Below are 54,582 nucleotides of genomic sequence, written 5' to 3' on the forward strand. Positions count from 1 at the left end.
CCCACTGTATTGGTGTTTTATCTTACTTTTGGGAATAAGTTGTGTTCCGTAAATTGTTTTGATGGCCCTCAAGAATCTCATTGCAGTAGGGAATGGAGACATCCAGGCTATTGTGATCCTTCCCTTACTCTTGCTTTGAGTTTGCCGATCTGGGTAGGTGGAACACCATGTGGTTCTTTAGCCCTCCTTGACCAGGAGATAAAGAAAAAGTAATTATCCCCAGTTTTAATTACTATCCAGTTGGAAGATAGTTCAGACACTCAACAAACAAAAAGCAAACACATCAAATTCTTTTGATTTTCTTTTAAAAGCAGCAGCATTAGCCAGATTCAATGATAGATACATTTGTAGAGAATTTCAAATGTTTAATAGGCAAAATTTAGAAACACCCAACAGCATCAGCAGTTGACCAGCACCTCACAAGGGGCACCATTCACATGCAGATCTGCCTTCAGCAGGCTGTCTGGTCACAAGCAGCATTCTTGTCCACTCCAGAAGCCCACACAATTGCTCCAGTTGGGGTCAACGGGTCAGATATGGGACATTCTTCTGGTTTAAATTCGCTTCTCAGCCTGTGCTTGCGATGTTGATCCAATGTAGACTTTAACACAAACTGAAATCTATCTCACTAATTTTACAAAGCCGGTAAGTTCATTTGCCAGCATGAACCAGCAAAAGAAAAAGGCATTTACAAAGCCTAAGACAATCTTTCAGTCCTAATCTAAAGCAAAGCAGTTTATCTTCATTGAGCTTGTGACTTATACGGTTGCACAGGAAGACATTAAGAATTTATTTATCAGAACAGAAAATACAGTCAATATTCTGGTCAAGCAGCATCTGCAAGTAAGGAACAGAGTAAACATTCAAAATGACCTTTCATCAGCAGTTTTCTCTCTGCACAGAGACTGCATGTACTACTGAAAATTTGTCACATTTTTTATTTTTATTTCGGATTTTCAACATTGGTTTTGTTTAAAGATTATTCAGCTGTTAGGAGCTGGAGAGTGTTTCTCCTTTGCCACTGAATTTCTAAACCCCACATGACCCACAGTCAGGCAGGCAGTCTGAATCACTCACATGACTTTCAAATCAATCATTGGATGTGCGGTCAAACACAAGGCTGTAACAAAACAGAAACCGCTGGAAAATCTCAGCAGATCTAGCAGCACATGTGGAGTGAAAGCAGGGTTAATGTTTGGGTCCACTGATGCTTCTTCATAAGGCTGTACGTTCCCTTCAGATCTTTGCTGAAAGCTTCCACTCACCACTTGTTTTAAGGTTGCCAAGCTTGAAATTGCAAAAGCACAGAGTCATCTCTTCAGGTTGTGCCATATTTAATTGAATAATTCTACTCCAAAGACATTCCAAACAAGGGAATCAGTGTGAGCAGAGTTGGGATAGTGGGGTTAGAGGAGAGATTAAAAATAACGCACAGGAAGATTTCACTGATCATATTAGAAAAGTGACACCCAGATGTTGAATGGCCACATCTGTCGATAGAGGGGGAAAGCAACAAACCATTTTTCTTGACTACACCTTCTGTTCCTTTGAAGCAGAAAGTACTGTGTGAAATTTTTGCAGCACCTTGAATGATTCCTAGAACATTCCATATTGAACATGTGCTATTTACTTTTGCAAGAATGTGGTTTAGACTGCAAAAAGTAACAAAACATATAAAGTATGAAGTTCATATGCAACTCAATTCAGATTTCCCACACTGAAGTAGTCTATCTAATTCCAGACACAGGGGCCTGTTGCTGTTTCCGAATCTTATTGAACAGCTCCATGTATTGAATAGCTGTGTCTGTTGGTGTATAAATTCCATCATGTTTTGCTGAGAATACAGAAGGCATCCCGGGTGTATGGCTTCCCATGAAACTTTGCATGAATTCCATCATGAGATTCCAACAGTCATTGGAGATAATGCAAGGACAGTACTCCACCTGGAATTTTGAAAAACACAATATTTACTCTTTTATGTAGATCTTACTTAACTGCAAGTTTTCTCTTATGTACGGTCAGGTCACTGCCAGGATAGGCCAAGAGAAGACTAAAACAGATGTCACAGAGAAAGTGGAAGAAGGGATACATGATATCAGGAGTAGGCCATTCAGCCCCTCCAGCCTATTCTGCTATTCATTGAAATCAAGGATGGTCAGTGGCCTAACTCTATATACTTGCATTTGGCCCACCTCCCTTAATACCATTGTTAAACAAAAATGCATTTATCTAGATTTAAAAAATTAACACTGGACTAGCATGAACTGCCCTTCATGGAAAGACTTCCAAACCTCTGCCATTGTTTAGGGACATCAGTCCAGCATCTTTGTTAAACTAAACTAAAGAGTCAGGAGCTATCCAATTTCTATTCAAATTCTGATTTCAAGTTTTAAAAAAATCAAATTGTTGTAATTACTAAAAAAGGGACAATTGATTTTCACCTTCCCCACCAATCTCTACCATCCAACATCCGTTTTCCTTTACCCTCCCCATAATCCCATTTGGCACAAGGAGTGATTCAAGTTTGCACATCAAAGGACGGAATCGACACAGATTGCACCTTTAGCCACTCCTGTCACATACAGTTAACTGAATAAAGTTGCATGGGGGAAGGCACTGGGAACTCACTCAACATGGAACATTTTACCACGCATCTGCTCTATCAAAGCTGTTGCAAACTGCAATTTACTACAAGCATTCTTGTGAGGAACAAACAAGTCTTCACTCAGAAGATATTGTTTAATTACAAACAACGAAAATTCTCAATCTTTCTTGTGACTACCTTAATCTGTACCCACCCACCTCACCCTCAAACCCAGGTCAAAATACCACTTTGCATTTGCAATTATCCAGAATGCTGCTGCCCATTTCTTACTTGCACCAAGTTCTGTGTTTCCTGACTTACATATCTCCGTAGCCTCCTTCAGACTCTCAGCCCTCAAAAGCATCTGTCACCTCTAATTCTGGCTTCTTCTGTATCCTCAATTTTAATTGCTCAATCATTGATAGTCATGCCTTTAGGGCTTGGGCCTCTGAACTCTGGAATACCCTCTATTATACACCTTTCCATCTCACTACCTTTAGCACCCTCATTAGAATCTCTCTCTTGACCAAATACCCCATGGGTAGAGTATACATTGCTTAGCATGTGTTTTGAAATCATAATTTTTATTAGTCAGAGCAATATAGCACAGAAACAACTCATCCGCGCAAACCAGGCATCCCAAACTGACCTATTCCTAATTGCCTCTAAACCCTTCTTATTCATGTATCCATCAAGATGCTTTTTAAATGTTGTAATTATATCCACCTCCACCACTTCCTCACAGTTCCATACATGCACCACTTTCAGCATGAAAAACTTACCCCTGAGGTCCTTTTTAAATCTTTCCCTCTCACCTTAAGTCTATGGCCTCTAGTTTTGGACTCCCCCTGGGAATATTCTTTGGCTATTCACCCTATCAATGCCCCCCATGATTTCATAAACCAGTATATGGTCACCCTCAGCCCCCGACACTCCAGGAAAGAAAGCCCAGCCTCTACAGCTTCTCCCTGTAACTCAAACCCTCTACAACATCCTTATAAGTCTTTTCTGCACCCTCTCAAGGTTACATCCTTCCTGTAGAATGACGATCAGAATTCTACACAGTATTCTAAAAGTGGCCTCTTCAATGAACTGTACGGCCGTACACAAAGTCCCAACTCCTATACTCAATGCTCAGACCAATGAAGGTGGGAATGCCAAATGCCTTTTTCACTACCCTGTGCGAATCCACTTTCAAGGATCTATGTAACAGCACCCCCAGGACCCTACCATTAAATGTGTTCGTGCTGCCTTGCTCAGCCTTACCAAAATGCAACATTACACTCAACTAAACCAATGCATTAAACATGGAAAAATAAAAGTAGGCTTTGAAGAAGAGCAAAGGGAGCACTTTTCTTTTTTAATTATCACATAAACGTAAAGTTAAAACAATATTTTGGCAAAGAATCCTCCAGAAACAATGCCAGGAAAATACAAAGGTGCGAAGAACAAGTACCTGCAGTTGAAATCAATGAACATACCTCAACTGATATGCCACGCACACTTGGTCCCATGGTGACTGTCCCCACCTTTATTAGGAAGTCGCCGTATTGGTAGCGAGGTCCACGGCTCTCTATCTTGCTGCTTTTTGCATTCTGGAAAAACCCCTTCAGTTTGATCATCAACGTGTCAAAGTTTGAGTCTGCCACCAAATAGGGGCCGTTTTCAAAAAGTGCAAAGCAGCTGAGAGGATATTCTGTGTTGTGCATAACATACATGAACTTTGCAGCCTGCCCTGATGAAAAGTAGGATGGATATCATTAGAATTAATGAGCACAAGGCAAAAGAAGAGATTTAAGACCTCGTTACACATCCAGCCTCACAAAGGTCACATTGAGTTCAGGGTGGGTGTTGCAGCTGTCTAACAAAGATGCAATAAATCATGCTCTCTAACACACACACACACACACAGTATTTAGAGTTCTAACTACACTCTGCAGGAGATTTACATCACTTATTAATTGAGCCGCTTCCTCTTCTGAAGGCACTCACTGATTCAGACTGGCTTAAAATTCCATAGGCATTGGATCACCTGCTGATACTACACCTTGAAAGCTATCCCACAGTTAAATAGTAGGACATGGTAGGCTATTCATCCATGCAAGTTATCATATACATTTTCACAACCCTGTCCTCTCTCTATGCATATGTGTTTTCTACTAAGAGTCAATGGATGGCAAACAAAAACCAGAATTCTGGCTGATTGCCTTCTCCCGAACTCATGAACACCAAAATCAAATGCAGATGCTCATCCTCTGGAGATCACTGGTTGAGGTTTGTTTCAGCAAATGAACATTGAATTCAGTAGATTGGAAACGCTTAAGCAAGACAAAATTGTAATGCAGGAAGACATCAAAATACACTCCAAGTTTATAAAAGAAAATGTTTAATACATATTGCATGCATTGACATTACACGAGTGAATTCACTTAAGTATTTCAAAGGTCTTGCATTATAAAATTGAGAATCCATGCCCAACATCAATAGAAATAGCATTTAAAGACCATGTTCTACTGCATTCCTGAATAGGTAAGCCCATGGCAACATAAGTGATTCTATGTATTATGAAGAGCCACTCAAACTTTCAAGCAGTTCAGTCTTTCAAGGTAGTTTTTATAAACATCTTAGGGACACCAATGTGGTGGCTGTGAATGTGAATTGCTTTAATATTATTGAGGTAATTTTATGTACATCAATACCAGCTGGCATCATACCTATAATGGTTCCTGATGTTTCAAGCAGCTGTAATGAGGTACAGCAGTTAGAAACGCACAAACCAAAATAAGACACAATCCTTTCTTCTGTAAGAAAACCTATCTGCCTTCCGTTCAGCTCTTTGCCAAGTTCCACTTCCAAGGTTGGTGACATTATCTCTCAGCAAGGCTTTGATCATGAAAAATTTGACATTGAGAGCGTTCATGCCAATTTTTTAAATAATCTGACATTCTGATCAAGAAAGCAAAAGAAACCCAAACTTCCTCTCCCCACCTCTAGCCTTTGATTCTTGCTGGGTGCAAAATCTTTGCATGCAAGGGAAAGTAGGCCATTCAGTCCATTAATTAAGACACAACTGATCTGTATTTAACTGTCTTAGTTCAGGGGGCAGTTGAGCGAGCGAGCGAGTGCTTAGAATTCCAGATTTCCAACACTTGTGTGAAGATGTGCTTCCTGACATGACCCCTGACTGGTCTACGTCTAAGTTTAAGGCAATGCCCCTTGTTCTACACTATAAGTGAAAATAGCTTCTCTCTATCTGTTCTTTCAATCAGAAATATTTTGAAATCGATCATTCCTTCATCTTCTACACTCAAATATGCAAGTCTAGTCCACATATTCTATCCTCATAATTTAACCCTATTAGCTCCAGCACTGTTAGGATGAAACAGAAGAAAATCACAGCATGGAAAAGGCCACATGGCTGTCAAGTAGCAATTTAGCCTCATCCAACTCTCCAGCTCCTAGGCTATTTCATTTTACATGTTGAAGGTTTTTTGCTTCTGTCCATTCAATGAGCTTGCTCAGCACCCTCAATTGTGAGTGAAAAAAAATGTTTCTTCTGCGCTCCAGCCCTTCCAAGGCTAATATCTTGTTCCTGAAGTTATGGCGCCCAGAAGTGAACATGATACCATAAATAAAAATAGAAAGCACTGGGAATACTCAGCAGTGTCTCTGTAAAGAGAAGCAGTGATAATCTATTCATCCCAGATTTGAAGTTGTCATTTGAGCATGAAAGCTTCAACAGTTTTTTCGGTGGGGGGGTGGGGGGGGAAGAGAGAGAGAGAGAGAGAGAGAGAGAGAGAGAGAGAGAGAGAGAGAGAGAGAGAGAGACACTATTACAGATTTACACCACTTGGGAAGAACTGATTTGTCAAATTACTCCTGAATGGCCTAGCTCCAATTTTGAAAATTACTCTTCTTCAAGCCAGTATTTTAAATGGGGACCACTTGAAGCTTCATATACCAGAATAAAACTTCCACCTCATTTTATCCAGCCACTTAAGACAAAGGTCAACATCTTACCAATCTTTCTAATTACTTTTATTGCCAGACAGATGGAGAGCAACCCATTTAGCTTAAAACAAAGGACAGTTTGTTTCATTTAGGAAGTGGATTTAAACCTCCTGGGTTTACAACATGATATAGAAGAAACTGCCATTCAACTGTTTGTGTTACACGAAGGTAGTAATATTTTCTGTCCACCACCTCAGAAATTGAACTACAGAATGACGTAAGATTTTCAATCATAGATTTTTCAAGTTTGCAGCAATTATTCTGCTGCTGTCCTCCTCCTATCTTTCTGGATGTTAAGCACATTAAGATGAATTATCGATTATCCAACTTGGAAAAGAAAATGAAGTCAGAACTAGATTAGAATATAGATGCTTATGATGTGTGCAGACATGATGGGCTGAAGGGCCTTTTTTGTATGTTGTAACAACTCTGATTTTAAATTGCCTGTTTTATTCCAGACACACTCTCCCTTTCAAACTTAACACTTAAGTTTGTGTGTGTTTGAGGTCATGTTTTATTATTTCTTTTTCATGTTAATGAGTAATAAAATTCCACTGCATTTTACTCAAGAAAAACTCACAAACTTGCAAACCTTTGGCAGGTATTGCGTTTTGTTAGTAGTGTGATACTGCAGCTTGCAAAAAACAACCAAAAAATCTTTGTTGCAGCCAAATCAGGGATTAGGAAAAATGGACTGATTCTGTCCCCAAAACAAAAACCTGGTTATAACAACATCTAACTTGCACCATCTTGTGAAACAATTCAGAGAAATTGCTCAGAGAAAAGGACAGGAACATTTTGCAAAACTTACTTTATGTATCAATTTTCCAAGTCAGCAGTTTGTGAAGTTACACTGTCCGTAACAACAATATGCAGTTTTCACTGTTCTGATTGGCTGTTAGGTCCATCTGGTGGGCAAAGATTGGCAAACGTTGATGCACCTGGCACGCAGGGGTCAGCAACCTGTGGCAAATGGCTGATTGCCAAAGACTAGGGGCAGCAGCAGGTGAAGGAGGTCGGTGGAGAAATAAAACAAAAGGCAAGGGGAACTGAAGAGCAAAGTACAAAGCATGGGACAGAGGCAGTTGGGGGGGGGGGGGGGGGGAATCAGAAATGCATAGAAAGAAGCGTGACATGGGAGTGTTGAAAGAAGTGGGACAAGAAGGATAGAATTAGGACTTACAAGTGTTGCAGCAAAGATGCCAACTTTGCTTCAAAATGTTTTGCAGGGCTCTGCAGGCTGTGAAAGTGTGTCCCTTTATATTTTACACCATGTGAAGAAATGATCACAAATTACTACATGGCAGAAAAGGACTCCTGGGTCTTCAGTATTTGTGACAGTTACCTGGGATGGTTACAGTTGGTCCTGCATGATAGGTTTCACAGTCCACGCAAAAGGTCCCCTGCTTAACAGCACCCAATAGCTCCAGTTTTTTGGTGAGCATCTCCACTGCTTGCTGGACACTCTTCCCCTCAACTGCAGGAATCTGGGAAACGCTGCGAATGAGAATCAGCAGATCAACAAAACTCAGCACAGATTCACCTGCAGCATTTTAAGTTTGGGAGTAGAGAGAGCAAAGGAATGAGTTTTGCATTTCCATTCTATTCTTTCACCTCACATCCTGAAAGATCTCCCTATCTGTGGGATACAGATGCATAAGACGTTTTCGAGTCCAGTGCAAAAGGTTGAGCAGGCTATTCAAGCATCATAGACATCTTTAATCAAGGTTCAGATATATGACAATCTCTGGAACAGGTGGGATTTGAACCTGGGCCTTCTGTCTCAGAAATAGGAATGCTACTGTTCCCCACAAGAGCACCCTTAAACCCAAAGCAAGAACACACCATTGTCTGATCAATTAAAATCAAAGCTCACATTTACCTCAACTAAGGAAGCTAAACGTCCCAATTACCTGATGTACAGAGCTGGAAAATCCTCCTGAAAAATAACCATTTCAATATTGCAATTAATCACTACTTGACTAGAGTGATCCATAGGGCCATCAGGCTGCTTTCAATAAAAGTTTGGGAGGTGGTGGGGGTGTTAGTGTGGGCAGGTTTACTAAAGACAGCATTGTCCTTCATATGAGCACACAAATCCCATTTCACAATTTGTCACAGTGGAATCTGTGCCCGAAACGTCGAATCTCCTGTTCCCTGGATGCTGCCTGACCTGCTGTGCTGTTCCAGCAATAAAGTTTCAACTTTGATCTCCAGCATCTGCAGACCTCACTTTCTCCTCCTAATCTGAATGCATGACCAACAGGTTTTGGGCCCAGTACCGTTACAGCAGTTATTGTACCTTGGCACTGATTAGGAACTAATCCTAATACTTGCACAGAGAAGGGGCTAGCCCTCTCACAAATTTCTGATGCAGACCCCTTACAACAGGCCCTCAGATACACAGCTTTCCTTTCACTTTGTACAGTCAGTATCCAGAGGGAAAAAAAAATCACTTGATTAGTGACTATTGGTACAAACCAAATCCGTTAGGAAGCAGGAAATGAGAACTGTCTGATCCAATCAGATCAATTACAAACCAGGAATAGAAACTGACAGAACCAACCAGATTGGTTTGAGGGTGAAACTGGAACCTGTACAAATCAGATTGTGTGTTACTTAAAACAATTGAGGTCATAAATTCTAAGCATAAGAAACAGGAGCTGGTGTCAGCCATTCAGCCCCTCGAGTCTGCCCCAACATTCAATCAGATCACAGCTGATCTTCTATCTGTTTCCCCACACTATTCCCATACCTGTCCATTCCTTAACTATCCAAAGGTTCCATTTCATCTCACCTCAATTATGTTACTGACCCTCCATAGCTTTCTGAAATGGAGAATTCCAATGATCCACAACTCTTTGAATGGAGGAATATTTCCTCATCGCAGTCCTAAATGGTTGACACTTCAGTCTGAAATTAGGATCCCTAGTTCTAAATTGCCCAAGCCAGGGTAAATAGGTCCCAGCATCTCTCCCTTAAGAGTTGTGTGTTTAATGAAACCACCTGGAGTGTTGCTGAACAAAGAGACCTTGGGGTGCAGGTTCATAGCTCCTTGAAAGTGGAGTCGCAGGTAGATAGGATAGTGAAGAAGCCATTTGGTATGCTTTCCTTTATTAGTCAGAGTATTGAGTACAGGAGTTGGGAGGTCATGTTGCAGCTGTACAGGACACTGTTGGAATATTGCGTGCAATTCTGGTCTCCTTCCTATTGGAAAGATGTTGTGAAACTTGAAAGAGTTCAGAAAAGATTTTTCTTTTGTGTGTGCTCTAAAACAGGTGTATTGTTTCTTGGATAAGGCAAGCAAATCTATATACAACATCCCAGATGTATTCTCACTGAGCTCCTGTACCACTCCACTATACAAGGGTGGCAACTACTGCCTCACAGTGCCAGGGAACTGGGTTCAATTGCAACCTCAGGGAGTGGAGTTTGCACTCTCTCCCCATGTGCAGGTTTTTCTCTGGGTGCTCCTGTTTTCTCCCACAGTCCACAGATTTTGCACGTTAGGTGGAATGGCCATGCTAAATTGGCGCATGGAGTCCAGGGATGTGCAGGGTTACAGGGATTGGGACGGGGTGGGGGAGATATCAGGGTGAATGCTCTGTGAAGGGTTGGTTTGAACTGTTGAGGATGGGCCGGATGGCCTGCTTCCACACAGTTGGGATTCTGTGACTTGTACATTCCACTGTCTTAGGGGTTAACATTTGTTTCTTCTTAAATATTTGCTGAACCTATGTGTTAACTTTTAGTGATTAAAATGACTCTCAAGTCCCTCTGAACATCAATATTTCCAAGTACCTCAACTTTTTGAAAGATATTCTGCCTTTCAATTCATCCGAACAAAAAGCAAACAACTTCACATTTTCCCACATTATCCAGTAGCATGTCTCAAAACCAGCTACTCAGGACCAGGGCTATGAATGAATTGAATCAGCATTATTGTCAAGTGTACTGACATGAGTACAGTGAAAGGTTTACAAGTCACCATTTATGCGGTATCTTAAGTACAAAGGTACATAGGTACAGATTCGTCAGTACAAATTCTTAGGAAGGAGAAAAAAGAAAAATAAGGAAATAAGAAATCCAGCAGTACTGACCTTCGAAAGTACATCCCCCCACCCCCAATAAAAGAAAAGCTCGGCACAGAAGCTAGTCAGCATGCCCAGCCATTATTTTACACAGAGTAATTATTAAAATTCCTTCCCTGATGGCATTGTGGGTCTACCTACAGCACATTGACTATAACAGTTCAAGAAGGGAGCTCATCACCACCACCTTCTCAAAAGGGAACTAGGCATCAGCAATAAATGCTGATCGAGCCAGTGATTTCCACGCCTCATGGGTGAATTTTTTTTTAAAAAGTGCTCACGGCAGCTTGGCTTCTTAAACTGTATTCATACATCACCAGTTTTTACTTAACCGGAATCTGAGGCATTGTACCAGTATTCCAACTAGCATGTGCGCGAGACTCACTTCACCCATCCAAATCCTTTCACAGCCTGTGTTCCCTTCCCCATTTAGGAAATCAAAATATACTATCTCCGCTGGCCCCCTTTACTTACCTGACTAGTTATACCCTCATAAAAAACTTATTGCTGGCTAAATACCATTTCCTTTTCATAAATCAGCCATGAATCAGCTTTATTACATTACGATTTTACAACTCCCCAATTATCATGCCTCAACTATTAGATTTCAGAATTTTCCCGAGTACTGATAAAAGGATAACTGGATATAATTTCTCTCACCTGCCTTTTTTTGAATAACTGTTCAACCTATGGGACTGGTCAGAAGCTAGGGAATTCTGGAAGAATTTGCAAAATGATTGAATAGCTTTGAACACTTGTGGTGTATTCATTCCCAAAAACACTTATAACTCAAACTACTGAAATTCTAAAACCTTTTCTTCTCGCTGATAAGTTTTTATTTGCAGCTTTCGCAATGGTAATATTGTAGTTATTAGCTTCTAGGCTTGAAGAAATTAAATTCTCTAAAGATTAAAAATTTTAAAAAGTGTACAGAAGAGATTTATGTGATTTGGTTTGATGTATTACGGTTACGTACCTAGGTACAGTGAAAAGTTTTGATTTGCGTGCAGTACAGGTAGATCATACCATATGAAGATCATAGGGTGATTGAATGGAGAAAGGAATACAAGTTAAGGCTGCAAAGAAGGTGCACAAAAAGCAAGATCAACGTTGGATTTGAAATTTGAGCGGTCCATTCAGAATTTACCAGGATGTTACGAGGAATGGCGGGGTTGAGTTATAAGGAGAGGGTGGATATATTAGGACATTTTTCACAGCAGCATGTCAGGTGTCAGGTTAAGAGGTGACCTTATAGAGGTTTATAAAATAATGAGGGGCATAGATAAGGTGAATTTCCCTAAGTGGGGGGGGGGGGGGGAGAATTTCAAGGCGATGGTGCATAGTTTTCAGTGTAGGGGATTTCAACACTCGGGGCATATTTTTCAGGTGAGAGGAGAAGAATTTAAGAAAGACATAGGGGCAATTCTTTCTTAAAAAACAGAGTGATTTGTGTGCGGAATGAACTTCCAGAGGAACTGGTGGATGCAGGTACAGTTACAAATTTTAGAAGACATTTAGATATGTTAATGAATAGGAAACGTTTGGAGGGATATGGGCCGAGTTTAATTTGGGATTATGGTCGGCATAGGCTTGTTGGGCCAGTATGACTCTATAAGTGAAATATGTCTGGGCAGGAATGTTTTAACTGGCTTTACACAACTAATCCACTGTATATGCAGAAATTTTTTTAAAAATAAATCAGGGGGAATTGATGTTGGAATGATCTAAAAGCAACCAGGAGATCAACTTATTTAGGATTACACTTGGTGTGTTGTCTACTTTGATGAGCGATATAGACTAGTGACACGTTTCAGTAGCCACTTCTGTTTCTGTAACTTTGAAAGCTTTCAGGCTGTTGAAAGTAACTAAAAATAACTTTACAGTGTCAGAACAAAAACTCAGCTTGTTACTTTGCAGTAAAGAACCTCCACCATAAAAGCACTGGCATTCTCTGGAGAGAAATAAAGCAATACAACAGACTGCAAATTCAACACTGGAAACAGTCAGATCCAGTTCCCTGAAGAGAAGTAGTGTTTTTTTTTTGTCAAGGTTCATCTTGAGCAGCTCTGCCACAAAGGGCTTTGTGCCCTACGGGTTGTTCTCAAGGATGCACATTGTGACATTATTAAATGTGGCTGGAGGACTATCAACCTGGTGAAAGATACCCTTTGGACTGTCTGAAGCTTCATACAATCACATGATAATTATAGTGCAGATGGAGGCAGTGTGGCCCATTGTACTGCTCCAGTTCTCTGAATAAGCATTATAACTCAGTGCCCTTCCCTTACTTTTTTTTGCCATTAATTTGAATAGCATTTCTATTTAAATAATCATCTAATGCCTTGGTCTGTAGGCTGGCCCTTCAGTGCAAAACATTGCTCTCTATCATGCTGCAGACTGGCATATTCCAAGATCCAGGGCTACATGTTGGAGGGACACACGGAAGCTTGAGAGAGTCCACAGAGGTGCTGGCTGGTTGTGTCTCTATCTGCCTGTGTGTCTGTTTTTTGGACAGATCGCTGTCTAAGGCCTTTCAGTCATGATATACTGAGGGATTGTTAAACAGTAGAACCTACCATGCTGTACACCTGACAAGGAATGTACACTGTGAATATCAAAAGTATTGAACTACATTGAGACATCTCAGAGTGGAACATGGTTTAGAATGAGAAGTTCATTTCTATGGCACTTTCCAAAATGTTTGATTTGATGGCATTTTATCATTGGCATTCCTAACATGGAATGCATATTGTACATATTAGTACAATTACAATTGTATTGAAACACCCGAGAGTGGAACAGGATGAATGGAGGTGACAAATTTTGTTGTAAATTTTGTAATTTAAGTAGAAAGGGCTTGTAATATACTTTTTTAAATTCCATGAATAATACATATTTTGGAAAAGAAAAATGGAATTCCCTGAGCAGACTGTGAAAATCATCTGGTAGAACATCTCAACAGCAGAATTTTCAAACAAAATTAAGACCTTGTTTGACCAGCAACAAGTTCTGCAACACAGAACGGAGTGCTCTATGTGCACACACTAAGATAAACAACAACTGCTGCTGTACGACCATCAACTCAGTGACAGCTGCACTTTGGATGGCCCAAAACTTCCCCGAGCTCTAGTGCAAGGAGTGCCCATGACAAAGTGTTGCAGACGGGCACTTTCCAAAAGGGCAGGACTACATGCTGACGGATGCACTACAGCCAGAAGCAGCAGCTGCAAAGGCTCATCTGGGAAAGAAACAAAATCAAGGCCTCCTGCCATTTTACAACAAGTGAGTGGAAACCAAGTTAAAAATGGTTTGAATACTTAACATGAATTGGATATAAATTTTAGCTCTCATTGTATTGAGAGGCATCTCAAGAGTGCCACATATTACAAGCCCTTTACTATACTTAATGCTGTATCAGCTCCACATTACTATGTGCTGCTCCTTTACAAATTTTAAGAATAAAGTATATTTTTAGGGAAAAATAAAATCAAATTGAAAATTCAGGTCCCCTTATCTACTCCTACAGAAAACATTGTTGAGCACTAACTACTACAACTAAGAAAGTGAAATTAGATTGACTAATATTCCCAGCAACAGGAAATGAATCAACAGTCAGAAGGCCAAAAGATATAGCTGTTAATAATTAGCGACCTTCTGAAGCACCACAGTATGTTTTACAACTTCATCCTTCATCTATATAGCGCCTCCACTATAATAAAATGCCACAAAGCACTTCACAGGAGCATTATAAAATAAAACAGGACATTGAATCACATAAGGAAATAATAGCTCAAATAACCAAACTCATGATCAAAGAAAGGTTATGACAAATACATTAAGGACAAAAGGGTAACAAGGGAGAGAATAAGGCCCCTCAAAGATCAGCAAGACGGCCTTTGTGTGGAGCCGCAGGAGATGGGGGAGATACTAAACGAGTATTTTGCAGCAGTGTTTACTGTGGAAAAGGATATGGAAGACACAGAATGTAGGGAAATAGATAGTGACATCTTGAAAAATATCTAAATTACACAGGAGGAAGTACTGGATGTCTTGAAACACATAAAAGTCGATAAATCCCCAGGACAGACAGGAAGAGTATACTTAAGAGGGAAATCAAGAGAGCAAAAAGAGGACATGAGATAGTTTTGGCAAATAGAATTAAGGAGAATCCAAAGGGATTTTACAAATACATTAAGGACAAAAGGGTAACAAGGGAGACAATAGTGCCCCTCAAAAATCAGCAAGGTGGCCCTTGTGTGGAGCCGCAGGAGATGGGGCAAATACTAAATGAGCATTTTGCATCAGTACTTTCTATTTAAAAGGATATGGAAGATCTAGAATATAGGGGAATAGATGATGACTTCTTGAAAAATGTCCATATTACAGAGGAGGAAGTGCTGGATGTCTTGAAATGCATAAAAGTGGATAAATCCCCAGGACCTGATCAGGTGTATCCTAGAACACTGTGGGAAGCTAGGGAAGTGACTGCTGGGCCTCTTACTGAGATATTTGTATCATCGATAGTCACAGGTGAGGTGCCGGAAGACTGGAGGCTGGCTAATGTGGTGCCAATGTTTAAGGAGGGTGGTAAGGACAAGCCAGGGAATTATAGACCAGTGAGCTTGACGTCAGTGGTGAGCAAGTTGTTGGAGGGACAGGATGTACATGTATTTTGAAAGGCAAGGACTGATTAGGGGTGGTCAACATGGCTTTATGCGTGGGAAATCATGTCTCACAAACTTGACTGAGGTTTTTGAAGAAGTAACAAAGAGGATTGATGAGGGCAGAGTGGTAGATGTGATCTATACGGACTTCAGTAAGGCGTCCGACAAAGTTCCCCATGGAACACTAGTTAGCAAGGCTAGATCTCATGGAATACAGGGAGAACTTGCTATTTGGATACAGAACTGGCTCAAAGGTAGAAGACAGAGGGTGGTGGTGGAGGGTTGTTTTTCAGACTGGAGGCCTGTGACCAGTGGAGTGGAACAAGGATCGGTGCGGGGTCCACTACTTTTCATCATTTATATAAATGATTTGGATGTCAGCATAAGAGGTATAGTTAGTAAGTTTGTAGATGACACCAAAATTGGAGGTGTCGTGGACAGCGAAGAAGGTTGCCTCAGATTGCAATGGGTTCTTGATCAGATGGGCCAATGGGCTGAGAATTGGTAGATGGAGTTTAATTTAGATAAATGTGAGGTGCTGTATTTTGGGAAAGCAAATCTTAGCAGGACTTATACACTTATCATAAGGTCCTCGGGAGTGTTGCTGAACAAAGAGACCTTGGAATGCAGGTTCATAGCTCCTTGAAAGTGGAGTTGCAGGTAGAATGGATAGTGAAGAAGCCATTTGGTATGCTTTCCTTTATTGGTCAGAGTATTGAGTACAGGAGTTGGGAGGTCATGTTGCAGCTGTACAAGACATTGGTTAGGCCATTGTTGGAACATTGCATGCAATTCTGTTCTCCCTCCTATTAGAAAGATATTGTGAAACTTGAAAGGGTTCAGAAAAGATTTACAAGGATGTTGCCAGGGTTGGAAAATTTGAGCTATAGGGAGAGGTTGAATAGGCTAGGGCTGTTTTCCCTGGAGTGTCGGAGGCTGAGGGCTGACCTTATAGAGGTTTATAAAATCATGAAGGGCATGAATAGGGTAAATAGACAAGGTCTTTTCCCTGGGGAGGTGGTTTCCAGAACTAGAGGGCATAGGTTTAAGGTGAGAGGGGAAAAATATAAAAGAGACGTAAGGGGCAACCTTTTCGCGCAGAGGGTGGTACGTGTATGGAATGAGCTGCCAGAGGAAGTGGTGGAGGCTGGTACAATTGCAACATTTAATAGGTATTTGGATGGGTATATGAACAGTAAGAGTTGGGAGGGATATGGGCCGGGTGCTGGCAGATGGGACCAGATTGGGTTGGGATATCTGGTCAGCATGGATGAGTCGGAACTCCCCCCGACCCCAGCAATAGGAAAACTGATATTTTGAGTCCAGAACCACCCAATTGAGTAACTGAGTCTGTTGATGTCACACATGGTACAGGAGAAAAGGGAGTGTTGGGCAGCAAACAGTGGGAGGGTGGGAGTGAAAGATCATATAATTAAACCTCCAGGATGCCCTCTGGCCCAAACTAGTAACATTACTTGGGTTCCATAGCAAGGATATTGGCAATAGCTTTAGAATATTGAATACTATGCTGCCTCGGATCATTGCTGACACGAGTCAGTTTATTCACTTAAACCTGTTGCGTGCAATAGTTAGGATTGTCAATGAAAGTAAGCAGTTCTAGTGATATGATATGACATTTTATGTTTTTAAAATATTTACCCTTTCAAGGATAGTTGTGGTATGCACCACAATGATAAAGGATTGAAAACAGAATTTTTTGGACAGCATAACGCTGAAATTCTAAAGAAATAAGAGTCAAATCATTGGTATTCATCAACGTTTAGCAGTTCTTGCTACCAACAGCACTTTGATAAACTTCAGGTTAGATAATATTCTAACTACAAGTGAGAGTAAAGATATGTTAAGATAGTGCCTTGCTGCACTCTCACAGAATTATTTGATGGTGATTTCCAAAATCAGGATTGAGAATCTAATAGCTGGGTAATTTCCAGGTCGAGAGTGCGGTGCTAGAAAAGCATCTGAGGAGGAGAATTGACATTTCGGGCATAAGCCCTTCATCAGGAATAATTTCCAGGTGGCCAACCCCATGCTATAACATGTCTTTATTCAAGGGATTGGCTGTGTGTGGCAGGGAGATAAAACCAACTTTTGCTGACATCTACATGGACAGATATTTGACATTATATAAAACAGCAAGGGCTAGAGAATCCCTCATGCAATGTCACTTCAAAATGCAAAAACTCGAACTGGTCCACTGCTCAGCATCTCATTATGGGAACCAAGCTTTATCAGGACGTGGTAGCAGTCTGTGGAGTGCAAGTGGCAAAGGCAGATGGCAGCCATGAAGGACCTTGCCACTACTTTGAAATAAGCAGACATCACCAGAGGGTCAGGTGCCTAACCATGAGCTTATGTTGCCAAATGGCCAAAGTGAGGGTGAAGATGCATAATCATCATCTGACTCAATTCCCTTCCTCGACATCTGTTTCCATTGCTGAGGATAGGGCTGGCCACCGATATACACTGCAAACCCCTGACTCCCACAGTCCCCTCAACTATAAATCCTCATCCTATGCTTCCTATAAAGACTCTATTCTATTCTGCCAGTTTCCCAGTCTACATTACAGTGAGAAAGGTTGTCCAGGATTGCAAGGAAACTTGATCATAATGGACTGAGTGGCAGATAATTTGGATAAATGCAAGGTATTGTATTTTGGAAAAACAAACAAGGGTTGTGTTGGCAGGATTAGACCAACTCTCCACGCTTCAGGCTCACTGCCTTTATTCCTGAAGGGCTTTTGCCCGAAATGTCGATTTCGAAGCTCCTTGAATGCTGCCTGAACTGCTGTGCTCTTCCAGCACCACTAATCCACACAACTTTGCATGTGTCTACATGCTAAAAAAAAGGATTAGAGAAACTCAGCAGGTCTGGCTGCATCTCTGGAGAGACAACGAGTTAATGTTTTGAGATCAATATGAACAGTTCATGAGTCAAAACCCTAATGCTTGTTTCTCTCATGACAAAAGGCCCTTTGACCTGCTGAGTTTCCTGAATTTTATTTCAGATCGCTGGCATGCATAGTACTTTGCTTTTATTTTCCTGCACCTCTAATGACCCCTTCAACCCAAATGCCTCTGAAACGTAGAAAATTGACAGCTGCGACAGAGGTCATTCGGTCCCATTGTGCCCATGCCATTTTCCAGATCTTGGTCTGTAACCCTGGAGGCTGTGGAACCACAAGTACAATTTATATATATATTCATGAGCGTGATGAAGGTTTCTACCACTGTCACACTTTCAGGTAGTATATTCCAGACCCCCAGCATCCTCTGGAGACAAAAACCAACCCAACTCCTTGTCCAATTTACAACTCAGAGCAGAAAGTGCAAAGCAAGTCTCGAATCTTAGTCCCTCTGTGAGGCCTAAATATGCATGTTGATTCCAGTTACACTCACGTCTGATAGTAGAGGGGAACTGGTCAGAATCTGTAATTGTGTCAGAAAGAAATCATTTAAGATAAAAACGGACGAATCCGACACAAGCATTTCACCTTAGAATGATTTGCAATGAGTTAAGCAACTTAGATATTCCACATTCAAGAAATGCTGGAGGCTCCTGACAAAGAGGGATGCTTTGACGTCTTTTTTGCTCTATATAATACAAATTTAACATGTGAAATTGTCTTGGAGATCCCAGGTTACTGAATGCTCTTGAATTCAGTTCTGGTTGCCTTGCTAAAGCTCAACTCCCTCCCCCTGCACTGACAGTTCTTTTGAATAAAGAGAGTTCATGAAAAAGGTGCCTCTCACCAGGTAACACCCATCCTCTCGGCTCCGGCTCTTCCTCCAACTCTGCAATCCTTCAACACCCTCCTGAGTCACCTCCTGCTGCTAAGATACGATCACAATCTCCCTCTTTCCCTTTTAGCGCCAATACTGCACCATCCTTCACCTCCTCCCTTGCGCTGTCCGCACCGCGACGATCGCAAACCCTCCAAGAAGCGTCTCTCACCTCACTCACAGTAACCCTCCCGCAACCGCGCCCCTACTGGACAAGTGACTTTCCCGCAACCGCGCCCCGACTGGACAAGTGGCTCTCCCGCAACCGCGCCCCTACTGGACAAGTGACTTTCCCACAACCGCGCCCCGACTGGACAAGTGGCTCTCCCGCAACCGCGCCCCTACTGGACAAGCAGACCTCCTAGCTGCAATTGCTCTCCACAATCAGGGTTGAACAGGCATCCCAGCATTAAAGATCCAGGTCAGACAAACATCCCCTGCCCTTGATGACAAACTTGATCACGACCTCATACCAACCTTTGAGAGTAAGGGAACTATTTAAAGCAAAATTAAACACGGTTTAAAAAAAATGTTCCATCTACATTGTTTTCTACAATACTGCTGGGTTAATGGTAGTTTTCTTTTCCCTAGGATGGGGAATTTCAAGTCTAGGGTACACATTTTTTAAAGTGAAAGAGATTTAACAAAGACGTGAGGTACAAACCTTTTACACAGATAATGGTTAGCGGTGGAATGAACTTCCTGACAAAGTGATGGATGTGTATAAAATTACAATGTTTAAAAGACATTTGGATCAGTAGAGTCATAGAATCATTGAGATGTACAGCACGGACACAGACTCTTCCGTCCAACCCGTCCACGCCGATCAGATATCCCAACCCAATCTAGTCCCACCTGCCAGCACCTGGCCTATATTCCTCCAAACCCTTCCTATTCATATACCCATCCAAATTGCTCTTAAATGTTGCAATTGTATGAGCCTCCACCACTTCCTCTGGCAGCTCATTCCATACACGTACCACCCTCTGAGTGAAAAGGTTACCCCTTCGGTCTCTTTTATATCTTTCCCCTCTCACCCTAAACCTATGCCCTTTAGTTCTGGAATCCCCCACCCCAGGGAAAAATAGTTTGTCTATTTATCCTGTCCATGCCCCTCATGATTTTTATACACCTCTCAGCCTCCGATGCTCCGGGAAAACAGTTCTAGCCTATTCAACCTCTCCCTATAGCTCAAATCCTCCAATCCTGGCAACATCCTTGTAAATCTTTTCAGAACCCTTTCAAGTTTCACAATATCTTTCCGATAGGAAGGAGACCAGAATTGCATGCAATATTCCAAAAGTGGCCTAACTGATGTTCCGTACAGCCACAACATGACCTCCCAACTCCCGTACATAATACTTTGACCAATAAAGGAAAGCATACCAAATGCTTTCTTCACTATCCTAACTACCTGCAACTCCAATCTCAAGGAGCTATGAACCTGCACTCTAAGGTCTCTTTGTTCAGCAACACTCCCTAGGACCTTACCATTAAGTGTATCAGTCCTGCTAAGATTTACTTTCCCAAAATGCAGCTCCTCACATTTATCTAAATTAAACTCCATCTGCCAATTCTCAGCCCATTGGCCCATCTGATCAAGAACCCATTGCAATCTGAGGCAACCTTCTTCGCTGTCCACTACACCTCCCATTTTGGTGTCATCAGCAAACTTACTAACTATACCTCTAATGCTCACAATCAAATTATTTATATAAAGGATGAAAAGTAGTGGACTCAGCACCGATCCTTGTGGCACTCCACTGGTCACAGGCCTCCAGTCTGAAAAACAATCCTCCACCACCACCCTCTGTCTTCTACTTTTGAGCCAGTTCTGTATCCAAATGGTGAGTTCTCATTGTATTCTATGAGATCTAACCTTACTAACCCGTGTTCCATGGGGAACTTTGTAGAATGCCTTACTAAAGTCCATATAAATCACACCTACCACTCTGCCGTCATCAATTCTCTTTGTTACTTTTTCGAAAAATTCAATCAAGTTTGTGAGACATGATTTCTCATGCATAAAGCCATGTTGACTACCCCTAATCAGTCCTTGCCTTTCCAAATATATGTACATCCTGTCCCTCAGGATTCCCTCCAACAACTTGCCCACGACGTCAGGCTCACTGGTCTATAGTAGATGAATGGGAAAGGTTTGGAGGGATATTAGCCAGGAACAGGCAGGTGGAACTAGTTTAGTTTGGGGTTACGTTCGGTATGGACTTGTTGGACAAAAGAGTCGGATTCTGTGCTGTATGACTGTATGACTAATCTTCAAACATCTCCCCTGATTTTAATTGAAGTCGCATGTAGTGCCAAAATACATATTGTGTAGAACTAAAGGGATACCGAAAAAACACATAATAGATTGGATATCAAAATAGAGTTTAACTTTGCAGATCTGGCAGCACCTTCGGCCCAACAAGTCCACACCGCCCAACTCTACGTATATCGCAAATTCGTGGTATATTGACATCTGAACAACGTTTAATTACACAATATATGTCCATGTTTACAAGTGTTGACAGACATGCAAAATGATGCTGCGGCAGAAGCATATCGCCACAATGAGTTCCCAACTACTTTAACATCTTGACGTTGTCCTTCCACTTACAGGACAAGATGATACAATGCTGATTGAAGCAGACAAGAGCCAGCTGCTAAATTGATCCTGAGGAACCAGAGCATTTTTGACCTTTGCCAAACATGTGAGTAATCCTGTACCATAGAATCCTGCAGCACAACACGAACCTACCGGGTGTTTTATGTCGATAGTTTCTCATTGAGAGGGCAATTCGACTAGTCCCAACCTTCTGCTCATTCCCCATAGCTCTATTTTCTCTGTTCAAATAATTATGGATTTATGCTATAATTACATTTCAAAGTTTTGAAAGTATTTCCACTACCATATCAGGCAGCATGTTTCAAAATTATTGCACCTTGGGGCTTAAACTTAAATTCTCATGTCCCAACTGGATATGAAAGAAGTGTGAGTTTTGGAACGATGGCAGAAAAGTGAACCTTTGAGGGCATCTGTCTTGTTTTGAGTGAGTTGAGACTTGTGCAGAATTCTTTTCATTCACTCATGGGATGAACATCTCTGGTTGGATCAGCACTTACTGCCCATCCCTGGGTGCCCTTAAAAAGGTGGTGGTGATGAGCCACCTTCTTGAACCTCTGAAATCCATTTGTCTGTTAGAAGAATCAAGTCTTGAAGTGATGGGCATGGACTGTAGGAGCCAATTAAGGAAACTGGTAAAAGGACCAAAAGTATATTGAGGGAGCAATTTGTATTTATATAGGATCTTTCATGTCATAAAACATGCCAATATGTTTCAAAGGGGTATTATATACTGAGCTACTTAAAACAATATTAGGGCCCAAATGTTTTGTTGAAGAAAAAATAGGTTTTAAGATGAGTATAAACAAAAGGGAGATAGAGAAGCAGGAAAATATAGGGCAAGAATTTCAGAGCATGGAGGCCTAGGGAAGGTATAGCCACTAATGATGGAGTGATTAAAATCAATGATGACAGGAAGTTAGAATTAGAGGAACATAGGTTATGGGGTTGGAGACAAAATGTTATGATCAGTTAGTAAAGCTGATGGAACCTTTTTAATAAGCATAAAGTCTGTAAAGACCGTTCCCTCGACCACTACCTTGTCAGGCCCCCCAACAACCCATCCTCCCCTCCTGGCATCTTCCCCTGCCACCACAGGAATTGAAAAACCTGTGCCCACACCTCCATCCAAGACTCCATCAAAGTTTCACCTGCATTTCCACACATGTCATTTACTGTATCCATTGCTCCCGATGTGGTCTCTTCTACACTGGGGAGACAGGTCACCTACTCGCAGAGTGCTTCAGAGAACATCTCCGAGACACCCACACCAACCAACCCCACCACCCATGGCCGAACACTTTAACTCCCCTTCCCACTCCGCCAAGGACATGCAGGTCCTAGGCTTCCTCCCTTACCACCCAATGCCTGGAGGAAGAACGCCTCATCTCCGACCTTGGGACCCTCCAACCACATGGCATCAGTGTGGATTTCACCAGTTTCCTCATTTCCCATTCCCCCACCTTACCCCAGTTCCAACTTTCCAGCTCAGCACCGCCTTCATGACCTGTCCATCTTCCTTCCCACCTATCCGCTTCATCATTCCCTCTTTTACCTTTACCCCCACCTCCATCTACTATTGCTCTCAGCTTCCCCCCCACCCCCCCATTTATTGCTCCACCCCTGAGGCTCCCAGCCTCATTTCTGGTGAAGGGCTTTTGTCCGAAACGTTGATTTTCCTGCTTCTCGGATGCTGCCTGTGCTGCTGTGTTTTTTCAGTACCAGACTCTCGACTAATCTCCAGCATCTGCAGTCTTCACTTTCGCCTATAAAATCAAGGAGATCTTACACAGGTAAAAAGGCTCTTCAGGCCATCGTGTCCTTTACTGGTCATCAAGCATCTATCTGTTCCAGTCCCATTTTCCAGCACTTGCCTCATAACCTGGTATATTACAGTATTCAAGTGCTGATTTAAATACTTTTAATTACCTTGAGGGTTCCCATCTATTCTATACTTTTAGGCAATAATTCCCAGACACCCAGCTACCCGCTTGGAACAAATTCCCCTATAAAATTGTACACCCTCCCACCACCCCACCTCCTACTACTACTGACTCTACTATAAAGGGGCAAAAAGTTCTTATCAGTGGCCCTCATAACTTTGTAGATCTCAATCAGCCTTCTGTAGTCTAAGGGAAACAATCCCAGTTCAAGTGAATCCGTTCTGAGGAAGGGTCACTCGACCAGAAATGTTAAGTCTGATTTCTCTCCACAGCTGCTGTCAGACTTGCTGAGCTTTTTTCATCAATTTCTGTTTTTGCCCCAGTCCAACTTGCAGGAGAATAATTTGCAGGGGCAGTGACCATGACAATAGATTTTCTCTTTCAAAGGGCCTGCATTAGCAAGATAGCCTGTAAAGCCTCCTGACGATTAAAGGGAAGCAATGGGTATGATAAGGGACCAAGTGGGAGAAAAGGTGCTCAGTGGTTAGCACTGCTGCCTCACAGCGCCAGAGACCTGGGTTTAATTCCCACCTTGGGTGACTGTCTGTGTGGGGTTTGCACATTCTCCCTGTGTCTGCGCGGGTTTCCTCCAGGTGTTCCAGTTTTCTCCCACAATCCAAAGAAGTGCAGGCCAGGTGAATTGGCCATGCTAAATTACTCATAGTGATAGTTGCATTAGTCACGGGGGAATGGGTCTGGGTGGGTTACTCTTCGGAGGGTCAGTATAGACTTGTTGGGCCGAAGGGCCTGTTTCTATACTGTAGGGAATCTAATCTCAAAAGCAGACTGCAACAACTGGGCAGAATGAAACTGACTACATAATAATGGAACGTTGTGTATCTTATTGAAATGGATACATATCGCGCAGGCGCAGTAGGCAGCTGTGCTGGCCACGTGGGCCGGGTAGACGTGCTCGGCGTTTCTCGATCTGGTGTTAGTTTCCCCCCGGGATCTGGGAAAAGAGGGGCACGATTCCGTTTTTGTTTTAACGTGTCCCAGGTGGGGGGGAGTCGGTGCTTCAATTTCGGTCGGGAAATGCCGAAAACGAAGGCGGCGAAAGGCAGGCTGAAGGAGTCCAGGGGCCTGGCCTTGGCCGATCAGATCCTGCAGGAAGATGCTGTCAAACCGACCAGCCGCATCAAGAAGCGGGGCCGGGGGGACGAGGAGGCCGACGATGAGTACGTGGACGAGAAACTGTCCCGTAAGATCCTGGAGCAGGCCAGGATTCAGCAGGAGGAGCTGGAGTCAGAGCATGGGGTCGGCAAGAGGAAGAGACCCCAAACCACGATCCTGGGTAGGTCTGACTGCACTGTCCGGCGCGGGGGAAAGGGGGGATGTTGGCGTCTCCAAATACAGAATTGCGACCGGTTTAGTGTTAAATCTGCATCACCCAAGCTTCTCAAAGCAATTGTGAAAAAGAGTTAATGTTTACCAGGATAAACAACCGTTGGAAGATCATAGGATTTTGGAATTCAGTCGAAATTTAAGGGAAGGTTAGATAAGCGCATGAGGAAGAAAGAAATACTACTCAAGTTAGATGAAAATGGTGTGGAGCATGGACACTAATAGTTAACTGCCGAAAAGCCTGACTGAAAGTGCTTTCGAAGTGTTCACTTGAAATAGTAGCCCATTTCTGTACAGAAGCTAATAATCCTACTATTTACAGCATTTCCTGTGTGGTGTAGTACTGTAATTCCAAGACCACAATTGATGAATACAAACTACCTTTTTCTCTGTGGCTTCTAATACCAGTACAGCACAAAAGTGAATATTCAGGTCTGTACTGTCTCTTTTTTTCAATTAGAAATCCAGTTAGACCCTCTATTGCACTTACTGTTTTATTGCTGGCAAAAAAAAGCTATTGATTCCTTTTCGACTGCTATAATCAAACCTGTATCCATCGCTCCAGTGGATACTGCCTTCCACACATTAACCATTCAGTGTTGGTATTATTGTCCATCGTCAATGCTTCCTTCACCCTTCAGTCTTTGGTAATTTTCTGTTTATGTTCAGTACCCTCTCCAAACTCCTCTTAACTTATAAAAACTCTGTTCAAGCACCTGTGAATCCTCTTCTCCAAGGAGAACAACCCTGAAGAAGAGCCATTTGGGACATTTTTAATCATTTGGGCATCGCTGGCTGGCCAGCATTTATAGCTTGTCTGTAGTAGCCCTTGGGACTGCGCTGCAGTCCACCTGCTGTGTGTTGGCCACAATGCTATTAAGAAGGGAATTCTAGGATTATGACCCAGCAATGGTGAAGGAAAGGCAATATATTTTCCAGTCAGAATGGTGAGTGGCTTGGAGGGGAACTTGAAGTTGGTGGTGTTCCCATATACCTGCTGCCCTTGTTCTTCTAAATAGAAGTAGTTGTGGGGTTTGGAAGGTGATGTCTAAGGATCTTTGGTGAACTTATGCAATGCATCTTGTAGATAGTACACAATTGCTGCTACTGATGGTTCCGCCAGTATGACTATGTCACGCTGGGTTGACGAGTCTGTGAGAGGCTCTCCCCATTTTGGCGCCAGTAAGGAAGGTTTTGCAGGGGCTGTTTCTGTCATTGTCTTTTCCAGTACATAGATTGATGTGAGGTGATGTGTCCGGTTTCATTTCTTTAAGACTTGTTAGGAATTATTACAACTGAATGGCCTGGTAATGTCGAGGGTGTGGTGCTGGAAAAGCACAGCAGGTCAAGCAGCATCCGAGGAGCAGGAGAATCAATGTTTCGTACATAAGCTCTTCATCAGGCGTGGCTTGCTAGGCCATTTCAGAGGGCAATTGATAGTCAACCACGTTACTGTGGGTCTGAAACCACATGTAGGCCAGATCAGGTGAGGACAGTAGATTTCCTTTCCTGAAGGACATTAGTGAACCACAAGGGTTTATACGACAATCAACAATGGTTTCATAGTCCTCAGCAGATTCTTAATTCCAGATTTTCAAAAAACAAAATTCTGCCATAGCAGAACCCAGGTCCCCAGAAAGTTACCTAATGAGTTTTCTCTCTCTGTAGGTGCTGCCAAACTTGTTGAGTTTTTAAGTGAAGAGGAAGATCCTCCAAGTAGTAGTTGTACACCTACTTATAAAACTGGAAACTGCTTTATTCTTTGAATGTGTAATACTTCGGGCCTTAGTGATGTATTGTTTTGCCTATTGATCATTTGAATGTTTAGAATATTAAGGGACATAGGAACAGGAGCAGACTAATCAGCATGTTGAGCCTCCTGTAGATTCAAAATGATTATGGCTATTCATCTAATTCAATGCCTTTTTCCCCACGCTATATCCATACCCCTCTATGTCATTGGTCTTGGAAATCTGTCCATCTGTACTTCAAACCTACACAATGAATGAGCTTCCACAGCCCTCTGGAGTAAAGAATTTCAAAGAATCATATCCCTCACAGTTTTAAAAAAAACTTCTCTTCTCAATTTTGAGAGGCTTCCCCATTATTTTTAAACTGTGACCCTTGGTTTTAGACTTTCTAACCAGAGGAAACCTCTTGTCTGCATCTTTCCTGTCTATCTCCAAGTATATTGTAGATTTTTGATGAGATGATCTCTCACTCTATATAGAATATCATCTCAGTTTCCTCAGTCTCTCTTCAAGGATAGTTCAACCATCCCAGGATTTCAGGAATTGGTGAAATTTCAGTGTGCCCTCTCTTTGACAGTGATATCTTCTGTAAGACAAGAGGACCAAACCTGCACATGCTGTTCTGGGTACTGTCAAACCAAGGTTCTGTATTATTGAAGCAAGACTTCATTATTCCTGCCCTCACATCTTCTTAACATGGGGAAAGGCTAATATACCTTAGCCTTTCTAATTGCTTGCTGCATGGGATTCTCTAGTACGATCAGAAAATGGTAACAAGGTATAGCCGCTCTAATGGAAAGGAATGGGGGATAAAGTAGTTAAGATTTGGATGGAAATTGTTATAGAGTCATGGAGATGTACAGCATGGAAACAGACCCTTTGGTCCATTCTGTCCATGCCGACCAGATATCCCAATCCACTCTAGTCCCACCTGCCAGCACCCAGCCCATATCCCTCCAAACCCTTCCTATTCATATACCCATCCAAATGCCTCTTAAATGTTGCAATTGTACTAGCCTCCACCACATCCTCTGGCAGCTCATTCCACACACGTAACACCCTCTGCGTGAAAAAGTAGCCCCTTAGGTCTCTTTTATATCTTTCCCCTCTCACCCTAAACCTATGCCCTCTAGTTCTGGACTCCCCGACCCCCAGGGAAAAGACTTTGTCTATTTATCCTATCCATGCCCCTCATAATTTTGTAAACCTCTATAAGGTCACCCCTCAGCCTCCGACACTCCAGGGAAAACAGCCCCAGCCTGTTCAGCGCCTCCCTATAGCTCAGATCCTCCAACCTTGGCAACATCCTTGTAAAACATCTGATCATTTCTTTTTAGTTTGTGGTATCAGTAAGTTGTACACCTAACATGAAGTGGATTGCTTCTGTGTACAGTTTCTTTAGATTTTGGGACTTCAGATTATTTTCTCTTTTCCCCAGGAATTTGGAAAGAAATGATTTCAATTGTGGGGCTTTAAAGCAAAATATAATTGCGTCGTTTTAAAGTATGAAAGCAAAAAGCAATTAAAATATTTACAAATTAGGTATTGAAATTGGTCCCAAAACAAACAATCTGTTATCTTCTCTTGGTAGTTGATAAACATTACTCAACTATTGTGTTGGAAAATCTCTGATCCTGGACCCTGCTCACCAATTGTAAAAATGTGGACTAAAATAAGGGTGCAAACAAAAAGTTACTGAGGTATGTTTTCATGCATACGCTGAAGGTAGAGCAAAGAGATTGCAATTTGATTTTTATCAAGGAAGATGTGGGGAATTGCAGCGTGTTTGTATTTGGCATTCCATGAAGACACATTGTACAGACTAAAGAAAGTCACTACAGACTAACCTGCTGCTCCATATCTTCAGCTTGTTAACCAGCTTCCTCGTTTATATCTGGTCTCATCTTACCAAGTATTTTTTTGGACTAACTTTGAGTAGATGTGTGAGGTACATATGTGGACAACAAGGAATCTTATTCTGATATTGTCCTCTGTTTGCTGTTGGGCAAAAGCTCCACCTAGGAGGAGAAAGTGAGGTCTGTAGATGCTGGAGATCAGAGCTGGAAATGTGTTGCTGGAAAGGCGCAGCAGGTCAGGCAGCATCCAGGGAACAGGAGAATCGACGTTTCGGGCATAAGCCCTTCTTCAGGAATGAGGAAAGTTTGTCCAGCAGGCTAAGATAAAAGGTAGGGAGGAGGGACTTGGGGGAGGGGTGTCCTCCACCTTTTATCTTAGCCTGCTGGACAAACCTTCCTCATTCCTGAAGAAGGGCTTATGCCCGAAACGTCGATTCTCCTGTTCCCTGGATGCTGCCTGACCTGCTGCGCCTTTCCAGCAACACATTAAAAGCTCCACCTAAGATAGGGCTATTTATAAGTGACCAGTCCTGTTGCGACCTCCAACTATAGCCATCTGTGACACTGCATGTTTCTGATTTCATTTGGAAAAACTGAGAGCAACATTAATGAGTTGATGCACACTGATCTATATACCTTGAAAAATTATATCTTGTGCTGTACATGTGTTGATGTGGTAGAATGCATGTAGATGGTGTTTAACCATGTCAGTTATGGTATAGGTCCTGTGGAATTGTACCCAATCAATACTTAGGTAAATGGGAAGGGAAATCTGCCGTAACTTTCTTAAGTAATGTGAAAGATGGACAATATAATTATCTATAGACCTATTTCCTCGTTATTTTTCAATATTTTAAATTAACTATACTCCTTTGTGCATCATTTCAGATGAACAGGATTTCAGAGCACAAGTTGAGCGTTTTGATACTCAGAGCTGCTAATCTCCCATTCCTTTATGACTGTAACATTACTTCAGTCATCCTAAGGTCTTTGATTTATTTTAGGGTATTGGCTGAATTTATTTGCCTGTCTCTAAGACCTAGTACTATTGCTCACTTTGAATGCACGCAATTCTTGTTTGGGGAGTATTGTATCACTCTGGATGCAGGGCACGATTTTGGTAAATGCAAAGTCATGAAATTTACACCTGATATTTCACCAGTTTTCAGGTAATCTTCTCACATCAATATTGCTAAAAGCCCTTTTGTAGGAAGGATAGAGACCATTAGTGTGTTTTCCAGTGCAGAGTTGAACGCCCAAGATCGATAAATGGGGAGAAACTATTCCCAGCTGGCAGAAGAGTGAGGAACTCAAAAGTGCCCGTTATTAAGGTGACCGCAGAAGAACCAAAGGAGACATGAGGAAAATCCTTTTTTAGCACAATGACTACTTATGATCTGGAATGCACAGCCTGAGAGCATGGTGGAAGCTGATTCAATAGAAGTTTCAGATGGGAATTGAATAAGCATCTGAAGAGAGAGAATTTGCAGAACGACCGTGAGAGGACTGAGTAGTGGAATTAACTGAATTGCTCTTTAGAGGTCCAGGACTGGCATAACTGTTCAGTGCCCTCTGATTGCATAGTAACCATTGATTGATTCTATCTACATTTATTGCCAATATCATTCAGAGCTGGAAATCTGGAAAAAGAGAAGGATCACCGCTTTTAGTGAACATTAAAATGAAGGGTTATATAGGGAGGCTGAAGGGATCAGGCACATAGGCTGGTGTGCCATACTTAGTGTAGGTTACGGTAACAAAATGCATATTTATTGCACTGAAAAGACTCAAATCTGTAGGTATTAAATGTAGAAAATTATCATCTTAGCTTGTTGATCCTGTATATTGTCTTATCAATTTTTGATTTGGAGGTGCCGGTGTTGAACTGGGGTGAACAAAGTCAATTATTAATTTGCAGCCTTATACAAGGAATTCTTGGACACCTTTCGAAGTTTGGGTCAAAAGGGTAATGCGAGAGGTGACTGGCTGACCTTCATTAAAAGCTGTTGGAAGTAATACCAAGGGAATTAAAGTTTTGAAGCATAACTGTCGAAGTTGGAGGAAGAGGACACCTGTCCCCCCATACTTGTTTTTATGAAATGTATTTTGATTATGTAGGCGCAAGTTCGAAGGGAAGAGGTTCTGACTCCGAATCGGATGATGAATGGCCTGCACTGGACCAAGCTGCAGCAATGGCGAAGGAAGACTTTTGTAAGGAGGTCATTGTGAATCCCGAGGATGAAAAGGCTATCGATATGTTCATGAGCAAAAATCCACCATTGAGGTAATGTTGAGAAAAAACTTTCCGTATTTTTGCTCTATTTTTATTTATATGGAAGTGGCTGCCTCAGTAGAAAACACAATAATTTCTATTCTGTGCGTGCTCCATTCTTGAGCTCCTAACTTTTTTTTTAATTCCTGTTTTGGACTGGAATATTAAATATTGTCAAGTTGGACTTTTCCCACCAATGGGGAGGACATTAGTGGGGCCAGCCTATGGTGTCTGCTGCTGTGTAGAGTGGCTTTAATGGTTGCCAGAGAGAGCTGTGAGTGTTTTTTTCAAATCTGAGATTGTAAGAATGGAGAGTGATAGAGATATAGAGCATGAATACAGACCCTTCGGTCCAACTCATTCATGCCGATCAGATATCCTGAATTAGTCTAATCCTGTTTACCGGCATTTGGCCGTATTCCTCTAAACACCACAGCGGCTATGTTTGTAATGCACAGCATTGCTATTTGAAAAGATATATATTATTTACATATGTTTTGAACACCCTTACAGGACAAAGGGAGACTTGCAGAAAATGTGTGGTCAAATTGGTATATTTAATCAATTCCACCATCTCATGCAGCCCACCGTTCCAGAGATCCTGTCTTGGGTGCAAGTCCATTTGCGATTGCCGGCAGGTGATTATCTCTGGTGGGTGCAGATTAGGGTGAACGTCACAGCTGATAATTATTTTCTCAGCGAATGCATTTGTATACAGTTTCAAGTTGCGGTATCTACGCAGTGGTCAGGAACAGGAGCTCACAGGGAAAATTTGATATCTTTGAGACCCCTCAGCTCACTTGTGGACTTCAGTATATTGGCATCTAGTGTAATGTCCCAGTGCAGCCATTGCAGATTGAAAAGTCCATCACAGCACAAGGATTAAATCTGTGCTTTTGTGTGTATATGTGCCCAGCGTGGCCTGGACAATGAATATATCCACAGAATCGGTATGAGTGAGGGTTAGCTGTTCTTAGTGATGTTATAATGCTCTTGAGGCCTCCAATGCCATGTTCCAAAAGATATTTTCAAATCAGTCTGTTCAGGGATGATATGACACAGCTCTGGATAGATAGGTCTTGAACCTGAGCTTTTTTGCTCAGAGATAGGGACATTTCATTGTGTCACAAGAGTCCCTTACTACGTTCCTTTATGTTGTCAGTAATTGTAGAGTTAAATGTCAAATAATGATCTACCTTTAAATGTTGAGCCCACACATTTATTAGATGTACAAGTATTTTGGATGCACATATGCGCACTGGTCAATTAACTTGCTTGTTTTTCACTGAAGGCGTACTCTTGCCGACATTATCATGGAGAAGATCACAGAGAAGCAGACGGAAGTGGAGACGGTCATGTCTGAATTTTCTGGCCGACCTATGCCTCAGCTCGACCCCAGAGTCCTGGATGTTTATAAAGGAGTTAGTGAGGTAAAGTGTTCTGCCAAGTCCATTGTAAACTATGTATTATTGACCAAAGTGTTCATTGTACAGGATGCAGTTTATAATAATTTGCTATATCCAGCTTTGCCAGTAGAGGGAGTGCAATCTGGCAAGTGAGACAATTGGATAGAATGACTAACACTGCTTCCACTTCCTTAATATAGGGATGTTCAAAACTCAAGGGCATGGGTTTAAGGTTGGGGTGGGGGAGAAGAGATGAGATTTAAAAGCAACCTGAGGGACAACCTGAGGGTGGTGTGTGTATGGAACAAGTGGCCAGATGAAGTGGTAGACGAGGGTACAATTAAATGTTTATAAGACATTTGGACAGGTACATGGAGAGGAAAAGGTTGGAGCAATGCAGGTAAATGGGACTAGTTCAGTTTATGAAACCAGGTTGGCATGGACAGTTTGGGCTGAAAGGCCTGTTTCCTTGCTGTATACCTCTATGACGCAATGTTGACCAATACAGCATAAGCGACTTTGTGCAAAGCACATCTTGAGCATCCTGATTTCTGCGGTGGAAACATTTTCTCTCGGTAAAGCCAATTGTCAGCTAATGAAGCATTTCCAATAAGGCAGGACCTCAAAAAAAAACCCACCCTCAACTAAAATCCTGCCCTCCCCATTGAAACGTGTTCCACACCCCAATAAACTGGTGACAGCCATACCTCTTTGTAGTCCACTACCTGGTTGACGGCAAACTTAGCCAACTGCAACCTGGGGAAAATAGCTAAGCAATTAGGTCTCAGTTTTCCACCACCATGGAAAATCTGGACACTCCTCAACTATTTGGGGACACACCAAAGAAATGTGGCCACGTGCTCCACAGGTGGAATGAGGGACAGCTCAAATTGTGACTGTGGCGGTCCCGGTCTGCCCGTTGCCCATATAGGCAACTCCTGCCCTGAGAGAAAATCCTTGTGCTATCCCAGTAATTCATGCTGTGTCATTGTTATGGTTTGTCATCGAACTCCCCATCCTAACAGCACATACCTATATCTCAAGGATTGTAGCACTTGAAGAATGATCACCATCATCTTGCCATAGAATACCAAAAGCATAGAAGCAGGCCATTCAGCCCATTGAGTGCAGGCTGCCCTCCGAAGACGATCCACCCACCTAATCCTACTTCTGTGACCCTGCATTTCCCATGGCCAATTCACCTAACCTGCACACCTTTGGACTGTGGGAGGAAACCAGAACACCTGGAGTAAACCCACGCAGACACTGGGAGAATGTACAAACTCCACACAGACAGTTGCCTGAGGGCTGGAATTGAATTTGGGTTCCTGGCACAAGGAGGCAGCAGTGCTAACAGCTGAGCCACCGTGCCACCCTTCTCCAGGGCAATTAGAGCTGGGCAATAAATGCTGTCCTGTCAGCAACACAGAGGAATGTTGATTATCCAAAGGACACGGGCCGTTCGTATTTCATTCAGTTAATCGAATGCCGGATAACATAGTTTACCCAAGCATTGGGACATTGCAATCTTGCCAGATAATCCAATATTCAGATAATCGAATGCTGGATAATCGAGGTTCCTCTGTACTCGTATCCTATTAATTTTTTTTTAAAAAAGGTTTTCACAATGCAGCATATTTTTTTCTTTTGTTAAAAGCTAAACTTATTTTCTTGCCACTCCCCCCTAGCCCTAACCCTATCACCAACTCCCCAGCTGAGAAATCTTGTAGATTATTTATCTAAAAATCAGTTTTTCTGAGAGAGATTAATTTTACTTCCCACTGATGCCCCTCCCCCAAAATTTGTGGATGGGAGCTCTGAACTGTAAAGAGTTTACCCTCCATTCTGACTCTGTCACAGTGTAATACGAAAGTGTTATGAATGTCACTTCATCCATCTCTGCAACTCCATCACCAGGAACCCCCAGTCCTCGGATTCTGACCATTCTCATTCATTGACTAGGCCCCATCCCATGGAATTTCCCCTCTAAACATTCTGTCCCTCCATTCTCAGACCAGCATTTAAAAGTCCGCATTCTGACTTGAGCGTGTAGTCTCCCACCCTTGGTTGTGGGGAGACAGCTATCTGTGGTACAGGTGGAGCCTAAATTGGAACTTGAACATGTTCAGTTTTTTTTTTTTGCTGTGCTTTTTTCATCTTACACCTCTAGATACAAAGCCAAAGAAACAATGAATTTGATATCTACTTAATTAAACTGAATAAGTTACAATTATCTGTCATTTATACTTTGCTGGAGGGCTGTTTGCTCACTCATTGCTTGCGTTTCAATCCTGAACCATTTCCTTCGCAGTCTTCTGTCTGCGGTACTATGTAGTTCTGTATTATGGTTTCTTTACTCCATTCGACATTTTAAGATTTAAGGTGTGATCTCATGTACTTATTTCTGAGAGGCTTGACTTCACGTTTCTTTGAATTGAGCTGCGTTTTCCACTCATTACTCTATTTTCTTCTTGTAGTCATTCACAGTCCTAGCTATTACTTATCATTTCCTCCAACCTAAAATTAGTTTCATCTGGAATTTTTAATATTGTTATTATTGATAATCCTTTAAATCCTATTTGCATATCAAACATTTCCAGTCCAAAATGTTTGCTTTTACCCCATAAAATTAGAAAAATATTTGAAAGGAACCTTTGTGCAATTGCCCAATCTTAAAAAAAGTTAAGGTTAAAAGGTGGATTTTTAAAAATCCTTTTCCATTCGAGAGATGTGAACATTGTTGGCTCAGCCAGCATTTATTGCACGTCTCTGATTGCCCTTGAGGACTTGAAGTTGCTTTGTAGTGTGTTGGTATGTATTCTTTAAATAGATTAGCCTACTGATTATTCCTAACTATCTGTCCCACACACTGATCCTATGTAGCGAGCATTGTGAACTGCTCCCATTTTGTGACGGAGTTAGTCAGCTGTACAAATAATTGATGGCTTCCTCTTCCTTCGCCTTCTCCTGTCATTTCCAGGGAAAAGGTCTTGCGCTGGAGAGTATGTGCGTCATAATCCAATTTGGGAAAAGACGTTAGGCACGTGTTAATTGTGCCCAATTGAAACACAGTCCCATTTTTTTCTTTAAACCATTAACAACTGGAATCTCCTTTCAGAGCTAGGTCCAATGTCCTTTGTAGGTGCATGAATTTTTCCACAACTATTATTCGTTGAAACAAGTCGGTTCTCAACATTTAAAGCTGGAATGATACAGTAATGGTTTAACAAAAATGGTTAAATTTTGCATCTTGATTTCCAAAAGGTATTGTGCAAGTACAGGAGTGGGAAACTCCCCAAAGCCTTTAAGATTATCCCAGCATTGTCAAACTGGGAACAGATTTTGTACATCACTGAACCAGAAAGTTGGACAGCAGCAGCTATGTATCAGGCAACAAGGTAAGCGGGACCTGCACTGTTACCCTTTGAGTCCAAAATGTCTCTTCTTTGAGCTGCTTCCAGTACACTTGCATCCTTTTTTTAAATAAGGAGACCAATATTGTACACACTACACTAGATGTGGTCTTGCCTCATTCCTTGTATAACTGAAGCATACTTTTGTCTACTTTTGTCTTTAATCCCCCACAAACAGCAGTAGTGCTTATTTTTCCCCAGCACCCACGTAGTGTGTGTGTAGGTGTAGGACTCAGTGAACATGGAGTGCAGAAAACTTTATTTGTATTCTACCACCAGGAATAAAAAACACCTGAGTGGCAAGCAGTGCCCTTCTCTTCTGTGGCAATGCCTACGTGATTGAAAAAGTGAAGGGGAGGTGAGAGAAATAGAATTGTAGGGGGTGATAAAACACTCCACACCCCATGGTGCCCAACTCTCCAGGAAAACCTGGAAGGTATTGAAAGACACTGCGTGCTCCTTCTTTAAGGACACCCAGGCTTGAATGTAACCACGGAAGAGGGGCAGGCAGTCGGCCATAACAGCTCCCACCACGGCCCGCTGCCTGGACCTGTTTTAGGGCCAGCCTGGCCAGGCCCAGGAGCAGACCCTCGAGGAGACCCTCTAACCTGCCCTCCCCTCTCTGCACCAGATACCCAAAGATTAGCAGTGTGGGGCTGAAGTGCAACCAACAACATAAAAGAAGATCCTTAAGAAAACTAAAAAGGGAGTGCAGATGCCCACCCCCATATATACATGGTCCACAGATTCCACAGCACCACAGAACAAGCAGTTGGGCTCGGAGTCTGTGAACCACCGCAATCTGTGGTTGCAGGGGACTGACATTAGACAGTAGACAATAGGTGCAGGAGTAGGCCATTCTGCCCTTCGAGCCAGCAACACCGCTCATTATGATCATGGCTGATCATCCTCAATCAGTATCCTGTTCCTGCCTTATCCCCATAACCCTTGATTCCACTATCCTTAAGAGCTCTATCCAACTCTTTCTTGAAAGTATCCAGAGACTTGGCCTCCACAGCCTTCAGGGGCAGAGCATTCCACACACCCACCACTCTCTGGGTGAAGTAGTGTCTCCTCATCTCTGTCCTAACTGGCCTACCCCTTATTGTTAAACTGTGTCCTCTGGTTTGGGACTCACCCATCAGCACCCATATGCTTCCTGCCTCCAGAGTGTCCAATCCTTTAATAATCTTATACATCTCAATCAGATCCTCTCTCAGCCTTCTAAACTCCAGCATATACAAGCCCAGTCGTTGCAATCTTTCAGTGTAAGATAGTCCCGCCATTCCGGGAATTGACCTCGTGAACCTGCGCTGCACTCCCTCAATAGCCAGAATGTCTTTCCTCAAATTTGGAGACCAAAACTGCACACAATATTCCAGGTGCGGTCTCACCAGGGCCCTGTACAGCTGCAGGAGGACCGCTTTGCTTCTATACTCAATTCCTCTTGTTATGAAGGCCAGCATGCTATTAGCTTTCTTCACTGCCTGCTGTACCTGCATGCTTGCTTTCATTGACTGATGTACAAGAACACCCAGATCTCGTTGTACTGCCCCTTTACCTAACTTGACTCCATTTAGGTAGTAATCTGCCTTCCTGTTCTTGCCACCAAAGTGGATAACCAAACATTTATCCACATTAAACTGCATCTGCCATGCATCCTGTCCAGGTCATCCTGTATTCTCCTAACATCCTCCTCACATTTCACCCTGCCACCCAGCTTTGTGTCATCAGCAAATTTGCTAATATTACTTTTAATACCTTCATCTATATCATTAGTGTACATTGTAAAAAGCTGCGGTCCCAGCACTGATCCCTGCAGCACACCACTGGTCACCGCCTGCCATTCCAAAAGTGAGCCGTTTATCACTACTCTTTGTTTCCTGTCAGCCAACCAATTTTCAATCCATGTCAGTATTTTGCCCCTAATACCATGTGCCCTAATTTTGCTCACTAACCTGTGTGCAACCCCTCCACCCCAGATCCCCGAGTGAAAGGCAGAGGACTCCTGCCTAGAGAGCCCTCCACTGGGGATCCCCGACACCAGGTAGACTCCTGTCTTTAATTCCCTCACAATAATAACATTCCATTAACTTATCTAAATACTTGTTCCTGCATCCTAACCCTTTTGCAATTCATACACTTGGGCACACCTCCAAATTATGTCTCAGTGAAATATCTCACTACTTATAATGCTTCTTTCTTTATTCTTCCAATCAAAATGAACATTTTCATATTTTTCCTCAGTTGCCAGTGTTTTACCCACTCATTTAACTTATCTTTTATAGCCTCCTTATGTACTTTTCATATTTTACTTTCATAACTGTCATTGTTGTGACTGTAGTCTTTTTATCTAAGACATTTATATGAACAACAGACAATCAAGGTTCTGGCAATATGTACCGAATGGTGTGCCAAAATCTGAAAATTAACTGTCTATGCCTACTGTTCTCTTTTGGCCAACTGTTCTTATATAGCTCACCTGAGGTGTGAGGACCCTCTGGTTAAACCATCACCAGTCATCTCTCTCTCTTATGAGAGAGCAGCTGTTATGGGGAAAATCACCAGTCTCTGAGTCAGAGTTGGGTTCAATGACAGAGTTTGTTGCACAAGGAAATACTGGAGCTCTGGGGAGAGAGAGAGAGACACCAAGAGCACAGTGGTCAGCTGTGAGTCTTCTCTCGACCCGGAGCACATGTCAAGACACTTTGATCCATCTTGTGATACAATAGGTCAGTGGTGAAATTATTGTCTTTGTAACATGGTTTGTTTATCGTGATCATTGCAGAATCGTTGGTAGTTCGATACAGTCATTGTCAATTGCAGCGCAGCCTTTGTTAATTTCAGTGCAGATATTGTCAGTTTCAATGTCTGCGTGGAAATCCATTGCTCTCGTAAAGGGTGCTAATTGCTCTTCCTGAGAAGGATGATTACTGCAGCCCTGGCTATTAGCACTCTGTATTGAGTCCGTTTCAAGCAGTTAGCATTGCTATCAAAAGTGTTGGCTGGACCTAGACACTTCAGCGGGCAGTGTACATTATTCGTGTATTCTCTCCCCCACCCACCTTAAACTAATCAACCAGGTTGTGAGTGCATTGTGCTGGCGTTTTGGTGGCCCCAGGCAGTATCTGTATTTGCTCTGCTGTCTCTCTCCATATTGTGGTCTGGCAGCCATCTTATGTGTCAAGTGGCCAACTAATGGCTCAGTGGCCATCTTGTGTGTCTGTGTTTAGTGTCACCCTGCCCCGTGCCATCTCCCACTTCAAAGCCCTATGGCCTGTAGCCATAGACAAAGACTGTAACAATAAGACAAAGAAGCTGAATTAGGCCGTTCGGCTCATTGAGTCTGCTCTGCCTTTGATCATGACTAATATATTTTCTCAACCCCATTCTCCTGCCTTCTTCCTGTAACCCTCGATTCCCTTATCAAGTAAGAACCTATCTATCTTTGTCTTAAATATCCTCAATGACTTGGCCCCCTCATAAACTTTGTAGCAATAAATTCCACAGATTAACTATTCTCTGGCTGAAGAATCCCTTCTTCTCCCAGTTCTAAAGGTCGTCCCTTAATTCTGAGAGCTGTGCCCTCGAGTCCTAGACTCCCTTACTAGTGGAAACATCTACTGTGTTCACCCAATCCAGGCCCCTTATATTTTGTAAGATCCCCACTCATCCTTCAAATCTCCATCAGGTACAGACCCAGAGACCTCAACCTCTTCTCATATGACAAACTCTTCATCCCTAGCATCGGTTCTGTAAACCTCCTCTGGACCCGGCCCAACACACCAATGCATCTTTTCTTAGATATGGGGCCCAGAGCTGATCACAATATTCCAAATATGGTCTGACCAGAGTCTTATATAGCTTCAGCAGTATATTTCTACTCTTGTATTCTGGCTCTATTGAAATGAATGCTGACATTGCATTTGCCTTCCAAATTGCTCATTGAAACTGCATGTTAAGCTTAAAGAGAATCCTGAACTAGGACTCCAAGTCCCTTTGTGCTTCAGATTTCCAAAGCCTTTCTTCCTTTAGAAAATTGTTTATCTCTATTCTTCCTACCAAAGTGCATTATTTCACACATTCATACATCATATTCCATCTGTTACTTCTTTTGCCTAGTCTTCTAGCCAGTCCAAGTCCTTCTGCAGCCTCCCCTTTCCTCAACACTACCTGTCCCTCCACCTATCTTTGTGTCATCTGCAAGCTTAGCAACAATGCCTTCAATTCCTTTGTCCAGATCGTTAATATACAACGGGAATCGTTGTGTTCCAAACACGGACCCCGTGAACTTCCACGAGCCACCTGCTACCATCCAGAAAAATACCCCTTTGTCCCCACTCTGTCTTCTGCCAGTCAGCCAATCCTCTATCCATTGCCAATATCTTGCCCCTAACACCATGGGCTCTTATCCTATATATGCTCCTGTGTGGCACCTTGTCAGAAGCCTTCAGAAAATCCAAAAAGATCATGTTCACTGGCTCTCCTTTGTTTGACTTGCTTGTTACCTACTCAAAGAATTCTAACAGATTTGTCAGGCATGACCTCCCCTTGATGAAGTCATGCTGACTCCACCCTATTTTACTATACACTTCCAAGTACTCCACAATCTCATCCTTAATAATGGACTTTTAACGTCTTATCAACAACCGAGTCAAGCTAACTGGCCTATTGTTTTATGTCTTCTGCCTTCCTCCCTTCTTAAATAGGGGTGTTACATTAGTCATTTTCCAATCCTCCCTGACTCCAGTGATTCTGAAAGGTTACCGTCAATGCCTCTACAAACTCCTCAGCTATTACCTTCAGAACTCTGGGATGTAGTCTATCTGGTCTGGGTGATTCAGACCAATCAACTTCCCCAGCACCTTCTCCTTAGTGATGGCCACTATACTCACCTCTACCCCCTGACCCTGTTGAAGTTCTGGTATGCTGCTGGTGTAAGGTTAACCTGTTCCCTTTCTTTGTTCCTCATTACTACTTCTCCAGTCTCATTTTCCAGTGTCCACGCTTGCTTCTCTTTTGTCTTTTGGATATGTTCAAAAAAATCCTCTTGCAATTTTCTCTTATATTACTAGCTAGCATACCCTCATATTTCATCTTCGGCCCCCTTTATTGCTTTTTTGGTTATTTTTTGAGGCTTCCTGATCCTCTGGCTTCCCCCTAATTGTCACCACATTCTCACATGAACAGCGATAAATGTGAGGTGATGAACTTTGGAAGAAGAAACAAGATGAGGGGGTATTTAATGAATGACAGGATACTGTGGGCGTAATTATTCGGAGATCCCTGAAGCCGGCAGAGCATGTGAATAGGAGAGTTAAGAAGGCGTGTGGGACACTTGTTTTCATCTGTCATTGCATAGAATACAAGAGTAAGGAGGTAATGTTGGAGTTGTACAGAGCGTTGGTTAGGCCACAGCTGGGGTACAGTGTGTGGTTCCGGTTACCTCACTACAATAAGGATGTGATAGCAGTGGAAGAGCTTTAGAGGAGGTTCGAGTCGAAGAGTGTGGTGCTGGAAAAGCACAGCTGGTCAGGCAGCATTAACATCAAGCCCTGATGAAGGGCTTATTCCTGAAACATCGACTCTCCTGCTCCTCAGATGTTGCCTGACCGGCTGTGCTTTTCCAGCACCACACTCTTTGACTCTGATCTCCAGCATCTGCAGACCTTGTTTTCTCCTACAGAGCAGATTCACCGGGATATTGTCTGAGATGGAGAAATTGATTTATAAGGAGAGATTAGATAGGCTTGGATTGTTTACTTTAGATCTATTAGGCCTGAAGGTGTTCATGATTGAAGTCTATAGGATTATGAGTGGTATGGACAGCTTGCATAGAGAGCAGCAATTCCCTTGGTTGAGAGATCAGTCATGAGGGGGTATGGATTTAGGGTAAGGAGCAGGAAATTCAGAGAGGATTTGAGGAAAAAAAAACACTCAAAGGGTGGTGTAAATCTGAAATGCACTGCCTGAGAAGGTTGTGGGGGCTGGAAACCTTACAATGTTTTAAAAAAATAAATTTGGATGAACACTTGAAATATAACATTCAAGGATATGGAATAAATCCAGGAAATTGGGATTAGTGCACATTTAGTAGTAACTATTGTCGGTACAGACATGATGAGCTGAAGAGCTTTTTCTGCACTGTATGACATTGTACGCTTTTGCTTTTATGTTGTCCCTGACTTCCCTTGACAGCCATCTCTTTGCTTTATCCTACCTTAGTATGTTTCTTCTTCTCTAAGATGAATTTCTGCTGTGCCTCCTGAATCCCCCCGAAACTCCTGCCAGTGCTGCTCTACTGTCTTCCCTGCTGGAATCCCCTTCCAATGTACTCTGGCTAGCTCCTCCCTTGTACATTTATACTTAGTTTTACTCAACTGTAATATCACTACATCTGATTCTAGCTTCTCCCTCTCAAAGTGCAGGGTGAATTCTGTTGTATTATGGTCACTACCATCTACGGTTTTTTCACCATAAACTTAGAGGAGAAAGTGAGGTCTGCAGATGCTGGAGATCAAAGTTGAAACTTTATTGCTGGAACAGCACAGCAGGTCAGGCAGCATCCAGGGAACAGGAGATTCGACGTTTCGGGCACAGGCCCTTCTTCCTGACTGGGTGACTAGAACTGGACACAGTACTCCAGAAGAGGCCTCACCTTCTTCCTGAAGAAGGGCCTGTGCCCGAAACGTCGAATCTCCTGTTCCCTGGATGCTGCCTGACCTGCTGTGCTGTTCCAGCAATAAAGTTTCACCATAAACTTACCCTTCACCTTAATCAGATCTGCCTCATTACACATCACCAAATCCAAAATTGCTTGTTCCCTAGTGGGCTTTACCACAAGCTGCTCCAAAGAAAAATCTCTCGGACATTCCACTAATTCTTTTTTCTTGAAATCCGTTACTAATCTGAGTTTCCCAGGTCACTTGCTTATAAGTCTCTCATGATTATTGCAATAGTACATTTCCTACAGGCTCTTTCTAACTCCTGATTTGTTTTTTTATCCACGTGCTGACAACTAATAGGAGGCCTTTAAATGACTCCTATCGGGGTCTGTTTTTCCTTTTGCGGTTCCTCAATTCTATCCATACTAAGCTTTCTGACTCTACTTCACTTAAATCTGTAGTAATAATTTCATTTCTTACTAACCCCGCCCCCTCTGCCTACTTTTTCAATGGGGTGTGTATCCTTGGTTATAGAATCATACAGCACAGAAACAGACCCTTCAGTCCAATCTGCCTATGCCAAACATAATCCCAAACTAAACTCTTCCCACCTGCCTGCTCCTAACCCATATCCCACCAAACCTTTCCTATTTATGTACTTATCCAAATGTCTTTTAAAGTTATAATTGTACCTGCATTCATCACTTCCTCAGGAAGTTCATTCCACATGCAAACCACCCTCTGTGTAAAAAGGTTTGCGTTTTATGTCTTCTTAAAATATTTCTTCTCTCACCTTTAAATAATGTGTACCCACTCTTGAAATCCTCCATCCTAGGGAAAACAAAGCTACCATTAACGCTATCTGTGCACCTCATTATTTTATAAACTTCAATCAGGTTGCCTCTCAACCTTCTACGATGCACTGAAAAAGTCTCAGCTGATCCAGCCTTTCTTTATAACTGAAACCTTCCATACCTGGCAACATCCTTGTAAATCTCTTCTGAGCCCTCTTCAGCTTAATAACTGGGTGACTAGAACTGGACACAGTACTCCAGAAGAGGCCTCACCAATGTCCTGTACAACCTCCACATACCATCCCAACTCCCTCTACTCAAAAGACTGAGCAATGAAAGCAAACATGCCAAATGCCTTTTTAACCATTTCCTGAGGAAGGGCTTATGCCCGAAACGTCGATTCTCCTGTTCCCTGGATGCTGCCTGACCTGCTGCGCTTTTCCAGCAACACATTTTAACCACCCTGTCTGTATGTGACACAAACTTCAAAGCATTATGTACCTGCACCCCTCGGTCCCACTATTCTACAACACTACCCAAGGCCCTACCATTTATTGTACAAACCCTACTCTTGTTTGTTGAACCAAAATGCAACACTTTGCATTTATCCAGATTGAACTCCATCTGGGTTTTGAGAAGATCTGTAGCTCAGGTTGAGGTTCTGGATGTAAGTTTGCTTGTTGAGTGAGAACCGTCCAGCTCAGCGAGCAAACCTACATCCTGAACTCCGTCTGCCATTTTTCAGCCCATTGATCCATTTGTTCAAGATCCCCCTGTAATCTTAGAAAACCTTCTTCTCTGTCTACAAAGCCACCAATTTTGGTGAAAACGTGCTCAGCATATCTTCCATATTCTCATCCAAATTGTTTATATAAATGACAAACAAATGACGACCTAGAACTGATCCCTGTGGAACACCACTGGTCACAGGCCTCCAGTCAGAAAAGCGACCCTCCACTATTGCTCTCTGTTTTGTTCCCTGCTGCCACATCTCCGTGATATCCACAATACCGTACATGCCAATTTCAATCTGCGCGACAATCTCACTTACCTTGTTTCGTGTACTGTGTGCATCTAAGTACAAAGCCCTCAGTCCTATGCTGACTGACCCCTTTCTCTTAGTTGCCCCCTTATCTGCTGTGCCTGAAGTTTTACCTGACCTGTTCCATACTCTGTATCCAATCACTTGGTCTGGAAACTTCAATAACCGCTGCTGATCCCTGTCCCACTTCAAGCTTTTCCATAATTTTCTAGCTGAAACTGATTCACCTCCCCCACTATTTAGTTTACAGTCCTATCCATTGCCCCAACTAAGCAATTTGCTAGGACTCTGCTCCCAGGACAGTTTAGGTGGAGCCCATCCCATTGGAATAGCTCCCTCCTCCTCCAGTACTGGTGCCAATGTCCCATGAATTTGTTTGCTTGAATTCATTTCTAACGAAAGCCATTTCACCCTCACAATTGTTTGAGTCTAGAATCTACCTCTTTAATCTTGTTAGCCCTGTGTCAATTTGCTCATGGCTCAGATAGTAATCCAGAAATTATTACCTTGTATGACTCTGCTTTTTCATTTAGCCCTTCGCTCATATGCCCTCAAGAGAACCTCTTTGCTCTTTCTACCTACCTACTTTATCTATTAGTTAGTCATTCCTTGCTGTTTTTTATATTCTGTCTCCTGTGTTGGTGCAGTTATCTATTTTTGTTAACTTTGAAACTGCCTTTAATTTTTCTTTATCTTTTCTTTCTCCTTTTAACCATAGATGGTGCATCCTCCCCTAGGAATTTTTCTTTCTCTTAGAAGGCATCTATTCTGTATATTTTGAATTACCCTCTTAAATATCTACCACAGCATCTCTATTGACTTAACTTTTAACCTAAGTTGTCAACTTAGTTTGGCGAGCTGTGCTTTCGTTCTCTCACAGTGACCCTTAATTAAATTTAAACTGCTAGTCTTAGACCCACTCTTTTCTGTCTTAAACTGAATGAAAATTTAGTCATTTAATGTGTGTGCATGTGAGTGTGTGTGTGTAGCCATGGAGATGTACAGGGAGAAAGTGAGGACTGCAGATGCTGGAGATGTACAGCACGGAAACAGACCCTTCGGTCCAAACATCCATGCCGACAAAATATCCCAACCCAATCTAGTCCCACCTGCCAGCACCCGGCCCACATCCCTCCAAACCCTTCCTATTCATATACCCATCCAAATGCCTCTTAAATACATGTACCGCCTTTTGTGTGAAAAAGTTACCCCTTAGATCTCTTTTATATCTTATCCCTCTCACACTAAACTTATGCCCTCTAGTTCTGGACTCCCCCAGCGAAAAGACTTTGTCTATTTACACTATCCGTGAACCTCATAATTTTGTAAATCTCTATAAGGTCACCCCTCAGCCGCTGACGCTCAGGTATATATCAAATATACTTCAATCATATATATATCGTAATAAGTAGATATAGAAGAGGAAAATGTTTGTGAGATTTGACCAACTTTGGTTTGAAACAGAAATATCAGTAACATTTTGATGTTTGTCTAACTTGTTCCCCTTCAAACTCCTTCAGGATTTTTACTGCCAATCTGAAGGCAAAGATGGCCCAGAGATTCTATAACTTGGTACTTTTGCCTCGAATCAGAGATGATATTGCAGAATACAAACGCCTAAACTTTCATCTTTATTCGGCCTTAAAAAAAGCACTATTCAAACCTGGAGCTTGGTTTAAAGGTAAGATGGCTTTCCTGGGGTAAAGGCAGTAAAGTGTGCGAATGTAGGGTTAGGGAAATGGACAAGTTCTGCTTTAACATGAACTAACCCTGTAATCGTTTTCCTACCCATTCGAGATCCATGATTGTAAGAACGGGTACATTCTATCTGGAAGGTTGCACCTTCACAGACTACAGTTGATTTGTAGTTTTTGTCAACTTCCTGTTTTCAGTGACAGGATTTGTGTGTAAATCCCTCAGTTGAAACTTTATTGCTGGAACAGCACAGCAGGTCAGGCAGCATCCAGGGAACAGGAGATTCGACGTTTCGGGCACAGGCCCTTCCTGAAGAAGGGCCTGTGCCCGAAACGTCGAATCTCCTGTTCCCTGGATGCTGCCTGACCTGCTGTGCTGTTCCAGCAATAAAGTTTCAACTTTGATCTCCAGCATCTGCAGACCTCACTTTCTCCTGTAAATCCCTCAGCCTCCCTAACCCAAAACCCATCCCCCCCCCCTCCTTACGCTTGCTGGGGTTTCCCAGCCATAGCTGCTTTAATTGCTGGATTTACCTGTAGGTCAGTATCCATCTTGACCAGTATGGATAGGCTGAATAGCTAAGGTCGTTTTCCTAGTGTGGGGGAGTCCAAAACTAGAGGGCATAGGCTTAAGGTGAGAGGGGAAAGATTTATAAAGGACCTGAGGGGTTTTTCACACAGGGAGTGGTACATGTATGGAACGAGCTGCCAGAGGAAGTAGTGGAGGCTGGTATAATTATAACATTTAAAAGGTATCTGGAGGGCATATGAATAGAAAGAGTTTAGTGGGATATGGGATATTGACAAATGGGGCTAGGTCGGATTGGGATGTCTGGCTGGCACAGAATGAGTTGGACCGAAGGACCTGTTTCTGTAATGTATGGCTGCGTGTGTTACTGGGACTCTAAAGTGGAACTGGAACGTGACAAGGTCACATTTCTTTACACTAATTGTGTTGATCAAGTAGTAATAAATAAACCCAAACTGCACTTGGATTCTGCTTGAAGAGATTTTGAACTGTAGAATGCAGAATTCCCTCCCTAAGGGCATTGTGGGTCAACCCACAGCAGGTGGACTGCAGCGGTTCAAGAAGGCAGCTCACCACCACCTTCTCAAGGGGCAACTAATGGTGGGCAACAAATGTTGACCAGTCAGCAACGTCCACATTCCACAAAATGAAAACACTTTTAAAAATGTAAGGATGAGGTGCTGGTAACTCCAGGGCAGTAACTGGTGTTCACAATAAAACAGTACTATTGATATTTAAATGCAGACCTATTTTCCTCTCCTGTGCTGAAAGGACTTACTGTTGCTTTGGTGGACTTTGTCATCATCTGAGTGAAGGCTGGCAGATGACTTTATGAGGGACGTCCCATTTTAATTTCTGTCCAGCTGTAACGATTCAAGAAGGTTGTTTGTCACCACCACTATATGGAGGACAGTTGAGATGTGTAATAAATGCTTGCCTAGCCAGTATGCCCATGACCTGTGAAGGGATATACTTTACAAATCAATTAGTTAAGACCACAAGGTATTCACATAAATGCATTCCCCTCCACGCTGATTGTTGACACAGCTATGCTTATTTTTATGGTCCCAGCTATTCTAATTTAATATCAATGAAAAGCTGCAGCTTAAGGCAACGATAATGAGGACATGTACTTGGAAAGTATGATCCTGGTAGTTACTGAGAGCACTAAAAAATTTGGAGAAAACGTTTAGGAATACTAATGAGAAGTGTCCCATGTTTGTTCTCTGGATATATTGTGTCTTTTCATTCCTAGCAATAAGTGGATTTTTGTTAGAAAACCAAAAATACTGCAGATCCTGGGAATCTGAATTGAAAATGGAAGTTGCATTTCTCTGGCAGCATCTGTGGAGAGAGAAACAGAGTTAATATAGCAGGTTTATCATTTGTGTTTTGTTACTGTTCTGGTGAAAGATCATTAATCCTGCATATTTCAAGCATTTTTTTGTTTTATTTCAGTGAATATTGAACATGTTAATTTGTGTGAGAGAGACTGGGGAACGATGCCTAATTTGCAAGAAGGCAAGAATACATGCTTGGTTGCAATTTTTTAATTAACATTTTTCCCCCTCCGCATTCCCCAGGTATTCTACTTCCCTTGTGTGAATCTGGCACGTGCACATTAAGAGAAGCTATCATTATTGGGAGCATTCTGACAAAATGCTCTATTCCAGTTCTGCACACCAGGTAATTGTTGGTTTGCATGTTGTACTTTTATAAGTGGATGGGAGGGAAGGAAAATTTCCACATCAAACTGTTTATTTGGTAATTCATGTGTGAACCACTTTTGGGCATTTTGTTTCTGCTAAAGGTGTTATTTAAATGTAGGCTGATACTCCTTTATGAAATTGTGACACTTACTGGGGATGTAATGTTTTGCACTTTTGGTGACCCAACCTCTCCACTCCCCCAAACACACAAACGTACTTTCTCGTACAACCTCTTTGGCTCATTGCCATCCTGCTTTTGAGGTAATCACTTTGAAGCACCTCGGAACATCTCTGTTAAAGATACTATTCAAATGAAAGTTGTTGCTACCCATAGTGATGAGAGCAGTTCTTCCTCGACTTTGCCTAACTGTTTTAAAATTAATAAATTCCACTTTTCAATGATACATTTGTGGATGGAGAAAAGTAATCAATGGAACGAAAGGTGTATTTTGCTTCCAAGATGATGCATGTTTAATAGTAGAAGTTCAAAATTCTTTTCTAAGTTAATTAATCACTCCTTATAAATTTGAGTGATTATTCCAATGGTTTCTTTGGTGCTTGAGATGTTTTTAATAGACTGCAGTTTTGTGATATTGCTATCTCCGTCTCTGTAGTACATTCTGTTTTCTGTTAATAGTGCTGCAATGCTGAAGGTTGCGGAAATGGAATATAATGGAGCAAACAGCATCTTCCTCCGGCTGATGATTGACAAGAAGTATGCACTTCCCTTCCGAGTAATCGACGCTTTAGTGTTCCACTTCCTGCAGTTCAGGACTGATCAGCGAATCCTACCTGTACTGTGGCATCAGTGTCTGCTTACCTTTGCTCAGCGGTATAAAGAGGACTTGTCCTCTGAGCAGAAAGAGTCCTTGCTGGAACTGCTGCGGATCCACTGCCATGCGCAGATTTCACCCGAGATCCGACGTGAACTGGTCAACTCTAAGTCGAGGGATGTGGAAGTGGGAATGACAGTGGAGTGATATTTGGTGTCTTGGTTCTTATTGATTATGTGCTCCTGAGTGAATAAATACCTGGAAGTGAAGGGAGATTGATTGACCGGATGATTGGCTTTTGTTTTCTGTCTAATATCGAGCTCTCACTAGGTCAAGGGAACAAATCATTATTTATTTGTGACACATCACTTAGGAATAATGATTTATTTTGCACTCATTCCTTTTGCCTTGCTCATTTATTTTAGTTTAAAAGAGGGAGTTTTAAAAAAAATGTATATATTCCTTATGGTTATCAGACTTTGTTTTCTAATGCTCCTGTGAAGCATCTTGGAATTACTTGTTTGTAGACACTCTGGTATCTAGCCCAAATGACCATTTTTTTTAGTATTCACTTGTGGGACTGGGCATTGCTGGCTGGCTAGCAGTTTTCTATTGCCCATCCCTAGTTGCCTTTGAGAAGTTGGTGGTGAGCAGCCTTCTTAAACCACTGCAATCCATGTACTGTAGGTTGAATCACCAATGCTGTGAGGGCAGGAATTCCAGGATTTTAACCCAGTGACAGTGAAGAAACGGTGATATATTTCCAAGTCAGGACGGTGAGTGGCTTGGAGGGGAACTTTGCAGGGGGCGGCCCTTGTCCTCCTAGATGGAAGTAGTTGTGGGTTTGGAAGGTGCTCAGGAACTTTGGTAAAATTCCGCATCTTGCAGATAGTACAATTGCTGCCACTGGTCATCAATGGTGGGGGGGCAGGGTGTGTGGATGCTTGTGGATGTGGTACAGATCAAGTGGCTGCTTTGTCCTGGATGGTGCCAAGTTTCTTGAGGAGAAAGTGAGGTCTGCAGATGCTGGAGATCAAAGTTGAAACTTTATTGCTGGAACAGCACAGCAGGTCAGGCAGCATCCAGGGAACAGGAGATTCGACGTTTCGGGCACAGGCCCTTCTTAAGGGCCTGTGCCCGAAACGTCGAATCTCCTGTTCCCTGGATGCTGCCTGACCTGCTGTGCTGTTCCAGCAATAAAGTTTCAACGCCAAGCTTCTTGAGCCTTGTTTGAGCTGTATCCATCCAGGCAGTTCATATGGACAATATATCTTAAAAATTGTCAGACGGTTATTATTAAAACTTCTGAGTTGTGGCCCAATGAAGGAAGTATTCATTTTTGGTTGTAGAAATTTTTTAAAGCATCTGTTAACACTGGGAGAGGGGAAAGTTGATTATTTGGAAAATAAAATGTTGATGATTTTTAAAGTTTGAGATGTTTCCAAATTCTCTCAACTGCTTTGCTGCAGTCACAGCTGTCAAAATGTGAGCAGGGTTTTCAGAGCTGGTTGTTGGATGTGGATTGGCCTGAAACCTGGTCAGTGGGATGCAAGTTCTTAATGAAAGGATTTATTTCCCAGCTTTGTAGTGACAGAGTATCAATGAGGCAGGGAAACATGTCGGAAGAGGTGTATAATTGCATGGGGAGAAAGTTGGAATGTTGCACTGGGATACAGGGTCAGCCATGATCATATTACCCAGCAATGCTGGCTTGAAAGGCTGAATGGTCTAATCTTGCACCTAGTTTCTGTAAGTTAATATGGTGGACGAGTGCTCTTGTATCGATTTTTGTGGTATTAAAAGAGCACATTTTTCATCCAGAAATCATAAGCCAAATGCATCATCCCAATGCAAATATTAAAATACACATCCAAAGAGTTCATTACATTTTACAGTTATTAGATTAATGTTTATTCCCTTTAATGCACATGGGATGGGGCACTTGTCTCATTGTGTTTACTTGCAGTAGTTTGGAACTAATCACATGTCCTTACCATGGATTTGCTATAAATAGTATTTTGTTGCCTTTTGTAAAATCCAAAACTCGCCTTAGTAATCTCAGTAAGGACATAACAATTGTTGCAAGGTTTGGATTAGAATTGTGAAGTTTGATTAAAGTTCCTGGGCGAATTCTATGTGGAATGTTAGATGTAAAGTAGATATTTGTTGAGTTTTTTTCTTGAAAAGCACCAGGAACAACCACTATGCAATTAATTAGAGTCCAGTGAGGGAATCTGATGCTTACAAGAGAGGGATAGGAGAACTAAATACAAAATATTTTAATTTGACAATCAATGTGTGAAATGTTGTTAGTGAAACGCAGGTTGATACTCTTCTAACAAAATGAGCAGCCCAAGAATAATTAGTAATTCACTCCCTGGATTTGTAAATTTGTATATAACAATAATCTGCAGTGTTTAGCATTTAAAACATTTTCAGAGACACCTGTAATATGCTGTTCTACATTGGATTTGCAGCATTTGAGGGTTTCTTTATTTACATTTGTTGGATTCTGAACTTGGCAACAAGTAGATGATTGGATATGAGTCTAGCTTCCCTGGTACAGGTTGATGGATGTCACGAGGTCTATGATGCCAGTGATTCCACTGATACCTTTCATTAATAATGAGACCTGCAACGGTGGACCTGTCACTAAAGCTTAAAGTCATACCCTTTGCCTCAGATAATTTGACACAACAATGTCCTGGAAGAGAACAGTAGCCCCAGTTGGTCATGAGGCTCTGTACAGAATAGGCTGCAGGTTCAGTTCACATTGCGTAGCATACTGCTGGGAGTCCTAAGCCTTAGCAATTGCTACTCTTCACCCAAGCTCTTGAGACTTTGGGTAAATGAGGTTCAGTCACACTTGCTTCATCTCCAGAGTTTGGCTCTGTTGTCCCTGTTTGGAACAAGCTAGAATGAGATCTGGAGCCAAGTCCCCCTGGTGGAACCCATGTGTGTGTTAATGGCAATTCAATGCAGTAAATTGGCAGGTGGCAGTATGCTAAATTATACAATTTTAAGGGAGCAGCATGAGGAAAGAGAATCTAAGGTACTTGCACACAAATCTTTGAGAGTGACAGGATAAGTTACAGATGTAAAAAAAAATCTGAATGTTTTTGTACACCAGTTACTGAAAGCAAGTAGGCAGTTGCAGCAAGTAGATTGTACGGGTCATGGGTGAGCCCTCGCCTGAATACTGTTGCCTTACCAAGAAAGAATATACTTGCTACAGATGGAGTGCAACAGGCTGATTCCTGGGTTGGCAAGATCGTTACGTGAGGAGACACTGAGTCAACTAGGCCTGTATAAACTGGAATTTGGATGAATGAGAGGGCATCTTGAAATGTATAGAATTCTGACAAGGTTGGACAGACTGAATAATATTTTCTCTGCTTGGGGGATCTAGAACAAGATCTCAGATACCAGAGTAGGCTGTTTAGGACTGAGATGAGGAGAAATTTCTTCACACACAGGGTGGTGAACCTGTGGAATTCTCTATCACATGAGTTTGTGGAGGCCAAGTCACTGAATATATTTTTAAAAAGATGGATTACAGATGTCAAGGCATATAGGGAGAGCCCAAGAGTCTGATGGTGTGATACAAGATCAGCCATAATCCTATGGAATATTGGAGCAAGCCCAATGGGCTGAATGGCCTCCTGCTGCTTCTGTTTTGAGTTTCTGTTGAGAGTGGAGGTGGAGGGGAGAAACAGTAGCATTTATGAAATAGTGAACAATACCTCTAGGGATTTTACATGAGTTTGGTTTTATAATATAGGGTTAACCAAAAGCTGGGAAAAGATCATCTTGTGAGTTCTAAGTATAATACTGTACAGTAAAGTTTCAAATGTGTTAATGCGCTTGTGGCAGTACCTGACAGGAATTACAAAATGCTAATTAAAGCTTTTAAGATTCCTGTTATTTTTAAAGAACTGATGAACTAACCAGCTTGACAGATACAATGGGAAAGAATATTCCTATTGAGTGTCAAGTAGAGTTCTGAATAAATTGGCAAAATGTACCCTCGAGAATAAGCTGTTAGCAGTGTTGGCTTCACATTCCTACCTGCTACTTTAATTAGTCAGAGCATTGCCCGCAGGAGTTTAATGTGAAAACATAAAAGCACATGGAAGAAGATAAATTAGTGGCTAGATATACACTCAAGATATGTTCAAGAAGGCAATTATACTCCTGTGGTTCAAACCCATGCAACCCCCCCGCTACTCCATAAAGTCCTATCTATGTGTGGCCTGGGGTCCAAAGTACAGGTAGTCAGCATAGGCCCTGTCCCTCAGAACAATAGATGTACAGAGGTGGTGTGAGTGACCTTTAAAAGACCGCTGATAGAGTCATAACAATACTCAATCTGGACTGTGATTACAGCACCAATTATCAGCATAAGCAACAAATACAATCGGACACATTTAAGTTTAAATAGCAAAGGAACAGATGGGAGAGGAGAAATATTTTTACGCATGGATATGTTTTAGAATGTACTGCCTGAAGGGTGGTAGAAACAGATTCAGTAACTTTCAGAAGAAAGTTGCATTTATGTTTGAACAGGTAAAAGTTGCGGGAATGTGGTCTAATTGAGTACAGGGTTAGCAAACCTTAATAACTAAGGGGCATTTTTAAAATTTAGGCAGAAGCGCAATATGAGCCTCAATAATAATGAACAAATAAGGCATTGAAATCAATAGATATAATACATCTTTACTGGCATTTAAGTTTATTCAAATGCTATTCGGTTTAAAAAAAAAGGCAGCCTTAAAATATCGTATAACATTACTAATGCTAAAAACTTCTGTTTAGAAACTTGATAAAAGAAATTTATTATTGTGTACATTTTCATGAAAAGTACAATGAAACATTTTACAAGTCGCCCTACCAAGGCCCTATATTAATGACAGCAGTCATGGTTACTAATAGAAAAGTAAAATGAAGACAAAAGTTCATCAGAGTTCAGTTAACGACTCCTGGGTTTGGAGGAAGCCGATTAAGAAATGATGAAATAACTGGAACACACAGCCGGAATGAGACCGTCATTCTCTGACGAGAACGCCAGGCCGGGCCACTGGAAAACTGGCCCTGAAGCTTCCGCTGAATAAAACCGCCATGCTAGGCCCAGATCTCCACCATGGACGAAACCTCCACCAGGCTGCCGGAACACGCTGAAGAAGACCCCCATTCGGGGACAAGACGGCCAAACCAGGAGACCGCGCTGCTGAGCCGAGACCACTGTGGCAAGAAAAGTCTGCCACTCCAGGCTGCTGGACACCACCTCGTCGCTGGGTCAGGACAAGCCTTCGGCTGAAGCCCTTTAGAACAAGCTAAGATGAATCTTGATAGTAGCTATAATAATTGGAAACTTTAATAAAGCAGAGAAAGGAAAAAAAATGTAAAAGGTAACAGTGTAGATGAACCCTGGGCTCCTGGGTTGAGGAGCCTGCACCCTGCACTGCTACTCTGCTGCCATTTTGAAGCAATTTATGGAAAAAGTTAAAATTATTTTAATAAAACAGACTAAAACTTATATTGCAGTTGATTCCTTTATTTATGCATATGTGTATACCTGCAAGCATCACTAGGCGATACATGAGCCATTAACATGAAG

At 42.1% G+C, this 54,582-nt stretch overlaps 2 protein-coding genes across 4 annotated transcripts; one reads left to right on the forward strand and one right to left on the reverse strand.

Annotated features, from left to right (window-relative positions):
- Positions 1–288: 288 nt before the first annotated feature.
- Positions 289–19,271, reverse strand: med20 (mediator complex subunit 20). 3 transcript variants are annotated; one of them, XM_043716550.2, is made up of 4 exons: positions 19,122–19,271; positions 7,941–8,092; positions 4,066–4,319; positions 289–1,943 (listed from the first exon to the last, which is right to left on the reverse strand). In XM_043716550.2, exons 1-4 carry the CDS (start codon positions 19,133–19,135, stop codon positions 1,728–1,730), a joined length of 636 nt encoding a protein of 211 aa, XP_043572485.1. In that variant the 5' UTR covers positions 19,136–19,271; the 3' UTR covers positions 289–1,727. The 3 variants fall into 3 exon arrangements, with proteins under 3 accessions (XP_043572485.1, XP_043572487.1, XP_043572486.1); XM_043716552.2 differs by lacking the exon at positions 19,122–19,271 and adding an exon at positions 7,407–7,503 and having other exon boundaries at positions 7,941–8,078; XM_043716551.2 differs by lacking the exon at positions 7,941–8,092 and having other exon boundaries at positions 19,122–19,253.
- A 5,338-nt stretch (positions 19,272–24,609) lies between these two features.
- bysl (bystin like) lies at positions 24,610–49,253 on the forward strand. The gene is made up of 7 exons (XM_043716553.2): positions 24,610–25,011; positions 30,787–30,952; positions 32,232–32,370; positions 35,611–35,744; positions 45,781–45,941; positions 48,067–48,169; positions 48,830–49,253. Exons 1-7 carry the CDS (start codon positions 24,753–24,755, stop codon positions 49,170–49,172), a joined length of 1,305 nt encoding a protein of 434 aa, XP_043572488.1. The 5' UTR covers positions 24,610–24,752; the 3' UTR covers positions 49,173–49,253.
- Positions 49,254–54,582: the final 5,329 nt, after the last annotated feature.

Source organism: Chiloscyllium plagiosum, unplaced genomic scaffold, assembly GCF_037043375.1.
Source record: "Chiloscyllium plagiosum isolate Xiang-an unplaced genomic scaffold, Cpla_swu_hap1 HiC_scaffold_26, whole genome shotgun sequence".
NCBI lineage: Eukaryota > Metazoa > Chordata > Chondrichthyes > Orectolobiformes > Hemiscylliidae > Chiloscyllium > Chiloscyllium plagiosum.

Bases quoted from the DNA above. Each gene is read 5' to 3' on its own strand.
- med20 (XM_043716550.2), bottom strand. The intron at 4,320-7,940 runs GTAACTGTCACA...ACTTTTCATCAG, and splicing joins ACCAACTGTAACCATCCCAG to GGCAGGCTGCAAAGTTCATG. The intron at 1,944-4,065 runs GTATGTTCATTG...TCAAAATTCCAG, and splicing joins TGCGTGGCATATCAGTTGAG to GTGGAGTACTGTCCTTGCAT.
- bysl (XM_043716553.2), top strand. From the start codon at position 24,753: ATGCCGAAAACGAAGGCGGCGAAAGGCAGGCTGAAGGAGTCCAGGGGC. The intron at 25,012-30,786 runs GTAGGTCTGACT...TTGATTATGTAG, and splicing joins ACCCCAAACCACGATCCTGG to GCGCAAGTTCGAAGGGAAGA. The intron at 32,371-35,610 runs GTAAAGTGTTCT...GATTTCCAAAAG, and splicing joins TTTATAAAGGAGTTAGTGAG to GTATTGTGCAAGTACAGGAG.